Source organism: Enhydra lutris, unplaced genomic scaffold, assembly GCF_002288905.1.
Source record: "Enhydra lutris kenyoni isolate GAN:26980312 unplaced genomic scaffold, ASM228890v2 scaffoldscaffold91, whole genome shotgun sequence".
Classification (NCBI taxonomy): Eukaryota; Metazoa; Chordata; class Mammalia; order Carnivora; family Mustelidae; genus Enhydra; species Enhydra lutris.
In genome coordinates, this window is record NW_019154175.1 from 1,379,064 (window position 1) to 1,451,152 (window position 72,089).

Genomic DNA, 72,089 nt, shown 5'->3' on the forward strand with positions numbered 1-72,089 from the left:
TCAGGATTGTTACAAAAAGGGAAAGGGACCTCAGTATAGGACCAGGCTCAATTCCAAATACAGCAGAGGCAAGTGGGAAATTTAGGATCAGGGTCAGGATCAGGGTCAGGGTGGGTGGATAGAAAATTACTAACAGAAACATCAGGGGCTGGGGGATTCTGACTGAATGACCTCACAGGTTTCCTGCTGAAGAAAGCCACTGGTGATTGGACATCGCCCAGGGGATGTTAGAGGATGAGGAACCCGATCAGATAACAAGGGTCAGGGGTTCTTGCTAAAACTGAATGTTACCAGGAAGTGCACAGATGGGCCTTGGGAGAAGGTCCAGGAACCTGACTAAAGTTTGATCAGAAAAGAATCATTGTGAGAGGGACACCACCTACTCACCCTTCCCTCACCATCCTTCTATGTGCCCGTGGCCCTTTCCTAAGGAATGGCGCTGTTTAATAGTCCAGATATCATTCCATCACTCTCCTTCAGGATCTGTGCCCCCCTCCCTGATATTTCTGACTGCTGTAAGTTTGCATATAGTGGCTACATGAAGTAAAAAGAAATTAAGAAGTAAAAAGAAAAATTCACTCCATGCAAGTGGTCCAGCACATCTGAGCAGAGCACGCTGACTTTCCAGAATTGCCTGTTTCCTCCCTCCTTCTAACCTACTCTGTGCAGCCTCTCTTCTCCTTCCTCTCTTGAACCATGAGACTCACAGCGCCTTTGTTTCTGAAACCCCCATAGTTCCACCGGGTCCGACTCTAGCCCGCCTGGTTGTTCTTCCGAACGAGTGCCCTACTCCTTCTGACTCATGAAGCTCTGGAGGATGCCCTTGAGGCTAACCAAAGCCACAACGAAGTATTGGAATCATAACACACAGGCCCAGAACATTTTTCCTAAAAAGACTTGCTTGGCTCACCAGGCCGGGGACCAAACTGAAACTTCCTGTGGAACAGTATGCACTGTGGGTCCTTTTCTCCAAGAGTTTCTCATCTGGAACAGGAGCCCTCAGGGTGCTAGGACACAGGGCTCACACATTTTTTCTCGAAGCGCGGAGGGAGGGCGCCTCACCCACTTCATCATTCACATCATAATAAAATCTCTTTGCCCCAGAGGAATGTGGCTAGATTTCTTTTGTTAAAATCTCATTAAAGACTGCCTCAGCCGATAATAATTTGTTAAAAGATGGCAGTACTCTTTGGCTGCTATTGGGCTTTTGTTCATTTCTTCTCGGGTCTCGTCACTGTTGCCTGATCTCCAAGGCATTTGGTTGTCACTGAAGTGTGAGAGTTGCTGTGTAGCCACTGCACACCACTCGGCGAGCAGCCCACAGTATCCGTGAGCAAAGAGATGTCTCATTAGTGCCCTTCCTTCCTTTTTCTACTTTTTACGATTCTTTCTATTCAGCTGAAAATGACGGCTCTTCTAATAAAGTCAGGCCAAATTCCCAGGTGTGGTCCTTGCTACTGGTTTGAGTTAAGCCTCTCTGCCCACGGTCTCTCCCTCCAGCTGCATCTACACAAAATCACCAAAGCAATTATTTTCAATTAAAAAAGCTGTTTAATGAGTGTCCATCCAGATGGTCACAAAATGCCTCTCCAGAGGCATGTGACAGAGTCTGTGTGTGGGTGGGGACGGGTCACTGTGAGAAGCGCACAAGATAGTGGCGGGGCGGGGGGTGGGGGGCTTTAGAAACTGTAGCCCCCAGGGGTGCGTGGGTGGCCCTGTCAGTAGAGCATCCAACTCTCAAGTTGGCTCAAGTTGTGATCTAAGGGTGATAAGATCAGGCCCGTTGTGGGGCTCTGTGCTCAGTGTGGAGTCTCCTTGAGGTTCTCTCTTCCTCTTACCCCTCTTCCTCTGCCCCCCCCAAACCAAATAAATAAAACTTAGAAAAGAAAAGAAACTGTAGCCCACAGGGGTGGAGGACCATGGAGTGATTGGCAGTACCATGGATTCTGGCTGAACTGTGGAAGGTTCTGGTGGCTTAAGCCCAAGCAGAGGCAAGAAGTGCTTTTACCCAATGTCAGGTTTAGGAGGCCATGATTTCCCTTCATCAGACAGAAAGCAGGGTGGGGTGAGGGGGAATGGATTGTGTGTTTTCATTGGCACTGTGGTAACTGTCAGTCGTTTTCTGCCACCAGTCGGAAAGCAAACACAACTGCTGAGTCACACAGGCTTCCCATACTCTTTCCAACGGTGATGGTCCTAAAATCCATGGAATGCTATAAATATTACTACTACTGCTGATGCTAATAACAACATCAACAGCTAAGATTCAGCAAGTGCTTACTCTCCGCCAGGCACTGTTCTAAGATCTGAGATTTTTACTTGTATTAATTTCTTTACTCTGACAATAACCTTCTGAGATAAAGTGTTGTTACTATTCCCATTTTGAAGATGAGGAAATTAAGGGTTAAGCGGTAAGCATTAGAACCCAAGCATTCTGACTCCAGAGACCGCCTCCTTATCTACGTAAGCTCTTCATATTAGCTCAGTTAAAGTGTATTTCCATTTATACTAGAAATCCAGGGTCAGTCCACCTTCATGATCTCAAGCCACCATAATGGACCTTAGCTGGAGAAAGTAGTTGAATTTCTCTGAGTTCTTGGCGAGCTACATCACAATTACTGTTCTGCCTAATTTCAGACGTACCTGCTGGAGAGGGAGGCCCTCTTGTTAAAAAAAAAAAAAAAAAAAAAAGACCTAGTAACAGTGGGGTCAGTGAGTGGCAGAGTGTACATCATGAATAAGGCATGGGAGCATGAAGAAGTGTAGTTGGCCTGGAACATGGCAAGGGGGACTTGGGATGAGGCAAGGAAGGGTCTTTAGCGGAGATAAAGTTGGTGTGTTAAGCAGAGAAACTTTGTGAGCTACCTCACAGGCCATCCTAAGAAGCTTGGATTGTGTGCTGAGGATTTTATTTTTATTTTTTAAGTTTCTTTCTTTATTTAATTATTTAGTTAGTTTAGTAATCTCTACACCCAACCTGGGGCTTGAACTCATAACCTGGAGATTAAGAGTTGCATGCTCTTCTGACTGAGACAGCCAGGCACCTCTGTATGCTGAGGATTTTAATCAGGAGGGTAACATGATCACATCAGTGGTAACATTGCCAAAAAAATACCGGATCAAGGGCAACTCTTACTGTTGGCGCAATGCAAGAGAAAAATGATGAAGGCCTAACTGGGGTGGGAATGGGGAGCAATAGTAGAGAAGAAGGGAGGGGTCAGGCACAGAGATGGTAAGAAGGTGTAAGATTTTGTGGGTAGATATGGGGGCACACAGCAGAAGGAGAAGCTGTCTGAGAAGTTTCTCAGGTTTGGGGTTCAAGTGATTGGGTGGCTGCTGAAGCCAGTTCAAAGTAACTCCAGTGGAAGAGCAGACTCTGGGGGAAGTCTTGATGAATCCTGTTTGGGACATGCTGAGTGGGTCCTGGATGGAGAACACTGCCGCGAGACTGCTGATTTTGCAGCTGGATGTGGGGATTTCATGCTCAGAGAAAGAGTTGATTCCAGAGACGGAAACTTGGAAGGTCCAGCTAAAGACGGCTGATGAAGGGCGCCTGTGTGGCTCAGTTGGTTAAGTGACTGCCTTCAGCTCAGGTCATGGTCCCAGAGTCCCGGGATCGAGTCCCACATTGGGTTCCCGACTCCACAGGGAGTCTGTTCTCCCTCTGACCTTCTCCTGTCTCATGCTCTCTCTCACTCTCTCTCTCAAATAAATAAATAAAATCTTAAAAAAAAAAAAAAGATGGCTGATGAAGTGATATCACGTGGTTGTCCGGATCTAGAAAGAAAAGAGGACCAAGGCCTAAGCAGTAACAGGGAGGATAAGCTGGACACTGTGGTATGGGACAGGGACCAGAAGCATGAGTAAAATTCTGGGACCTTGGTGTTTACCCCATGTTTGTAACATCTTTGCAACCTGGCTGTTTCTTCCTGGCGGCAGCTGGTTAAAAAAAGCGGGGGTGGCCTCTGGGTTTGTCTGTGAGGATAGCAAAGGAGAGGGTAGCTGATGAGCTACTAAGCTACTCAGAACCTAGTCTTGAGGAGAAAGAGGTATGAGAAGTTGAATAGGCACGAGGGACAACTGTGAAGGTGAAGGAGGGCAAGGTGATCCCTGAAGGAGCATCTGGGAAATGCCAGAAAGGGAACCAGGGCCACCGGAGCTGGGCTGAGGGAAGTGCTTGCCTGACAGTAGACCTCTGTGTTTTCTGAGCTGAAGGAATTGCCTTATCGTCTTCCAGGGAATTTGAATATTTCATGAGATCACACAAAACTGACTGCTATAAAAGCCCAGTTGCTGTTAAGGGGGCTTCTTCCTGTGGTAGACATGGCTTGATAGGCTCATGGAGGAACAGGGACTCATTCAGTATCCGCTCCCCCAGGACTGCCTCGGGACCTCTGTGTTGGGAAAAGAAGAGGTGGGTTTGTCTCACCTGAGAATCTTCCCTTCATTTCTCCTTTTTCCTTCCCAGCTGGAGAAAAATATACCATGAAGACACTTTGAAGCCTGGCGCTTTGGCTTCACATTGGATGTCTAGGCTGCGTGAGACGTACTTTACAAAGTGCCCTAGATTTGTAAACTCCCTAATGACAGAGATTGGGACTTCTACTTACTAAATTTTCTTTTGCAAGCCTCGAAATAGGCAAAACTTCCCTTCAAATCCACTTTTTCTTACTTTTCTGGAACTACTACTTACTATCTACCTTGCCTATAATTGCTTTCCTCTCTACCAGGTCCTCCTAAAGCCTACCAGTTTTGCACTGTACGATTCCAAGAAGAATTGTATGGCATTGCCTAGTGAGATCTTTGACTGTCTGAGGACACAGCTCAAGTCAAGGAATGACCCTGAAATGGCAGGATTTTAGTCATCAGGGAAGCAAAAGAAAGATGTCTGAGGAGGACTGAAGGAACCTTCACCCAGTCCCTGCAATCCAGTAGGCAGCAGCATCTCCCAGTGGCCTAGATGGCTCTTCTTGCTCCCAGTGTAACCTTACAGGCCATTAAAGTCAACCCTTGGCCACCGTTAAAAAAAAACCAATTGGCCTTATTTTGAAAGACAGCATGTTAGCCATTTGCCCTGGGTTGCTCTCTCTCTGCAGACCTATAGCTATCCCCTCGACTAAGGTTAACTTTCCCATAGAGATTTTTATATAAGGCAGAGTCATTTGTGCTCGTTGTGCTTGTGGGATTTTTCTACTTCTCAAGTAAATACATTTGGTGAAATAGGTCCAGCTCTTTGGAATACAAATCCTTAGCTCGAGGTTGCTTGAGTGGAAATTTTTAACAAGCAGCTCCCTCAGCTACAGAGCCATGCAAAATGTGATTTCCTTAATGTGTGTGTTCCCACAGAAGCTAATAAATGGACATTACTCTGGTATGGACACATCCTATTACTCAGCTTGATCCTAATATCACTGGCAAAAAACCCATTTGCTGCTCTAGCAAACAGCTGAATTCATTATGTCCAGCTACATGAATAATCCCCAGACAAATTCTTGTTGACACAGACAGAACACCGGTCTCTGAGGGACGACAGGGCTGCCAGGCAGAGCGGCCAGTGTTGCCGTGGTTCCTCCCGCTGCTCCCATAGTAACCCACTAATCAGAAGTCACCACTTGCTACTGATAGGGTGATGTATGGTAGACTCATGACATCTCGTTATTTCTGAGACAAAGAAAAAGAAAGGACACCAGGAAGGAAGGAATAATCTCTAGGTTTGGGGGGCGGGGGGATGGTGATACACAGCAGAAGATGAAAGACTGCTGCCTTAACCACACCTGCCATCACTCAGGGAGCTGAAAAATAGGTCATCATTATGCAGCCACTTGCCCTTGACAGTCCAGGATTCTCAGGCTAAATGGGCTCCCGGGAAGGACATTTGGTGTCCTCCTTGCCTTGGGGCTGAATCATTCCCACCCACACCCTTCTGGGTTGGGAAAACTCTTGGAAGAACTGCGTGGTTACTCCTGTCCCTCCTTCTGGGTAGGTACAACCCCATAGGACAAATTTAGGGAGGGTTCCTGGTTCGAGGAATGACAAGCTTTCAGAAAGATAGTACCTGTCATCCCCTGTGAGAGTTCCAGTGACCAGTGGAGATTTTGCTGAGTGGCTTTGTCCTGTGGAGCATGATGGGACCTACCAGGGCGGGACCTGGCAATCCCTTCTTGCCCTGAAGCTACCTCCATTTTCCTGACAATTCCCAGACTGGTCAGAAAGAGGGTAAAATCATCTTACCAACCCACATATGTGCACATCCGAGGGTTAATTGTGACAGTGTTCATTCTTACCAAGTGTTGTTGTTCCAGCTGGTTACGTTCCCTATGTTTTCAGCAAAGTTATTTTCCTCCCCAGTTGTCCTTGAGCTCCAAGCAAACAGTCCACTCTTTGTTGAAACCTTCTCCACAAGCTCTTTCTAGACCAAATCTTTCAACCTGATGTAATTTTCTCCTCTTTTGTACTCTTACAGCATTTGTATTCTATTATCATTCCATTCATTCATTCATTCATTCAGTTAGTATCTATTGAGCCCCTACTGTATGTAGACTATGTGTCATTTCGGGCAGTGATGACAGTTAAGGACAAGACAGGTAGGGTCCTAACCTCGTGGAGCTTACAGTCTAGCAGGAGAAGCTAGCCAGTAAACAAGCTCCACTATTGTTGCTCAGAGTAGGCTCAAAGATTTTTACAGCTGAAGAAATAAAAATTAGAATCCCTCCAAATTCTCTGATTCAGCCTGGCTAAAATTATAAGTATGGGTCACAGAAAAACCGACAAAGCAGGTGGAAAGAATCTCTATCCTGATGAACAGTATCCTTACGCTTTTCAAAGTACTTTCCTGAAGCTGCCCACCTCCAGACTTGTTGTATGATCCCCAATTCCCTACTTCTACTTTTCCAACCAGAATCTTTATTCTTATAGAGCAGCTGCTCAACAGCTGCTTAATGTATGAGAAAGGAAAGCAATTCTATTGAGTTAATTCATACTAAGTGTGAACAATTAATCCACACACAATTTCACAGTGTTTTTCGCTTCTTGTAAGAGAATCTTTACTAACCCTAAATAATATTTAGACTTTTCAGTCCTCAGTATAAATTGGAAAAAAGGCAAAACAGGAAGTTTCTATTAGGTTGTGAACTGTTGGTTCCTTGAGGATAGAGACCGTCTCATTTCTGGGTACTCAGTTACCTAGTCCGATCAGTTGGGTACCTAATCAACACGTATTTAATTGAGAAGAATTCAACACAGAGAGAGAGGAAAGGAGGAGGGGGACAGGTGGAGGAAGGCTAGGAGGAGGGAGGTGGGAGGGAAAAGATGGGAGAGCAAGGGAAGTGAAGGGCAAGAAAAGATAAGAGGGAAAGAAGGAAAGAGAGGAGGGAAGAAGAGAGCAAGGAAATCACAATGAGAGAGAAAGAGAACTAAACACAGCCCAGACTGTGGCATAGTTTCTGATTCTCTTGCAGTCAAGGCCCTCATAGAAACAGTAGCAAAGAGGAATTTGTTCCAGTAGAAAGGGGGAAAATGTTGCTGCTTCCAAGTGCCAACAAGAGAATGGAGCCAGGAGATGTTGAGCCCTGAGGAATGTTATTGATCAAAACCATAAATTTCTATTTTCCAGCATGATAGAAATGATTCATGACAGATGACTGGCCTCCATCAATTAGCCTCCCTGAGGGACCCCCGGCCCAGAGGAATGGGGCCATGATCATCTAACAGTCACAGGAAATCGGACTAACCCTGTTAGAGTTATAAAAATTGATCTCTGTAGAATCAATATAATTAACAAGGCTGCATTCACCCATAGAAGGCTGCAGTGGAATTTTCCACTGAAACCAAACTAAAATGGAAACTTGAGAGAGAAGTGGAGGTCAGAAGGCAGGGAGCCAGGACCACCAATTTTCTTCTGTATCTCAGGAAATAAGAGAAGAAACTTTTTTAGATACTAAAGTAGCAGAGGCTGGCTACAGGAAACACAAGAGACCAAATGTTCCGGAATCAGAGAGAAAGGGACTCAGGCATTCTGAGCAATGGAATCCTTGGGCAAGATTGGCCTAAGAACCAAAGGGAATTGACATCATTTTTGCCAAGGTATACCTTAGGGATATAATCTGTATACTCTGATTGGAATGCCCTAGATAAGTATATCAGAAATGGTTCTGCTCAGTCCAGGGCCAATAAAATTGTATGCATTCATTTTTTGGGAAGATTTTATTTATTTGACAGACAGAGATCATAAGTAGGCAGAGAGACAGGGAGAGGGAGAGGGAGAAGCAGGCTCCCTGCTGGGCAGGGAGCTCTATGTGGGGCTTGATCCCAGGACCCTGGGATCATGATCCGAGCCGAAGGCAGATGCACCCCTGCATTTTTTTTTAAGATTTATTTATATATTTGAGAAAGAGAGAGTGCACATGGGATCTCAAGCAGACTCCCCGCTGAGCACAGAGCCTAAAATGGGGCTCGAACCCAAGGCCCTGAGACCATGACCCAAGCTGAAATCAAGGGTGGGACACTTAACCAACTTAGCCACCTAAGTGCCACAAAATTGTATGCATTTAAATGCTTGCTTCCATCTGTACCAAAAATGGAACTGCTTTGCTGAATTTAGGGTCAAACAGACTCCTGACCTTACCATTCACTGGTTTGATGACCTTGGTCAAGCTACTCAATCTCTCCAATCCTCTGTTTCCTCATCTGTAAAGTGGAAAACACTTTCTTCCTCTCTCTCTTTACTGTTTCGTGAGTGTTTTCTGTTGCCAGACACTACGCACTCTACATAGAAGATCTTTACTCTTCACCAGCACCCCAAGAGTTAGGTATTCTTACTGTCTTTGGACAGGTGAGAAAAATGAGGCTTAGACATATTGCCACAATTTGTCCAAGGTCACTCAGCTGGGAAGTGTTAGAGCTGGAAGAGACAACTGGTCTACCTTCAAGAGCCCACAGTCTCAAAATGGGCAGCTTTGCCCCTCCAACTGTTCTAAACCATGGAGCTGAATGAAGGTGGAGAAATTCCATCCTTCTGTCCCAACAGGATGGAAAGAGCACCCTCCTTCCCCATCACAGCCAGATCTGCAAAAAGGAAGCTCTCTCTTGCTTATTTTTCAGTTACCAAATGGCAAAGGAGATTTTCCTGGGTTTTGTTTTTGTTCTGCCTTGGTGGTATCGAATGATCCTGAAACTACAGACTGGGAAACACAAATCTCAGCCTCCAGGTGTCGAGTGAGCAGCTTTCCTATAAGGAACAGTCATTTATCAGTTTGCCTCGGTACCCAAAACATGGTCTCTGTTTCTGTGGACTATCAGCCGCTGCCACCTTAGAATTCAACCTCTCTGGCTTCTTAGAACAACAAATTACCCAACATGAGAACTGCGGTGCGCATTCAGATGGAAAACGGTCTCTTTTTTATTAAGTGATTTAATTAGGAGCCATTTTCCCATCAGCTCAGTTGTCAGAGCATGGCTGGGGCAGCCACTGAGAAGAGTGTTTGGCCTCTGCCTTCCTGGCTCCCTTCTTTCTGCTGTTGTCTTTTGGAAGAGGAGGAAGCTGAAACCCCGCTAGGAAGGAGCAGTTGAAGCAGGGAAAGGAGACAGATCAGGCCTGAGGGCCATTTTTTAAGATCTTCAGTGAGTCCACCCACGGTCTCGGGCTGTGATTCCTCAATTTGTAGCCTGAGTCTCCAGTACAAGGATTTTTTTAAAAAACCTTTTGCTTCTTGTGCTTCTTCCTTCTGCTCCTTGCCCCTAGCTATGACCTCCTGCAGCCCCAGTGGCTAAGAAAACAAAATGAATTTCAAAGGTATCCTTGCTGGGAGTGAAGGACTCTGAAGGGTGTTTTGTGGTGGAGGGCTAGCAGGAGGCTGAATCCAGCTGGGGCTGTGCCGTTCAGGGCTGAAGAGTTTCTAAAATTGCACTGGAAATCTAATTATGTATATTTTTTTAAAAGCCTGGGTCCCATTCTGGAGCAGCTTGATTTTGACATTTTGGTTGCAATCCTATTTTTAGCATTCAGATAAACAGAATTTTGATCTGTATGGATAACATGTCATTCTACACCATACATAGGAGCTTCCAACCCCACTCCTAGATTTGGGACTATCATGGCAAGAGTCCCCCAGGTACCAATAAGAAATTTTTTCCTGGGGTGCCTGGGTGACTCAGTGGGTTAAAGCCTCTGCCTTTGGCTCAGGTCATGATCCCAGGGTCCTGGGATGGAGCCCCACATCGGGCTCTCTGCTCCACGGGGAGCCTGCTTCATCCTCTCTCTCTGCCTACCTGTGATCTCCATCTGTCAAATAAATAAGTAAAATCTTAAAAAAAATTTTTTTTCCTATTTTCCTAGAAGGAAAGGGGTAAGGATGAGGTTTATGATTAGCAAGGAATATATTGCAAAAATGCATGTCAGCGTTGAGAGGATCAGAGCTCGATGAGGTGACACTAGAAAGAATTCATGGAGAAAGTGAGTTCTGAACATAGTTTGAAAATATTTGACAGATTTGTAACTCCCTTAATGCATATTTAATTTTTTTCTTTTGTCCAAGAAAACCAAATAAATAGCTACAAATTCTTTCATGAAAAGTGGCACAGAAATGTAATCTTTCAAAGGGAAATATTTGTTCACACTGTTGTAAGAAAGCATTCCTTTCCATTTGGTGTATGGTTATGAAGGCAGATGAGTAACACTGTCCCCTTAAAGCAGTGTTTATCACAAACTGAGATGGGCTGAAATCTGTAGTGGGTTGTGAAGTCAATTGAATGGGCCATGACCAGCATTCTTCAAACGGCTATAATTGAATAGAAGAGTAAAGAACAGAAAATGCCAGTTTGTAATCGTAGGTGTGCTTTTGCACACACACTGAACCACAGTGTAAAAGGTAGTCCTTACTGCGGTTCAAAGAGCTCTAACTTTGGCATCAGAAGACCTCGGTTCTAATCTGGATTCTCCCATGAACTATGTAACCTTAAGTGAGTTCTTAATGTCTCTTTTCTAAACTTTCCTTTCATAGCATCTGTAAAATGAAGGGGCCTGGTAAAATCCCAAGCTTCTGTGATTCCACAAAATAAGAAAAATATAAATTTACTCTTGCAAAACTGTACTATATCCCAAATCAACTAGAAATGGGTTGAGAGTGTTTTGAATTAACTGCATCCATGTAGCTATTCAAAATTTGACTGAGAAAATCCTCTCCATCCACTAGCCATATTGTCAAAAGAACTTCGTGTTTACTGCAGGTTTTATGGAAAGGGTATATCAAGACATGATGACATTTTAGAAATAAATATGTCAAAGACCAGAAGCTAGGCACAAGGACTTGCTGGTAGTAAAGTATCTCCTCTACTAATCTCCTCATCCTCCTGAAAAAAGAAATATAACAAGAAATACAAAGATTTGTGGAGCTCGGGGCCATGCCTTGTGAATGTTATAACACGGCTCTCCCTGGTGCTTCCCGTTCACATGGAATGTCCTGTGCCACGTTCCAGAACCAACGCTCTCTTCACCAGTTCTGCTCCACAAGCTACTCCTCACTTTGCACAGGAGCAAAGGTCTGACTTTATAAAAAATGGCCACCCCTCCATCCTCAAGTGTGCTCTGTCACAGCATTGCTCCATGGACCAGCCCCAGTCTGAGTCAGAACTTCTCTGAGGGGTCACAGCCATCACTCCTCATAGAAATGCACTTTCCGATGGCTCGCCTAGTGTTCTGTATATCCTACACATGTTACCCCACAATGCCCTTGACCCTGGTGCTCTCTTGTACTTGAAATGGGGATGTAATGGAACTTAAATCTTACTAATTGATTATGGCATGATTATAGCAGTTATTGTAATGTTTTTGTAATTATGTCATTATTTGCATGCCTCTTTCACTACACTGCGAATGACCTGAGGTGTATGATTTAGTCATGAGTATTGTCAGATTCCCCAGTGGTATGGGCACCACCTGGCATATTCGAGGCCCTCCATAGATGCTGAAGTTAAATATATCACTGGAGAAGAGAGAAGAAGTGTATTATCTAAAATAATGACTTAACTACCAGTGTTATAATATTTGGGATTTTATATTTAAAGGTACTGTATGTGTACTATCAAAGAAATTCACTTCTAACCTAAGGAAATTATTGAGACTTTATGGGGACTTTGGAGATCATCTAGACCGGGGGTCACAAACTATGGTTTGTGGGCCAAATCCAGTCCACTGCCTATTTTTATAAATCAAGCTTTACAGAAACACAGCAATGTATTTTCTATGGCTGCTTCCATGCTACAACGGTAGAGTTGAGTAGTTGTGACACAGACCAAATGACCCACAGAGCCTAAAATGTTCACTCTCTGGCCCTTGACAGAAGAGGTTTGCTGACCCCTGATCTAGATAGAGCATCACTCTGATTTTATATATAAGGTAAGTGAGGCCAGGAAGAGGAAGTGACTTGCCCAGGCTCATGAATGATATAGCTGAGATGGTACAGTAAGTCCTCACGGTCCTGCTTCTCTTCTTGAATACCATCCTTTCTTCACCTGAATAACAAAAGCTCAGTCTGAAGATTTCATTCAGAAGAGCCAGGAGGGGTGCCTGGGTGGCTCAGTGGTTAAAGCCTCTGCCTTCGGCTCAGGTCATGATCCCAGGGTCCTGGGATCGAGCCTCACATCAGGCTCTCTGCTCAGCAGGGAGCCTGCCTCCTCCTCCTCTCTCTCTCTCTGCCTGCCTCTCTACCTACTTGTGATCTGTCAAATAAATAAAAATCTTAAAAAAAAAAAAAAAAGAAGAGCCAGGAAACCATCTCCTGGGATCCTCTGCTTTGCCAGGTCCATCTTCGTGAGCTTCCTGTCAGAGATGATGGGCAAGGTCCTGTTTTTCCATGCATGTCCCTTTGAAGGAGGGACAGGGTCTCAGCTGGGACCTAAGCTTTGTTCCCCTTGCATTCAGGCATCCTGGGGCACGTTTGGAGAATCATGACATGGGCCTCCTAAGGGGTTGTTCCTGTGGGCCTCCAGGAAAGAGTTCACTTAAGGAGCAAAGGGTAGAGTGGCATAGATCTGGGGTCACGGGAGAGGAGCTGAGAAATGCAGGCGGTCCTCCCTCCAGGCAGTAAGTGCCTGAGTCCTAGAGAGGGAGGGCTGCAATCAGGAAAGAGTGAAGACTCAGTGAGCTCAGCAGGGCATCCAGGGTCTAAGACAGCACAGGGGACTTGGGGCCCTGGTGCTGGTGGCTTTGGCACAATGCATGGTGGTCTGTGGTTGCTCCAGAGGGCTGCTCAGGCACATGGGACCTTTCTAATAGAACCCAGCCCAGCAAGCTGGGGCAGGACTGGAGATAAACAGCAGATGCTAGTGAAAAGACTATGCTACACACCCACCCGAAATGCTTGTTGGGGTCCCCTGGAACCAGCAGAGAGGACTCTGAGGGGCCTGGAGGGCTCACAGTAGCAAATGGGGCTCAACAACAGAAACGTTGTTCGGTTATTTCCTTGTTTTCTATCCCTGCTGAAACAGCAGGTAGCAATGACAAGCGCCAATCCTCTCCCCGCCTCTGCCAGGTTGAGAGTGCCGTCAAGGCGAGTCTGGGCTCGTCCCCAGCCATACCCTCAAAGGTGGACAGTTAAGCCTCCAAAGCTCCATTGCTTAGTTTATTAACTAAGCAATAGGTTCAGTAGGTTCAGTAGGGCAGGGATGTGCTCCAAGTCATTCAGCAAGCAATTCCCTCCCTGTCAGACACCGCCAGCCCATAAATACAGCCGCCATCGTGGATGGCTTTGGCACAGCCAACCTGAACTTGAGTGGGGTCCAGAGAAATGGCTTTTTGTTGCTGAGGGACAACACAAAAAGAAAACAAATGCTTGCTTAACAGCCATGATTTGCATTCACGCTAGGAAATACTGGCTTGTAAATCTAGGGCTTAAAATAAGTCAGAAAGGTAAGTCCACCCATTCCATGTAGGTGGTTATTGCCACGCAACTCAAGTACGTGGAGGAAGGTTAAAAATGGCGAAATAGAGCAGAGAGGAAAAGCAAGCGGGGTGTGTGGTTTGGATGAGAGAACTTCGGACAGCCCTCTGCTGGTCTTACACATCATCCTGCATGGCGACTTGTTTACCTGCAAATGGTGTCTCAAAAAGAGTGAAGCTGTGTCTTAAGAAAAATCATCCAAGGGGCACCTGGGTGGCTCAGTCAGTTGGGCAACTGCTTCTGCTCAGGTCATGATCCCAGGGTCCTGGGATTGAGCCCCAAGTCGGGCTCCCTACTCAGCGGGGAGTCTGTGTCTCTCCCTGCCACTCCCCTTGCTTATGCTCTTTCTTCCTGTCAAATAAATAAACAAAATCTTAAAAAAAAAAAAAAAGAAAGAAAGAAAGAAAAGAAAAGAAAAAGAAAAATCATCCAAAACTTGGAAATAAGACCAGAATTATTGTGTGTGCCATTTGATGTCATGCCAACCCATTGTCTCACAAGCCCACCTGAGTATCACCCACCGTTCCAGGGAGGAACTGGGATTTACTAATTGCTAATGCTGAAGGCCAGGGCTCTGGGAACTTAGATGTTACCTTGAGAACACCCAGAGTTGCAGATGACGTTTATTCAGTAGAAATGCAAATGAAATCCATCCAATAGCAAACATAACCCCCAAAGGGTCTGATCTTATCCCTGCTAGGATGTTAACTAGTTTTATCTAACATCCTTTCTTTCAGCGATCATAGAAAAGAGTCTCTCGTATTCTCCCTTGATTTGGCTTCGGCATCCTGCTGGTTCCCTCACTAATGAATTGAATAAATCTTTGACTCCACGTCTGTGTGAGAATCATATTTCTAATGTTTTACAGAAACCGCTCTTCTAAAATTCGCTGTGGGCTTCCCTGTCTGCAGTTAGCCATCTTATTTTCCATGCACCATAACAAACTGGACTCATCTGGCTTTCATTTCTTGGCTGACAGATTAGACAAAGTCTCCGTTTTAAAAAATGAAAGGTCCTTTCATTTCTACTTCGAAGCCAATTCACTTGAGCAAGTTGGCTGGTGACCTTTGGGGCCCAGTGTTGTACTGGTTAGTCCATGAAAAACAGAAGAAAGGTCACAGCCCGTGTCCTAACATATCTTCCAGGCCACCTGGGGAGATGAATCACATGCATTTTTAAATAACAGTCATCTGTGTTGAGACACTGCCATGGTATGCTCAGACCGGTTAGCTTACCTGATTTTATTCCAGGATCTAGAAGAAAAGGAAGCACGAAAGATGACTGTGGCTGGAATAAGTTTCTGCCTCTCTTGGCGCTCACCCAAACTAATCGGCCTGGGAGACCGATTTCCCCTCCAGCCAGCATCTTGTTCAGCATTTCTGCTCATCATGCTTCTGGCATCACTTCCTCAGAGGACTGTCCATCATTCCTAAACTCTCACTGCTCCTCTTGATAAATTAGCAGACAGATGTTGGGGATGCGGAATGGAAATTTAGAAAATATACCCGATACACAGACTCGTTCCTTCCTTCTTGTTACCTTTTTTCTCACATAAGAGAGAAGCATCAGGCAGTATGGCTGTGAACCAGGAGGAGTGTGTGTGTGTGTGTGTGTGTGTGTGCGCGTGCGCGCATGGGTGTGTGGGCACACACACGTGTGTACGTGCATGCCTGTGTGGGTGGGGGGAGCACCCAGAGTAAAAGGAAGAAGATTCCTGGGATGAGTTTGAGGGGAGAAAGCTCCCCTCAAACAGGCCCATCTTTGAGGAATATTTGGGAGAATAATGCTGATTTTACGGCCTCTTCAAGGTCAGAGAAAAAGGCCAGGGGATACAGTGTTAATAGAAAGAGACAAGGGGGAATGACAGGGGTTTGGCACCTACATGTTTGTTTGGATAAGAGGCTAAGAACTGAGTGGGCTAAAGTGGAGAGGAGGGGCAGAAAAGTCCGCCACACTTCTGTGAAACTATTTCACAGATGAAACCCAGCTGGGGTCTCCCAGCCCCTTCACATCCAGATAAGGTTTGTTTGAACTGTCTGGATGATTCAAAAGCTAGAGCCCTCTTCCAAATTTCTGTGAATTATTAAGGGATCAACATGATCTTGTTCCGCTCTGACACCAACATTCTGCCCCTCCTGAGTTCTTCCTCTCTGCCCTATATCTTATGTCTGTTCCTTTCTTTCCACCCTGGCTTTAACACAAGCATGGGAGATCTTGATCCCCTTTCCACAAAATAAACATTCACACATGGAGATGGAGGAGATTTATATGCAGCAATATAAACAATTTAAAATTGAATAGTAAAAATGATGCTGGGAAAACTGGACAGCTACATGCAAAAGAATGAACCTGGACCACTATCTTACTCCATACGCAAAAATAAACTCAAAATGGATTAAAGACCTAAATTTAAGACCTAAAATCATAAAATTCCTAGAGGAGAGCACAGGCAGTAACTTCTTTGACATCAGCCATAGCAACTTCTTTCTAGATAGGTCTCCTGTGGCAAGGGAAACAAAAGCAAAAAGAAACTATTGGGACTACGTCAAAATAAAAAGCTTCTGCACAGTGAAGAAAGCAATCAACAAAATTGAAAGACAACCTACAGAATGGAAGAAGATATTTGCAAATGACATAATAAGGGATTAGTATCCAAAATATATAAAGAACTTTTAAAACTCAACACCCAAAAAACAAATAGTCCCATTAAACAATAGGCAGAAGACATGAGCAGACATTTTTCCAAAGAAGACATATAGATGGCCAATAGACACATGAAAAGATCACTCTTCCTCAGGGAAATGCAAATCAAAACTACACTGAGATATCACGTCACACCTGTCAGAATGGTTAAAACCAACAACATAAGAAACGTCAGGTGTTGATGTGGATGTGGAGAAAAAGGAACCCCCATGCACTGTTGGTAGGAACGTAAACTGATACAGCCACTTTGGAAAACAGTATGGAGTTTCTTCAGAAGGTTAAAAATAGAACTACCCTATGATCTAGCAATTGTACTACTGGGTATTTGACTAAAGAATACAAGAATTCTAAGTCAAAAGGTCACATGCACCCTGATGTTTATAGCAGCATTATTTACAATAGCCAAGATATGGAAGCAGCCCAAGTGTCCATCAACTGATGGATGGATAAAGATGTGTGTGTACACACAGGCGCACACACACATGCGTGCGCACGCATACACACACACACACACACACACACTAGACTATTATTCAGCCATAAAAAAGAATGACTCTTGCCATTTGCTACAACATGGGTATGCCTGGGGGGTATAAAGCTAAGTGAAAGAAGTCAATCAGAGAAAGACAAATACAATATGATTTTACTCACATGTGGAATTTAAGAAACAAAACAAACAAGTAATGGGAAAAAAATAGAGACAAACCAAGAAACAGACTCTTAACTATAGAGAACACACTGATGGTTACCAGAGGGAAGCTGGGAGGGGAACGGGTGAGATAGGTGACTGGGATCAAGGAGCGCACTTGCTGTGATGAGCACCAGGTAATATACGGAAGCGAGTTACTCTATGGTACTCCTGAAACTAATGTGACACTGTATGGTAACTAATTGGAATTAAAACAGAAACCTAAAATTTAAAAAATAATAAAATAAAATAAAAGTGAGTAGAAGATACTCCCTCTCTTAAAAGTCCTTTGACCACTCTTGGGGCACCTGAGTGGTTCAGTCATTAAGCCTCTGCCTTCGGCTCAGGTCCTGATCCTAGGGTCCTGGGATCAAGCCCCACATGGCGCTCCTTGCTCTTCAGGAAGCCTGCTTCTCCCTCTCCCACTCCCCCCACTTGTGTTCCCTCTCCTGCCTCTCCCTCTGTCAAATAAATAAATAAAACTTTAACAAAACAAAACAAAAGTCCTTTGACCACTCCGACTCAGCCTCATTGCTCTGCTGGCCCCCAAATCCTCTCGTTGTTTTATGCAAAGGAAGGTGGTACAGCACTTAGGAGCATGGAAGCCAGCCCTAAGCGTGCGTGTTCTCAGCTAACCCTCCTCAGCTGTAAACCTAAGGTAAGCCACTTCACCTCTCTGTGTCTTATTCTTCTCATCTGTAAAACAGAGGTAATAACCCATGTAGGTCACAAAGTAGCTGTAAGCTTAAATACACAAGCCAAGAGGCACATTGAAAGCTGTTCACCACCATTAGTCATGGAGGAGACGCAAATCAGAACCACGAGGAGAGGCCCCTTCCCACCCCCTAGGATGGCGAGCATAAAAAATTGAGATAATAACAAGTGTTGGTGAGGATGTAAAGAAATCAGAACCCTCCGATTACATTACAGCAGAAATGTAAAATGGTGCAGCTGTTTTGGAAAACAGTCTGGCAGGTCCTCAACTGGCTAAATATAGTTTCCCTATGACTCAGCAGTTCCAGTCCCAGAGACAGGAAAACATATGTCCACACGAGAACTCATACCTGAATAGTCACGGCAGCACTACTGGGTACAGCCAGAAGGTAGAATGGATCACCTGCCGAATGGGTAAGTAAAAGGCTGTCCTCCCACGTCACAGAACACTGGTGTACTGTGTGAATGGAGTACTGGTGACTGCTATAATGTGGGAGAATCTTGTAAACATTATGCATGACAGAAGCGAGGCGTGAAAGACCACATGCTACACGAATTGGGCCGTGTGAAATGTCCAGAATGAGGCAACCTATAGAAAGTACATTAGTGGTGGTTAGGGCTGAGGGGCAGCCAAAGGAAATGGAATTTCTTTTTGAAGAGATGAAAATGTTCTAAAATTGACTGTGGTGACATTTGCACATATCTGTGAATATTCTAAAAACAACCGAATCTGGGCACTTGGATGGCTCAGTCAGTTTAGCGTCTGCCTTTCATTCGGATTACAATCTGAGGGTCGTGGCATGGAGCCCCAGATCAGGCTCCCTGCTCCGCGAGCAGCCTGCTTCTCCCTCTCCCTCTCCCTCTGCGGGCCACTGCCCCTGCTAGTGCTCTCCCTCTGTGTGTCAAGTAAATAAATAAAATCTTTTTAAAAAATTAAATTGTATACTTTAAATTAGTGAATTGTATGATAGATACATTGTATCTTAGTAAAGCTGTGTTTAAAAAACAAAACAAAACAAAACAGAAGATTTATAACAATGCCTAGCACATAGGAAAGTTCAGGGTACTGAGGGGAACAGATGGAATATTTAAATGAGTTGTTAAGGAGAGATTAATTAAAGGTGTCTATTCACAAAGGTGTAGGCGGGGTTGGGGGAAAACTAACAAGGTGGAATGCCCCAAGGGCAAGGGGAGGGAATCCAAGGAATGGGCTGCAGTAGAAGGGGGGCACGAGAGAAAGCAGCCACTGACTACCCACACCGAGCAGGGAGGAACCAGAATGAATGCCTCCTGGCGATCACTCCTCATCTACCAAGACGCCCCATCATCAGAACCCACTGGAAAGCCTGAGCCGCCCACTGAGGAAGCATAGATGTAGTCCTACAAGTCAGCCCGCTGGGCAGAGGTGATTATTATTATGTGGGCCGGCAACCCCACCCTATCTCCTAGGGCCAGCTTTCCCTACAAAATGGTCTAACAAGGTATTTTCTTAAAGATTATTTGCTTACTCAGAGATTTGGGTGTTTTTATGTTGCAAAACATTTGCAGCCTTTGGCAAAGACGCCCCACAAACATTTCCTTAAGGTAGCTGGAGAAGGAGAACTAAAACATCAGAATGTTTCTCCCAGGCTCTCCATGATAGTGGGAATGGGCGGGTGGAGACACATGGGGCTGACTTGTGGGACGGCAGCTTGTCTTCCAGCCAGCTGCTGGAAGTAACGACAGTGCTTATTCGATAGAGATGGATTCTGTTTCCTGTCTAGTAACCATACCTGCAGCAGTCTGTATTTATTCCTCCAGAAGTTAGTTCCTCCTGCAGGTGCGGCTCCCTCTTGATAAACTGGTAAATCCTTATTTGGATTAAGGTCTGAGCAGAACGGGAGTATGGCTACCTGCTATGGGCCAAATGCTGGCTTCCCTGCCCCTACATCCATATGGTGAAGTCCTAACCCCCAGGACTCCAGAATGTAATTAATTTGGAGGTAGGGCCTTTAAAGAAGTAATTAAAGCAAAATGAGGTCATGAGGGTGGGCCCTAACTCGTTATGATTTATGCCTTTGTGAGAGATGAGGACACAGACAGACACAGAGGAGCGACCATGTGAAGACACAGAGGAAGGGAGCCTTCTGCAAGCCAGGGAGAGAGGTCTCAGAAGACACCAACTCTGCTGACACATTCATCTTGGACTTTTAGCTTCTGGAATTGAAAATAAATCCTGTTTAAGTGACCTAGTTTATGATGCTTTATTATGGCAGCCCTAAGCAAATTAATACACTCCCCATTCCAGAATGTTGTCCCACTTTCTCCTCCAACTCATGCCCTTCTTCCCTTTAGAAAGTTGAGAAAAAAAAGCTACTCGAGTCCTACTTGGGGTTTTGCTTCCCAGTTCTGACCTATGTTACTCCTTAGATGAGTGTGTGGGTGGTTGTACCAATATTCTGATTCCAATATACATCCTGTTCCCTAAAATCTAGGAGTATCAGCAACATCATATTTCATTTAATTTCTCTACAACAGATTTAATCTGTTCTGAACCTCATCCTTCTTTAGTTGACTAGAAACTCAATCTCAGTCACAGGTAGGGGTCTCCTTTCCAGATTTGTGCAAAGAATCTGGGGGTCTTATAGAGTTATGATATTTAGGGGGAGGCCGTCTGATCTAGTCTTCAGTTACTCTGGTTTATTGACCTGCTCATTTCCCAGACTTGTGTGAATGAACTGCTTAAGGAGGGCAGTTCTCTTGCTTTGACACTATGCTTGGCCTGGTGGGGGCGGGGGGTCGGAGGGGGTCTTTGCAATACCCTTCCCAGTCTGGAAGAAACAAGACCTCAGAATTCTTCCTCTTTGGCTGCCTCTGCCTCTTCTCCTCCAACCCTGGACTCAATCTCCTTCACCTCCACGATAAGTCATTGAAATTCTCTTCCTGGAAAATGCTGCTTCACCTTCCCCTACGAGCTCTTCATGGAAGGGGAACATAAAGGACTGGTTGACTTGGTGGGAATTTGCAGGAACATCTATAGCAATAAAAACAGAACCTAAATTAGCATCACCCGGCTTTGTTTTGATGAGCATAAGGAAACTACCACACTCCTTTCGCTCACAGAGCCATATTTTTATCATGGTACAGCTGGAATTTTGTCATGGAAGGAGCTAGGACAGGATTCAGCCGGCATTTCCTCTAAGTTCAGATTCCTGTGGCGGACAAAGGCAGGTACAGATGATGGTTGCTGGGTGACATTCCCTTCCACACCCAAGAGCCTCAAGCTGCTTTTCCAACTAGGGGAGCTAAGTCAGCACAACCAGATTTAGTCTTTGCCTCAGGTTTCATAACAGATAGAACAAAACTGAGATCTCTCCCTACCCACTCGCTGTGGCTGGGAAGAACCCTGTGACAGCTTCTACACACCCAACCCTCCTCCTGCCGACCTCTTGGCACCTCGTATGGCGATGCATAGGGGAAAAAGTCAGAAACTCTAGTTCCAGGTGCAGAGTGGCTACATTCTGGGAAATGATGAGGATCCCGGAAAGAAGATGCATTCAGAGTCTAAGTATCTGATTAAAAAGCATGAACTTGCCATCATGGTGCCCAAGCAGTGCATGATGTGGGCGGCAGTAGGGCTCGCCTGGAGCAGGGTTCCTGGCAGCCTTACTCAGCCCCCGCCTGCCTTTGATGGACAACGCCTTCATTCCAGTGGCTCTTAGAAATACAGCCGCCTGCAAGAAGCCTTCTTGGGTCTGCTAGAAAATGTAGGTTTTCCCCTCCTACCCACTGCCTTCGTTGCTACCTCTACCTCTAACACACACACACACACACACACACACACACACACACACACACACAGTGTGATGTTTCATTCTGTTATTTGTTTGGAAGTTTGTTCATTTGGCCCTACAGAGTTCCAGGATGCCTGCCTGCCCTGTCCTGTCCCTCCCCGCAATGCTTACTGAGGATTTGCCACTTGGGAACTGGCACATCAGGTAGTTGCTTGGCGTGATGGTGTCAGTGTTCCTCTTCAGAATATCTGAGTAGCTTTCTTGATGGACAGTGGTTTGAAAAATGCAACAACAAACAAGATAAAGTATTGCCCTCAGCCTCACAGACGGATTTGGACAACTATAGGGAAGTCTACAGGATTAAGTGTGATAGCGAACTGTGATTTCACAAAGATAATCATTTAAAGGGGGGCTTGAAAAAGGAGCAAGAGTTCAGCAGGGGTAGAAGTGGGGACTGGGCATTCCAGGCAAAGGAAACGGAATGGCCAAAATCTCTATCCTTTCTTCATTTTCTTCCAGCATTTAGCACCATCTGCATTTTTATGTAGATTGTTTACTTCCTGTCTTCCCCATGAATCTCTCAGAGTGCAAGAAGCATGTGTGTCCCCTTTATTGTTGTGTCCTAAGTGCCCAGAAGCATTACTGGCACAGCATGCACGCTCGTGCATAGCAGTTGAATGACGGGATCCACGGGCAGTCCATGTGAAAGGGAGAGGGGAACTTCTATAAGCTCCACAAATATGCATGTGGTTTCATTTCATCCTTAACAATATCACTCCCCAAAAAAGACATCCTTATCTGCACCCTGCAAATAAAGAAACTGAGGTCAGACAAATGTAAGCAAATTTCTAAAGATCTTACACCCAGAAAAAAGTAAGATAGGGACTAAAGCCTGGGCCTTCAGTTTCCAAAGTCTGGACTATACCAGGAAAAGGGTAATAGAGGCCTGAATGAAGTAAAACCGTGGGAAGGGAAGTAGAGGGGAGAGCTCATGCTCAGGAGGCATTGCACTGAGAAACCTGCCCAGCCCGGGCCAGACGGAAAGGGAGAAATCCCCGTGCAGATTCCTCTCCGTCCCAGCAGCTGGTCCTGACCGCTCTCCTGCCTGGAGCCGATCATATGGGGAGGACAGAAAAAACATGTGGCTTCGGCCATTTAATTGCTGTTTAACTTTGGGAGAGCTACCTAAATTCTCTGAGCATCTGTCCCCTCATCCCCCCAAATGGTGACAGATACCAGCTTTAAGGCTGTCATGAGATTGTGTAGGTGAGGCACCCAGGACACTTCCTGGCCCCTAGTAAGTGTTCAGTCAGTATCAATTCACTTAGCTTTTCCTGTGGCCTCCGGATGTCATCTGACCTGGGCAATACTGTTCCCGGGGAAGACCAAAGAAGGAGGAGGAAGTGTTAAGAGGACATCTGCCTTGGTGCAGGTGCTGCAATGGACAGTGTCAGGAAGGAAGTGAGGGACAAGCTAGGCCTGGGAGAGGCAGATGGGCAACAGGCTAGGGGAGCATGCAGCAGGGAAAACATCCTTCTCTGGGAGGCACTCTGGCCCCTCTTAAATGAGGGTTCAGGGGCGCCTGTGTGGCTCAGTGGATTAAGCCTCTGCCTTCAGCTCAGGTCATGATCTCAGGGTCCTGGGATCAAGCCCCGCATTGGGCTCTCTGCTCAGCGGGGAGCCTGCTTCCTAAAAAAAAAAAAAAAAAAAAAAGATGAGGGTTCAGACAAGCACCCAGAATTCTAAGTCTGTGGCCAGTCTCTTCACGGCTGAAAAGGTGTTGCCAGAGCGTGGTAAAGGAGAACCCGGGGTCCTGGGATCAAGCCCTGCGTCACGCTCCCTGCTCGGCGGGGGGCCTACTTCTCCCTCTGCCTCTGCCTGCTGCTCTGCCTACTTGTGCTCTAACTCTCTGTCAAATAAATAAATAAAAGCTTTAAAAAACAGAGACAGACAGACAGACCGACCGACCTGGGTCCCTGGGTCTCTCCAGCTCACAGCACAGGCCTGCAGCCACCTAGAGGCAGCCAGAAGGAGGAGGAAGCGCCTGCTACTGCCTTTGTTTACAGCGCCACCAGCTGTTCATAACTCCTAAAAACTCAAGTTGCTTCATCCTTGAGAGCTGAAAATTAGAGTGAAATCCTCACAGCTCTCTTCTGAAGCATTCTTTCTCAAAATCTCTTCTTCATTTACTTGACAAGGATGAATCTTATAAGTAATAATAATCTAAAGTAACAGTTGATGCCCCACGATTTTTCTTCGTGTTTGTTTAGCTCTGTGATGTGGAAGGGAAGGTCTGAAATTCAAGACTGAGGACTATGCCAGGCAGTGTTCTAGCTGCCCAGCATGGATTAGTAACTTGGTTACGATAACAACTCTAGAGAAAGGTATTACTGTTATCATGCCCATTTTACAGATTGGCAACTGAGGCACAAAGAATTTAAAGAATTCGCCAAAAATCACACAGCTACAAAGTAGCAAAGCAGGGGTGGCGGGGTGGCTCAGTCAGTTAAGCGTCCAGTTCTTGATCTCAGCTCAGGTCTTGATCTCAGGGTTGTGAGTTCAAGTCCCGCGTTGGGCTCCATGCCCAGGGTGGAGCCTACTTAAAAAAAAAAAAAAAAAAGTATAGTAGCAAAATTTAAACCCAGGCAGCTTTGCTACCATGTTCATGATTTTAACCACCATTATGCCAGTTTTCCATATAGGTGGGTGTTTCAAGAAAATATATCCTAATTTTTATTTGTCCTGATGTTAAAAATTTAATTTCTCTGTGTAAAGCTTGGTGGACCAAGAAACAGAGCAGCAAAGAAGTTAAAAATATGCCTTCGATAATCCTCAGCTATGTGAGACATTAAGCTTTCCAGAAGGATAAAGTCCCTTTTAGAATGTCATGTAATCCTGGGATGCCTGCGTGGCTCAGTCGGTTAAGCAGCTGCCTCCGGCTCAGGTCATGATCCCAGGGTCCTGGGATGGCGTCCTGCATTGGGCTCCTTGCTCAGTAGGGACCCTGCTTCTCTCTCTGCTTCTGCCTGCCACTCTGCCGGCTTGTGCTCTCTCTCTGACGAATAAATAAATAAAATCTTAAAAAAAAAAAAAAAGAATGTCATGTAACCCAGAAGGATGGAATATGAAACAACTTAATTAATGTTTGTTTATAATAACCTCCCCCCAAGAAAATATAATCCCCTCATTCCTTTTAAGAATTCAACAATTCACAAGATCTATCCTTAAGAGTAATAATAATTATTGGGATACTATTTTTTGAGTGCACATTTTTCATTTTAGAGAAGCAGTTATCTATAGTCCCTGACCTACAGTGGTCTGACTTACAATTTTTCAGTTACTATGAGCATGAAAGCCATATATGTTCAGTAAAAACCGTACTTCAAATTTTGTATTTTGATCTTTTCCTGAGTTACCGATCTATGGTATGATACTCAGTTGTGATGCAGGGCAGTGGCACCAAGCCACAACTCCTAGTCAGCCACACGATCACAAGGGTAAACAGCCCATATACTTATGGACAATTCTATACCCACACAACTATGCAGCTCTTCAGTACAGTACTCAGTTACATGAGACATCCAGCACTTTATTATAAAACAGGCTTTCGGTCACATGATTTTGCCAATGCAGGCTAATATAAGTGTTCTGAGCACATTTAAGATAGACTATATCTTTGGCTATGACATTTGATAGGGTAAGTGTATTAAATGCATTTTCAATTACAGAACTTTCAACTTATGATGGGTTTACCAGGACATAACTCCATTCTAATTCAGGGAAGATCTGTAGTGAAAAACAATGTAAGTTTTGGGATCATGCTACCTGGGTTCAGATCCTAGCTGTTACTGACTAAGCAAGTCACTTTACATCTCCAAACTCCAAATTCCTTCACAAAACAACAGAGAAGGGGAACCTGGGTGGCTCAGTCAGTTAAGCAGCTGCCTTTGGCTCAGGTCATGATCCCAGGGTTCTGGGATCCAGCCCCACGTCAGGCTTTCTGCTCAGCGGGAGACTGCTTCTCCCTCTCCCTCTGCCTGCAACTCCCCCAGCTTATATCCTCTCTCTCACACTGCCAAATAAATAAAATCTTTAAAAAACAACAACAGGGAAAATAATGGTGCCTACACTTCAAACAGGTATATGAGAATTAACTGAACTTCATACACGAAAAGAGCTTAGAAGAGCTTGGGCAAATGATAAGTGCTCCAAAAAACTGTCACCTTGTAGTATGATATGTCAGGCACTGTGCTAAGCAGATTATAAAAAAACAAAACAAAACAAAACAAAACAAAAAATAAAAAACCATTTCAATGCAAAGGTCACTTTATAGAAACTGCTGGCTATAAATAATCTTTCAGAAAACAATCTAGGAGGAAACATACGAAGGTAATAATAAGTTATCACCAAAAAGGTATAGTTTTGATTTTATATTGTTTTTCACTGTTTTACCTATTTTTGCTGGATTCACATGGGTTGTTTTTTTATCAAAACTGAAAGTACAACACTTTCTATTGAAGGAAGAAAAAAAAACTATTGAAGGAATGAAGAATGATTTAGAACTGCGAAGTCTTGGAGAGGACAAGGTGGATGTCTTCAAATAGAGGATTAACAAGTGGAAGAAAATTTTGTACTGTGTAACACGGAAACGGAACCAGGACTGGTGGATGGAAGCTTCATGAACTCTTCTGTTTTGCATCAGAGCTCATCAGGAAAGCCATAGTGAGAAGTACCTCCTCCTTGAGAGCATTTGCACAGAAGCTGCAGACCGCCTCTCAGAGAAGATCGACAGATGACACACGGGGCAAGTGGCAGAATGGATCACAAGACCTCTGAGTTCCCACCCAACTGGGGATATGGATTCGTTACCTCGAACCATGCCAGAACACATAAAAGGCAGATGGTCACCAGCTTTCAGAGAGTTGAAGTCTGATTTCTTTTTTTTTTTTTTTTTAAGATTTTATTTATTTATTTGACAGACAGAGATCACAAGTAGACAGAGAGGCAGGCAGAGAGAGAGAGGGAAGCAGGCTCCCCACTGAGCAGAGAGCCCGATGCGGGACTCGATCCTAGGACCCTGAGATCATGATCTGAGCCGAAGGCAGAGGCTTCAACCCACTGAGCCACCCAGGCGCCCTGAAGTCTGATTTCTTGACAATTATTTTTTTGCTACTCTGTTTCCACTAAATGCCAGAAGACTCATGTCCTCCCTCATTCTTACGGACCCAGTGTGGATGGCATGTCACAGCACCCCAGCGCTCTCTCCCCACTGTCATCAATAGCCAGGCGTTGACCCTGAAGTACAGACCCTATGTCGGATCCTACAGAGAACAGAAGAAAGAAGGGGCAAAGTCTCTAGACTTCAGGACTCTGTGATCCCATTTTTGTCCTCTGTATCCGTTAGGAATTGCTAATAAAAGAAGCCTGGATTCAGAAGCTTAAACAAATTAGAGATTTAGGTTTTCACCTAAAAATGCAAAGGGAGGCCACATATGACTGGTATGGCACCTTCGGAATATGACCAGGAAAGCAGGCCACTCTTTCTCCTCCACCATCTTCTGTGCAAAATGCCAACCTCAAGAGCTTCAGCCATCACTTCTGTGTTCCAGGAGGCAAAAGGGAAGATTAAGAGACATAGGGGTGGGGGCGCCTGGGTGGCTCAGTGGGTTGAAGCCTCTGCCTTCGGCTCAGGTCATGATCTCAGGATCCTGGGATCGAGCCCCGCATCGGGCTCTCTGCTCAGCGGGGAGCCTGCTTCCCCCTCTCTCTCTGCCTACCTCTCTACCTACTTGTGATCTCTCTGTCAAATAAATAAATAAATAAATATTTAAAAAAAGAGAGAGAGACATAGGGGTGTTCCTCTCAAAGAGCTTTCCTCATGGGGCGCCTGGGTGGCTCATTTGGTTAAGCATCTGCCTTAGGCTCAGGTCATGATCCCAGATTCCCAGCATAGAGCACCCCCCCATCTACCCCTTCCCTGCTCAGCAGGGAGCCTACTTCTCCCTCTCCCTCTGCCCCTTCCCCTGCTCATGCTCTCCTCATGCTCAAATAAAAATCATTAAAAAAAAAAAAAAAAAAGCTCTCCTCAAACGAGCAATGGTTAGTGGTTATTTCCCTGGCCACACCTCCAAGGGGGACTGGGAAATGTAGTTTTAGCTGGTCATTCTGTCACCCCAGTAAAACTCAGGGTCCTGTTAACTAGGAAGGAGGAGGAGATTTCAGGGCAAACGGCAGCTTCTTCCACTGCCTCTCATTCCCCTGTGTCAGGACAGTGGGATTCTTCCCTAATTTATAAAGAGGAGAAGGCTGAAAAGGGGCAGAGGTCTCTTTTCCAGAGGTCCCACGCAAAGCCCCAGTAGGTCAGTGGTGATGTCAGTCTCAGCATCCCGCTTAGGGCCAGCTTTGAAAAATGAGGGAGAACACAAAAAGCAGGAACGCATGTATGTCTGTGGGCAAACACCAGCTGTGGGCCCAGGGCCATCTCTCTGCAGGGAGTCCCACTGGCCCGGGAGACAGGCTGCAAGACACTGGTCTACATGTCATTCCCTGGGTTGGCAAGAGATAAACAGCTTTGGCCCTGGCTCAGTTGGGAGAACAGATGGGCAAGAATCCAGGGCAGCTTCCAAATCAGCCAAGTGGCAAAACAGCCTTCCCTCTCTCCGTCAGCCGCAGCCAAGTCCCACCTAGTCATAGCCAGCTGCAGAGGCCCGAGACTGAAGACCAGGCCCGCCGGTCTTCCAGGAGCAGCCTCGGAATGTGTCATCCCTCACCTGTGTGAGGGGCTGTCATGAGGACAAGCAAGTGCAGCTGTTTGTCCCCAACAGTGAGGGTGACACCTGGGGAGAGCTTCCCACCAGCAGCGGGTTTCTCTGTGTGGGGCGAACGAGCCCTGACTCCTTTGTGGAGCCCAGGGCCTTCACTATTGAGAGGGCCAGCCTGGAGCTCTGTTCTTTCTCGCGCCCTCGCCTCCCACAGAAATAATGGCGATGTGGCCAGAGAGGTAAGGGGAACCCAGGAATTACAGTGAAATGCATGCAAGGTGAGCAGAGGAGACTCCTTCTCACATCTGAAGAAAGCAGAGTCCTCACAGAAGAGAAACAGAAACAAAGCAAACTTGATGAGGGGACAGAACCACGTGTTCAGTTTTAGAAACAGGATAGAAAATGACGAGAATTTTATTGCAACTCTGATTAGAGCATATGGTATAGGAGGAAGAACTGTAAGTTTTTAGAAACATTTTCCTGTCAGCCGAACATGGTGGGGTTCACCAGAGAGGGAGTGGACAGGCCCAGAGGAAAGGAGAGAGCTCTCCTCTTTCTTTTGCCTTCCAAAGACTGCATTAACTTTGGATTATCTGTGTATGTGCTCCCAATTCACGGACTCTAATTAAAAGCTGACTGAAATTTGCTCAGAATTCTATTTAGCTAGGCTTCCAGAAAAGCTTTTTTAAATAAGTTTGGAGCAGAAAACATACTAAAGATCACTACCATTAAGTCTTTAAAGACCGAGAAGTTGGGGAAGAGACTGGAAGGACAGGGGTTGGAAGGAGGGGAGGCTAGCTGCAAAGGCTGCGCCCCCTCAGAGGGTGCGCCCTGAAAGGTGAAGTCAATGCATTTCCATTCCTCTCCTCTTCGTTTCCAGTCCTCTCGTCTTTGGCAAGCTGCTGGCCCCTCACAGCCACCTGCAGGTTCCACGATGAAGCTCTTCAGATAAAGAAACTTCCAACTCCTATTCTCTCACCACAGGCCTTCTCTTGTCTTGAGGCCCTCGACTCATCAAATCGAAACTCTGCAGCCCAAATCTGCTCATGTGGTCTTGGGAAGGCTGGGCAGAAGGCAGCCAGCAGGCTCCCACAGCACCTGCCTTCGCCCTCCACCCTCGACAGCCTAGCTCCTCGTTCCCATGAGGGCACAATCAGGGCCAAGAGCCTTCGTGTGGCCCTCTGGGGAGCAAGGAGTCAGCAGGGACACACTCCCCATCCCACCGGGGCCATCTGCACCAATTATAAGCCCTTTGGAAGCCAGCAGAGGGCTGTTTAGCTGCTGGTCCTCTACGATTAGCTAGTTCTTGAACATTGCATATGGTGCGGCCAGCTGTACGAAGCATTCATGATTCAAAGCTTTTTTCCCCTCAAAAAAAAAAAAAAAAAAAAAGTGCTAATCTAGTTGTTATTACTATAGGGAAGGAAAACTTTTAAGTCTTATTTTCTGGATAAGTTCCTTTCCCTATCTTATAATTCTACCTCTTCCCAGGATTAGGACCATTTGGACGATTAGGACCATTTCTATAAGCACCAGATAGGCACTTGCTTGCTGTAAATGAGCCTTGTAAATGTAAAGAAATATCAAGATAGGGATGCTTGGGTGGCTCTGTCAGTTAAACATCTGCCTTCGGCTTAGGTCATGATCCCAGCGTGCTGGGATCCAGTCCCGTATCAGGCTCCTTGCTCAGCAGGAAGCCTGCTTCTCCCTCTGCCTGCTGCTCCCCCTGCTTGTGCTTGCTTGTGCCCTCTGTCTCTTAACAAATGAATGAATAAAATCTTGAAGAAAAAGAAAAAAAGAAGTATCAAAATAGTATGTAATTCCAGCTCAGGCATTATGATCCATAGTCCAGTAGACTCTCTTCTCTCCCTTATTTTGTGTATGTGAGAGCCCTGGTGTTAAGGCGTCCTCTTAATGAAACCATTCATTCCAGAGAATCCACTTTTTGCAATCAGTTCAGAAGCCAGGGCCAACTGTTGAGGCTTACCTTCTTTTGCAGGTGCTGAGCCAAGAACAGAAGCAGTGCTTGTTCACATTTGAAATCCTCAGTGTTTTTACGGGCAGGAAGCAGTTGGCTGGCTACAAGCCAGCACTACCGTCACCAGGGATGCTAAATACAATGTAGACTTCCTGCGGCTACATCATGGACTTGAAATCCAGGTTCACACGTGTGTCGAGATCCAGAGAAGTTGGAGATCTGGGAGTCTTGTGAACAGTTCTAATGAAAGCAATGAAATCAGCTACAATGCACAGGGAAATGAACATGGAAACAAAAGAAGGGGTCCCCTTTTTCCTCCTATCTCTCAACTAGGCAAGTGAACTCATTTTTCTCATCATCTACAGGCTCTATGGTAAACAAGAGCACAAGTAGGCCAAAAAACACAGGACACTCTATGACTATAAAAAGTCCTTTGTAGCATGGGTTCAGCCATCTTGACAGTCACCTCAATTTTCAGAACTTTAGGAACCCAGCTGTATATGGAATGAACAGTTCTATGTTGAGTAAAGAGAGAAATAAAAATGCCTATTTAAATATTCAGCAGGACGACTACCCCAAAAATGATTTTACTCTTTTTTAATAAGCAATTTTAAGTAAGTTCAAGTAGAAGAAAATCTGTACCAATTATGGCTTGTTTCATGGAGGATAATGGGAGCCACACGTCTCGCTCTGAGGAGTTACAACTACAGAGAGGGAGAAAGCTAGAAGGTATCTTGTGGCGTCAGACTGGAATCAGAGGTGTCATATGAATTCATGATTTTCAGTACGTGGATGCAGAAATAAAATTTAGATGCTGTGTGTGTATACATGTCCACACCAACTGTAATGGATTATAACCCACTGAACAGAAGGCAAAACTACAAGTCCATACTGACATAAATTGATAAAGAGGAAAAGAGGAACTCCATACTGGAAAAGCCTGGCAAACACTGCCTTAAACCAGCGGCCGGCTCGGTCGGTAGAGGATGCGCCTCTTGACATTGGGGTTGTTGAGCTCGAGCCCCCCAGTGGATGTAGAGATTACTTGAAAATAAAATCTTTAAAAAAAAAAAAAAAGCAAAAACAAAAGAAAACCCAGTCATCAGTTAAACATCATGCGTGATGGGGCAAGAGGAATGGTGTGTGCCACCTGGAGGAGATGCAGTGAGGACACAGCAGTGCATCAGTGTTCCCGCCGACGATGCATAAACTAAACCTAATCAAAGGGAAACACTATCCAAAATAAACAGCCTGTTGTCTTCAAAAGTGTCAAGGTCAAGAAAGCCAGGGAAAAGCTGGGGTACTCTTCCAGATTAAAGGATGCTACAAAGATGTGACAATTAAAGGCAGGATGTAATTCTGAACTGCATGCTTTTGCTATAGAGGGCATTTGGCAAATGGGGTGCGAGGATGAGATGGCAATAGGTATTAATGACAATGTCCAGATCTGATGTTTTTTGGTTACACAGAAACAGGTCCTTGTTTACAGACAATACACAATAAATTCAGGGGTAACTTTAATGAGTGATAAGGCCCATCGAGTTAGCAACTTACTCTCAAAGGTTTAGGTTTGGCACTTGTAATTTTCTGAGAATATTTCAAGATAAAAATGTTTTTAAGGGGCGCCTAGGTGGCTCAGTGGGTTAAGCCTCTGCCTTCGGCTCAGGTCATGATATCAGGGTCCTGGGATGGAGCCCTGCAACAGGCTCTCTGCTCAGCAGAGTCTGCTTCCCCCTCTCTCTCTCTGCCTGCCTCTCTGCCTACTTGTGATCTCTCTCTCTCTCTCTGTCAAATAAATTAAAAAAAAAATCTTTAAAAAAAGTGGTTTTTTTTTTGTTTTTTTAAAGATTTTATTTATTTATTTGACAGAGATCACAAGTAGGCAGAGAGGCAGGCATAGAGAGAGAGAGAGGAGGAAGCAGGCTCCCTGTGGAGCAGAGAGCCCCATGTGGGGCTCGATCCCAGGACCCTGGGATCATGACCTGAGCCGAAGGCAGAGGCTTTAACCCACTGAGCCACCCAGGTGCCCCCTAAAAAAAAGTTTTTAAAAGTGCAACTTCCCCATCATTTTAGTTGTTGTATGACCTACAAAATGACTACAGTAATAATGAAGACAGTGATATTAAAGATGGCTATTTCAACACCAAGAGTTTCAAAAATTCTTGAAACAGAGTAGAGTTTGTTATTTTAAATAATGTGATTTTAAGTGTGTGTTTTTAAAAAATATTTTATTTATTTGACAGAGAGAGAGATCACAAGCAGGCAGAGAGGCAGGCAGAGAGAGAGAGAGAAGCAGGCTCCTTGCTGAGCAAAGAGCCCGATGTGGGACTCAATCCCAGGACCCTGGGACCACGACCTGAGCTGAAGGCAGAGGCTTATCCCTCTGAGCCACCCAGGTGCCCTGGAGTGTATATTTTAAGTAAAACATTTACTGTTATGAGTTAAAAAAGACTAGTGAATGTACTCTTCTAGGCTGAATTAAAATAAAATGTTTAAGGTTTAAAAAAAGTTTGGCTGGAGAAAAATAATAGTTTTTGCAAAACCTGTGTGATCCAAAATTAAGATGATATTCAGCGGCAAGAAGTATTGCAATTTCTCATAACCAGTTCCCAAGCAATAACATGTATGCCTTATTTAAGAAAGCGTCAAACAGAAATAGGCAAATCTGAAAGAATTTACCAAGTGTAATAAATTAGAGAATAAAATAACAATAAAAGAATTTATGGCTTACAAAGAGCTTCAAGTAGAAGTTTTTCCTCTATCAACGTCTCGGAGTTTATCAGCTCCCTCCTGACCTCTGTAAGATGGGACCAAAACTTGGTTTACATTTAACTTTTCAGGGACACATGACCTAAAAAGAATCATCCAGTATGATGCTGCCTGGTGGTCCTTCCTTATAGCAGTCCTTCTCATATAAGTGATCAGAACTGGGTCCAAGTGGCACAGAAGTAAGCATTATTACCCGAACACCATTTCCTGTCCAACAGATTTTCATCTTTCTCCAGTGATAAACAGGTGGACGTTCTTCTTGGACCGCAGCATCTGTGCGGCCCGCTCCGCGCCAACCACAGCAGCCAGCCTCTGGGCATCATACTTGGAGTAGAGGACAGTGCAAGTCCAGGTGGCTTCCTCTCCTCTGCTGGTGGCTCTCAGCATGTTACAGACTTCACTGTAGAAGTGGGGATATGTTGGCAGTTCATAGAAAATCAGGTTCCTGATCCCTTTAATGGTATACCTATTAGAAGGGGAAAGAGAAGAGTATCTACTTGAGAAAATGTATGGAAAAGCTACTTAAGGGGAGCCTGGGTGGCTCAGTGCGTTAAAGCCTCTGCCTTTGGCTCAGGTCATGATCCCAGGGTCCTGGGATCGAGCCCTGCATCGGGCTCTCTGCTCAGCGGGGAGCCTGCTTCCTCCTCTCTCTATGCCTGCCTCTCTGCCTACTTGTGATCTATGTCTGTCAAATAAATAAATAAAATCTTAAAAAAAAAAAAAAAAAAAAAAGAAAAGCTACTTAAAAGGGTTTGACAGGGGCAGAGCTCCCTCTTGCTGCTCCATCCTCCAGAAGGAAGACAACGGCACACACAACCAACAGACCAAAGGTTATTTTGAGTTGGAAGGACTTATTTTGTGACAATACATTTGAATTACTAATGTTTGGCTTAAGACCATGATAAAGTAAATTTTATCATGATCTGAGGTAGACTAGGACTGAAGATCTGTCACAGAAAGCTTAAAAAGCAAACATTTAACAACTTAACATTACCCTTAATATAATAGGCAAAACAGAAAGTTCTATAATGGAGAGGAGGTCAGACCCAGTACCTAAAATAAAATGCATAAACTGTAAATGCGTTCCCATCAGTCTTTTCTTGTCACTCTGTAGACATGTTAACTCCATGGCAGATGTCCCAAGTTCATCCATTTACAAAATCCCGCCTGAGGACCCATTAGGCATTACGGAAAAGCAATTAGTTTCAACAGCTTATGCACTTCCTTCCCTGCTGCAGTGTAGCACAGTGGTGGTGGGGGGTGGAGACCCTAGGGACACACCGTATGGTTCGGGTCAAGGTCAATTATTCCCTCTGAGGCCCCATAACAAAAGATTTTATAGTTGACAAGTTCTGATTTTTCCTGTTATAGCTCTCTCCTACACTGTGATGTAGACTCCCTTGGGAATTTTATTTTATTCACAGAGAATAAGCTTTCCTTGTCTTCTTATCTCATGGATCATCCTGACCTCTGTGATGATCCTCGTCTTCCAAACTAACTGCAAACCACTACTTGGTTCACCTTTAACATTATTATAAAAGAGAAATTCTAACAGCTAATGACTTGAAGAAACTGTTCTACCTCACTAGTTATCAAAATAAGCAAAAATAAACATGGAGGTCCGCTTCTGCTTAGTATAGAGTAAACTCAAGAGAATACTGCTTTTACACTACCAAGAAAAAGCCAGATAACCTATAAAAGCATTCCTTTTCTTGAGCCTAGACAGCTGATGTCACAAGGCAACCAAGTGAACTGATTCAATGGTGCACTGGTGAATGCTTAATAACTGGTTCTCACTGGGGAAGAGAGGGTGCTGATTTGAAGCAACTGCCAATTTCTGTGGTGTAAATACTCCTGCCATGGCCAATTTCAAGCGTCCAATGTCATGTTGCTGAACGCAGGAGTTGGGAAGAGACATGCAACCAGATCTCAAAAGCCAGACCACCACTGACTGAATTCTGAAGAGTGGCAAAGCCCTCTGCAGACAGACAGAAAACAAGAACTACTTTACTCTTAAAGGAGCACAGGAGGAAGAGAGCAGCTGCCAAAAAAGTGGGTAGCAAGAGTACAGCTATACTTTTAACAAATTCTGAAAGGGCAAGGGTGGGCCTATGTGACAGTTCAGAATCCCTGGGATTTGTGGGTGCTCCTTTAGCTCACACTCACTCATGAGTTCTTTTCCATAGGCCTCCACTGGGAGTCTTTGAGAGAGATGGGAGGCAAGGCAGAAGACATGAGAGATCCCTTTGGTGAAACCTCTCACTTCCCAGACCCATATCTATATGAAGCAAAACTCTGAAGTTGAGAGAGGGGAAAGGTTAATTGTTGGCAGCGTGGTAAATAAAGCAAGTCATCTGGGATGGTAAAACCCCACCTCATCCTTCCCCATCATAAGACTTCCACCAAGTAGAAAGTAACAGCAGACTACCCCTGGGGAAAGAGCACGAAATCCGCTCACCCAAAATCCTGCAGTAACATAAGCAGAGGTCTGCCACCACTGTGGGAGAAGAAGGAAACTCTTTCCTGCCAAGACCCCTTACAGATACCAGGCAGGGTTTGGCTGCCATGGAGTGTGCTACAGGAATGCTGAGAAGGCCCCCCCTCCACAGCCCAGAACGAACAGGGCCTGCCTAAAACCAAGCTGCACCAAGAGAACCCCAACCCCACCTCAAGTCTCACAGGGAGTAACAAGCAAGAGCAGCCTGCTGCTGGGGGAGGGGCTGAGTGGGGAGAGATCCCTCCTCTGGCACGGGGCTACAGACTTGGTGAAAGCTGAGAGAAGATCAGGACACTGAGAAAAGACCCTCTAGCACTCCAGTCCCCACACTAAGCCACTGTGTAGTAGATGAATTTGAAGTCTGTGGAGTGTGGAAGATTAGCTACAGTAATAACCAAATCCTGACTAGATTTACAACTCCTACATGAGTGGCCTGACAGAGTAAGACATGTGTCTGGGTTAAGTACTACTTATCTCAGCCTCTACATACAATAGACAATTATTAAAAAAACACAAAATTGAAAGAAAAAGACATTAAAAAACTGAGGTATCATTCTGACTATCAAGTCACCAGCAACAAGTGGGGTTTTGAAGAAATAGGCCAATGGAGTACAAATTATCAGGTGTGTGTATTTTGGGGAGGGGGAGACAAAATATGGGGAAGATGGTAGGAAGCAAATAAGCAGCAATGTATAGTAAATTTTTCACTGTGTACAGATTTTGAGCTAAAAGGTTTTCTTCCCCATAGTTATCCTAATGAAATAACAAGCAACGATGCCATCAACTATGCACATGGATATTCTTGGCACTGGTGCACATAATAGCAGAACAATTTTTTAAAAAAATCTATATACCCATTAAAAAGAAACTCGGCTAATTATATATCCATACAACACGATATAAACCAACAATATGTGCCAAGACACGGTGGAAAGTATATACAATATCCTCTATATAGAGTTTTAGCAAAGATATTTAACCTAAGTCCGTGATTCCCACTTCGCTGTACTTTGAATCACCTGTCTGTGTAGATTAATTATCCATGCTTCATCCCCACCCCCAGACACAGGGATTTAATTGGCACTGGGATATGACCTGGGTATCTGAATCTTCAAAAGCTCCCCAAGGGGATTCCAATGTATATAGCAAAGTTTGAGAACCACTGATCTAAATAGTAATAATAAAAAAAATTAGACAATCCAGATTCTGGGATATTCTAGAGGAAACTGGACTGAACTCCTAAAAAAAATGTCAAAGAAAGAAAAAGGCAAGAGAATTATTCTAGGTCAAGGTTTCTTAACCTCAGCACTACTGACATATCGAGCCAGGTAATTCTCCGTTGCAGGGCTATCCTGTGCACTCCAGGATGCCTAGAAGCATCCTTGCCTCACCCTACTAGAACCACTAGACCACTAGAATAACCCTCCAGGCTTGACAACCAAAAATGTCTCCAGAAAAACTGCCCTCAGCTGCGAACTACTAAAATAGACTAAAGAAACATTAACCAAATGTAATGTATGATCCTTAACTGAATCCTGGATTAGGGGATGAAACAGCTATAATGGTCAATGCAGAGACAACCAGGAAAATGTGAACACAACTATACATATCAGATGATACTACTACAGTGATAACAGGTGCTATGATAATGGTATTGCAGTTAGATAAAAGTTAGGAACTACACACTGAAAGATTTAGGGGTTCGGTGTCATGAAGCCTCCTTCAGTTTACTTACAAATGGTTCACAGGAAGGAAAAATAAGATGTGAATGGACAGAAAGAAGGAAAGAAAGATAGAACAAGGGTACGTGCAAATGTGGCAAAATGCTAGCAGCTGGTGAAGTCCAAGTGAAAGGAGTTATAGATGTTCACTATTAGTCTTACAATTTCCTTTGAAATGAAGCCTTTCCAAATAAAAAGCTGGGGAAAAGGAGGATATGACATGGCTATATATATCAACTTTAAAATGGACCCATGATAGACACATATATATGCCAAAGTGTTAACATATTAAAACTGTTTTCAGGGGCTGCCTGGGTTAAGCCTCTGCCTTCAGCTCAGGTCATGATCTCAGGGTCCTGGGATCGAGTCCCACATCGGGCTCTCTGCTAGGCAGGGAGCCTGCTTCCTCCTCCCTCTCTCTCTCTCTCTCCTTCTCTGCCTACTTGTGATCTCTCTCTGTCAAATAAATAAAAAATCTTAAAAAACAAAACAAAACAAAAAACTGTTTTCAATAAGCACTTAAAACATATAAAAGAAAAAAATCCCAGTAAGTACAGTGTGATCCCAATTTAGTATCTTTAAAAAAAAAGCCTGTGTGTCTGTGTGCATATGTACATGTGCACATACTTTTTGCATAAAAAAAGGAAATACACTAAAATGGGTATTAATATCAGAGCAGTGAGATTCCATTTTCTTTTTTTTAACCTAGATTTTCCAAGTTCTCTAAAATAATTGTGTAATACTCTTAGAGTACTTACAAAACAAAACAAAACAAAACAACAAAACCAATTCTGGTAAGTGTTATAATTAAAAACCAAGAAAATCTCTGTCTTAACGCTCCCATAGCAGAGACTAGATATCTCCTGCTAATAGTGAACGTGACGAGGACTTTTTCAGAGGGTCAGTTAGTGTTGATTCTCCAGTCTTCAGCACCTTTTCCCCTACCTTCCTCCTCCCTTAGTTTAAGCTTTGAGTCTTCAGTGACCCCTACAAATATGACCGAGGGGCGCCTGGGTGCTTAGTCGGTTGAGTGTCCAACTCTAGCTTTCAGCTCAGATCATGATCTCCAGGGTCTTGGAATTGTGCACCCCCCACAGGGCTCCATGCTCAGCACAGAGTCTGCTTGTCCCTCTCTCCCTTTCCCTCTGCTCCTCCCTTTGCTCGCACTCTCTCAAAAAATTAATAAATAAAATCTTTAAAAACAAAACACAAATATGACCAAATATGGATGTCCTCAGACTAAGGACATAGGACAGGCCAGATGTCTACCTCACCTGCCAACTGTGAAAGATAAATGAGGCACCCACAACTGATTTGAAAGGCGAGCTCCTCCACCTTGTCTACAGAGATGGCCTGCTACTTTCAGAACTGGGATTCTGAAATCTGGGATTCTGAATCTGAATTTTGAATTCAGAATTTCAGATCCTGAAATTCTGGGATTACCACGAGGGCCGGGGGTACTCAGAACACGCCAGCAGCCTTTTCCAAACCCATAAATCCCACCTCCAGAGTTTCTGACTTGACCCCTGGATGAGAACCCTCCTGCTGTGACAATGCAGGGACAATGTGTGGGGAAAGAGCTGTGAAGCGTCCCAACCTCAAGCAGACCATCATGACCAAGGGCCTGTCCAATCTTAATTCTACTGGTTTCATCCCCCAATCCCACAAAACATGACGAATCTTCATGCTGAAAATGTTTTGCTAGCTTGCAAATCAGCAATGATATTTCTAACACTGCCTACTTCCACAGAGAATATAAGTAACGAATTTCAGAGCTGGATATTTAAGCTTTACATGTACCTCTCAGAGAGGCACTGCAGATAAAAGCACCTATGAGCACCTTGGTGACCTCTCAAGCAAAAAAATCTATAGTTGGAAACTCTGAGATAATTAGCAGTCGCAGAACACTGAAGCACGTTATTTCTATTCATTTTAAATACAGAATATACCAATTAACCTGGCCCAGCATAGAAAATAGGTGGTACATGCTAAGTTTGTCTTTTAGTGATTTGGGGGCAAAAGAATTTGGTAAATTCAGTGACGTAAGACAGGGGACTGTCCTGCCTACTTGAGACATCTTGCCCTCTCCTTGAAAAGCTGCTCTTTGAGAGCAGTCTTCATCCCAGCCTAATTCATACTTGCTATAAACAATCACACTGGGAAGTTTTCCAATCCATCCACTTCACTTAAAAGCCTTGCTTTCATGTATCAGGCTGACAGAAAACGAAGGGCTCTTAAAACCTGCTGAGTGCAAACTTCCCCCAAATATCACTTCCCAACATGAATGAAAACAACAACTTATTGGAACAAAGCAAACAATGATGCCAACAAGCAGGCATTCATTAACTCTCTTTGGCCAAGCAGCCCTGTGTAGACGGCCAACAGTGGAGCCCAGGAAACACAAGTGCAGCCATTTCTCATCTCTCCACTCTTGGATCACCCAGTTGGCAGAACAGCCAAGGAGGTCATATCATGTCAGCCTCCTCTGCTGTGGCAGGCTGTTGCATTCCTCCCTCCCCATCTTGGTAACAAGAGCATGTCTTAGGGAGCACATCCTAACATCAACATAAACTAAAAGGCAAAGCAGTGCCAACATGCATCATCGAATATCCTCCAAAGCCTGAAAGATTTCTGGCTTTGGTGTCTGGGGTTCTCTGAAAAAAATGTGCCACTCAGTAGTATATATGACTGAGAGTTAAACAATAAAGGCAAAACATCAATTCACTGAACATTACTGCACATCAGGAAGGAAAAGGTAATAGGATGCAACTTCCATCTCTCTACAGGTTAAGGGTTTAAAAAGGGCTTTTTCATTTGGCAGCAGAGACACACTTGGCAAAACAATAAAATACCTGACTTCTGGGGGCACAAGTGGCTGCAAATAGTAACAGAAGGCTCGATATTACTAACGCTCTAATTAGAATTTGTTTTTAAAAAGCAAATCTAATTTGTCAAAATCACATAATGGGGAAGCTAAGCAAATACTGAAATCATTAAATATTCAACCCTAAGCCCCTCACCTTTTGCCTCCCCCAAACAAGGGGCCCCTCGGTCCTGGTCTCCTGGTAAGGAAGGGTGTGTGCACCTCCTCAAGACATACCGTAACTCCCTGAACATGAACCTTGTGCTCAGCCTCTGAGTCCACAGACCACACAGCCCCTGATACTGTGTCTGTGCTTCCATGACAGTTCCCTCTCCTTCCTAGACTCACTTCAGTTGTGCCTACCTCAAAGTGTTCAACTCAGTAATGTCTTTCTTGAGGTGTAAAACCACAACTACATGAAGTATCCCAAGTGTGGACACACTCCAGACCTACACACAGATTACACTATAGTCACTCCTTTGTCCCTACCTTTTCCAACAATACCCATTTTGGGAAGAGCCCAACCAACCAAGTAGAGTCTATCCAGTTCCAAAACCCTCTGGCTTCTCCACAGAAAGTAGAATTAAAGAGGATCTTACGGCACCACCAAGCCTGCCATGTACTCAAAAGCAGGCCATGATTTGCACGGTTCTCCCCTCCTGAGAGGAGGCTCCAAACCCAGCACTGCTTTACCTTTTGTAGAAATGGAAGCGCTCTGTGAGGAGCAAGAATTGCTTCTCTCCTTGAAGGAAGAAGTGTCTGGCCCTGGAGATACCGGACTTCTGAGTGTACTCGCAGATGTGGGTGAAATTCAGTTCCTCCTTCTTGAAGTAATTCCGGAGCCGCACAAAGTCAAAGTAGGAGGGGACATAGATGAGTGTGTGAGACATTATGGCATCACGATACTGAGGCAAAATCTTGTTCACAAAAAAGTTAAACCTGATTTGGAAAAGCAAAGGGCAAACTCAATGATTTGGAGATTAGCCCACAATGTCACCACTAACTAGGTTACCCTGGGCAAGTCACAATCTCCTTCTACTTTCCCCAAAGAGGCCAATCTGATGTCATCACGAAGAGATTATGGAAGGATAAAAAAATACGTGCTAACTCAATTCTGTTAATAAATAGATGTGATGTCAGTGTATCCCAGAGAATTATTCTAGAAATAGATAAGCACACTACTCATTCATTCATTCATCCATCCATCCATCCCATGGTCAATCAATCACAAATAATTACTGAACACCTCCCACACGCAAAGCATCTTTCTCCTACCATGGGTCTCCCAATGAAACACAATGAAGAGACAGGGAAAATACAGAGATTATTAGAAATACTGGAACCTTGGTATTTGTGGGAGGCAAAAGGTGAAGAGCTTAGAGTTGAATATTTAAAGGTTTTAGTGTTTGCTCCCGGGCATTAGTTCTTGCCCTGAAGGCCTTATAATTAAATTGTTGACGTGGAACATGTAGCAGCATTAAACAGTGTAATGTAATTAAGAAATGCCATGATCTTGTGGGAAGAACCCCTGATTTACAGTACTAATGTTGCCACTAACTAGCTAGGAGAACTAGGACCTCTCCAGGCTTCGGTTTCCTCCTCTGTCAATATGACTGGGTTCAATGATCTCTTATCATTTGGTAAACAGTAGTCAGTAAAGTCAACATGGAATCCAATTCTAAATTCATATGCCACAACTAAATCCCTCTCTGTGACCCCCAGGTGTCTAATGGGACTAGGCAGGGATAGGTACCTGGCATCAATCACTGAAGCTAGGTTTTCAGCTTCCAACCTCTGGAAGACATGTGGAAGCTGCACCAGGACTTGGCTGATGGAGCCTGTCATTGGGACATTCCTCACAGCCACCTGTCAGGAGTCAATGAGAGTGTTAGGAAGCGAGCCATCCTCCGCTTACGCCTCGTGACCCAAAAAGTACACAATGCTTCATGAAGATCCAAAGAAACGAGGAGAAAACCCACCTGGCCTTGCAGATTGACACAGTACTTGTTGAACACGGAGTTGACCTGGGCATCCTGCAGGGCCCCAAAAAGCAGTGTCTGGCGATAGTACTTAGACCAATTATTGAGGCTCCACATCCTCACTCGAGAGAAGTCTACCCCATGTGAATCCAAGGGCAGCAAGTTCATGTGGTTCATCAAATGCTTTGAGTAGAAATAACACTACCATTCATTTTTACTGACGATGTACCTGTTGGGCACACTAAGCATTTTACAAGTCTGTCATCTTACTAACCCCATGGAGTATGTACAGCCAAATTCCAAATTACACCAGAAAAATCAAGGCTCAGGTGGGTGTGAATTGCCTGCTTAGGTGAACACCCCTGGACAGGAAGGTAACCTAAAACTGGCTACCTCTTAGACCTTTCAAAACGAATCAAAATGGTACCTACAGGAATATTCCTTTGAAAGAACTTCTGAAATGCTATCCTAGTCACTCTATGGGTTCCTCAGTCCCAGACTGAGGAAAAGAAAGGAAAGGAAAAGACATGGAAAACAGAGCTGGTGTTCTTCACTGACCTGGTTCTCAAAACATTAGGATATCCCCAGAGCCAGTACATGTGCCTTTCCCTCAAATTACAGAATATGACTCAACCATCAACATGCTTTTTCTATCTTAATTATATTATATACATATAAGATATATATTAAAGAATAGCAAGTACTAAAGGATCCTCTTTATTTGCCCCAACCTTCCTGGGTCCCTACAAGCTCTGGGACTGTAGAAGTTAGTTCTCAAATACTTTAAAAAAACCAAACCTATGGTTCTATGACAAGGATTGTTCCAAAGCACAGCTGTTCAATCCTAAAATGTACAACACTGCAGAGTATGTGGGGAAGGAGGAAAAAAAATTACAGCCACAAGCTACACTAAGAGGCTAAGGACATACTACATTTCTCTGTAAGATACGATCACACATTAAGAAATCCTGAGCAATGTTTTCCCATTTCCACGGAAGGCCAAAGAGAAGAAAGGAGCATAAACTGTAGGAGGAATTATATTAGGTAAAGACATTCCTGGTCAGGAGGAACCAATCTACCAACCAGCCACACTGAAGTGGTCTATTAGCAGAGATGACCTTAAAGGGGAAGAAACCTTTTCTGGAGATCTGAAATACTGGTAAAAATTTTTGCTTCTCTGCATAATTATTGTCAACCTGTGGGTAGAAGAGGGCATAAGGGCGTTTTCAAATTGGAAAATATAAAATATTCCCATTTGCAAACTGAGTATTCATTTGGCATTAAATAACCCTTTAAGACTTAAATTACTGAGCTGCTTCTCTCTCTAAATGTGAATGACCATCATTACCAGGACGTGCTCCCAGTTCTGCATCAGGTAAATGTCAGCTTGATCAATGATGAGTAGTTCAATAGAACACAGAAAGTCAAAATCTCTCTTCTTCTCTCCTTCTGCACCAATGATGGTCCTCAAGCCCAGCGGGGAGGCAATGAGGATGTCAGAGGAGTAAAAGGGGGCATAGAGGCGGATGCTTCTCTGAAGTATTGCCACTCCTGCAGGAAACAGCCAAGTACACACCCGTTGATTAGTTCCTGCCGGGCCATTAGCTTCCACTCACTCACGGAGCATGTTGTACCTTCACATCTTTCCCCTTAGTACATGACCGTGCTCCAGTTGGTTTCCTTCCTAAAATAATCATCCCCCTTTGCCTCTGTGGTCCTGTCTAGCTCTCATTCTCTTCCTTTTGGCTCAAACTTTTCCAAAGAATGGTCACCCACCATTTAGAAATTTCCCACTCATTCCTCAGTGCATCACAGTCTGGCTTGATTCTCAGGACTCCACTGAAAGGACTCCTGCCAAGGTCACCAATTTAAGGATACTCACAAATGCATAAAGAAATATATTGAGCACATCCTCCTTGAAATAGTCTTTTCCTCACTGGTGGTTTCCATTTCTTTAACACTCACTTCTGTTTCTAACCCTGACGCAGACTATAGCTATCTTTCAGGATCTAAACTGCTCTTCCACAAGTCCCTGATTCAGCTAAGCTCTAAGTTCTACTCACATCCTATATAAGTCTATGGTAATAAATGGATAAATTTATTCACTAACCACGGCTGTAACATCGCCTCCACAAAGATCTGTATTTCCAGCCCACATCTGTCTCCTAAGCCCAAAATTGACCTATCAGCAGTTTGCAGGACACCTGCATGTTTAAAACATCTACTCTTGTCCCTTTGCACCTGACACTCCAGCCATGCTGGATCTTAGATCTTAGGTCGTGCTCAGCTTATTCAACCTGATGCCTCTGCATGTGCGGTTTCCTGTCTGAACCCTTTTCCTCCATTCTGACCACCCCTCTTTGTAACAGACTAAACCCTAATCAGGTCTCAACTTTCCATAAATGGCGCTGCCACCAGGACACCTTCCCTAACTATCCTGTCCCTGTTTTGAGTACAGAAATTGCTTTAAACACTCCCAGATCATCACTGCATCCTCTAATCGGCACTTATCATTCTGTACTGTTTTCCCATTAGGCTGGATTTCCTTAACAGCAGGAAGCATAACTTTTATTTCTGTATCCTCAGCTTCTTAGCAGTACCTGGCACACATTAGATGCTTAATAAATGTTTTCCAAATGAGCCTGTGACTAAAAGACATTTTCCCAAAACTTTACTCTATCAATATACAACCAACCAAGTATACAGGAGTTGAATAAGAGACAAGCAAAGATGTGACAAGTTGGGTGGCACTTGTGAGTGGAGACAACTCAGGGGCAGGCATTCTACATGGCCGGTAGGAGGGAGGTCCACCATTATACATAGATACTGTCTACTCAACCTCCCCAGTGACCCACTCAGCCCCTGTCACTTCCAACTCCCCCTGTAGAAGCAGCTACTAGCTACGGGTATGCAAGGACACTTCTGCCGTCAATGCGCATGTGTCTTTACATACAGCTTCAGAGATGATCCACCCTGAGCCAAGTGTCCACCCCATCAGCCAAGCAAGACTCTCTCCCCTGGCAGACACCGTGTCCCAAATACACCCCGGTCCGGTTAGGAGGATATCTCACCCCACTGAGAATGCCTAATTCCAGGCTTCTAGCTTGCGGCCATGTGAACCTCACACTATAGATCCCTCAGAGTTTGAGTTCTGACGGAAGGAATTACCGATCCGAAAGTGATCATCGATGTTGCCGACAAACACAGCTTCGTAATCCTCAGGCCTCTTGAGGTTGGGTGGTCTCTCCTCGGGATCTGAGCCATACTCTCCCTTAAACCTCTTTTTGTTGCTCACAATTATTTTCTTCTTGCTGTCACCCTCGAGGAGGCTGATGAAGAGCTGTACCACTCGCAGAGCAGCTTCCCGGAAGGGCACCACTATTAGCACCTGGGGAAGAAGCCTCGATGAGCCCAGGGGAAGGACTGACAGCTGCAGGTCAGCCTGCTGAGAACATGGAGCTAAATAACTCTTCATAGAGCAGCAGGCCCCAAAAGGGCTCACATCTCAGTCACCCCCTTTGCACAGGACCTGGCTCAGTACTAGAAGTTCAGCACCTCTCATACCCAGCACCATGTCCTATGGACTTTAATCTCATGACCCCACAGGAGGCAACTCTCAACCAGAATGTGGAAATATCTTTCAGGATATTTGACAGGTGTCCACTATCAAAAATCCAATATAAACATAAAAGCGGCATGAAATGTTACTCGTTTCTGTCTCCCACAGAATTTAGTACAGTATTTTTATGCATAAGCCCCAAGAGATAAATATATGCTAAATAAATAAATAAATAAATTAGGGAAAATTTTAAAAAATAAAACAAAAAGTAAATGAATTAGCTATAGTAAATTGAGAACAAATAAAGCTGGTAGTGAAAAGACAGGATTAAGCTGGTAAGAAAAAGAAAGGATTAATGCATCACTACTTTTCTAGTATGTTCCCTAGCACATTTTTCAGAAATGATGAGAAAGCATTTCTGAAATAAGATCATATCTCAATGGGAAATGTAGGACTCAGTTTTCCAAACATTTCCAAAAATGCTTGAAGTTACAACTGGTGAAAATGAAAATAGAATATGCTTAACAATGATAAATTTCTAACTACCCTTCTACAAATATCAACAATGCAAAAAACCTCTGTCAGATTCCACAATTCACCAAATTCTAAATGTGCTTCAAGGATAATCTGACTTATTCTTTTCTACAACTCTAAATGGAAACAGATAACTTACAATCCTTATGTTCAAGACTCTGAGATAGTTTCCCAGAAAGCAAACCAGCACAGCTGGAGGCGTGCAGTGAGTCAGCCTGGTATAGTGCATCACTGAGGGCCCAAGACTGAAGAGGACCAAGTTATTGTCCCAGCTCCAACAAAATGTCTAGGCTTTGTGTTCCCCAGCTATCACATAGGGGGCTGGACCAAGAAATGTCTAAAAGCCACAACAGTACTAAACCCTAGAAGCCTATTAGACTTCTTCAATAGAGAGGGATACAGGCTAAGGGGGAATGGGGAAAGGACAACACAAAATGCAGCCACATGAACATGAATAATGCGGGCACAATTAAAAGACATTTTCTACCAAAGCTCCAAACCCATTGGAATTAAGCTTATAAGCCCAAATAAATGTAATCATCACTTTAATCAATAGTTAACTGTATCATGGAAAAACGGGAATTTCTGTTTTCCAAGGTTTACTTACGTGTGTGGCTCAGTAAAGAGAACCTTTGGCTCTATTCCCACCTCTGCTATTCCTTCCCTGGGGCTCTTTAGCAAGGTCCTCTACGAATCTGGGTCTCTGTCCATAGCTGTAATATTTAGGGATTGGATAAAAGGCTTGCTAAGGTTCCACCCATTTCTGACAACCAACAAGAAGAGATTTACAACAGAGCTGTCATTTATGTATGTTCAGGGTTATCTTTAAACAGCGTTATCACAGAGGTACCTCTGATTCACAAGCTTCCGATTCCACGGTTAGAAACAGTCCACTGAGCTGTCTGTTGCACTGCTCTGGCACTACCTGGCCCATCTAACCTGCTCACTCTTAGACTCATTCATTATTCCAGTATTTGTATCATTAAAATACCTGAGTACCTGCCAAGTGCCAGGCACCTATATGGCAGTGACTTGCAGCCTCCTTCTGGAGGACAAAGCTCTCCTGCTGCCACTCACCTTGGGCCTCGTTAGCCCTTGGTCTCTGAAGTCATCATCGTTACCCACCCCAAGTTTCTGGCTGCGGCGTCTGCTATTGTTACCAAGCACCTGGGCATTGGCTTTGAGGACATGATTTATTACATGTAGGCAGTACACGTGGCGGATCTCTTCCCCATTCTTCAGGGCGGTCCTTTCTGGGTAGAACAGGTCCCGGTAAGAATTCATAATTAAGAAGAGCTCTTTCTGGAGGGGTGTGAAGGGGCCACTTGATTTGGGGGAACCAGAGAGGAACTGGCTGTTGGTCTTGGTCCAGGTGGATTCCAGAGGCTTCTGGAGATGAAGTGACTTTAAATCAATGTCCTTTGAAGGTTTAAATGTTTCCAACTTCTGGAACTTGGATGAAAAGACAAGCTGGCCCAATACTGGCCACTAGGAAAAAGACAGATCCAGACCTAAGTTAGAAATGCATTATAATACATTGCATTCACACAGTAATTTCTAATTTACTAAGCTGTCTGTGATTTATGAGATCACCTAATTTAATCCTCACCAACAACCCTGCAAGGTAGACAATATAATGCTCATCTTACAGTTTAGGAAAGCAAAGGTTCAGAGAGATTATAGGATTCAGACAATCTTGATGACCCAGGAGAGAAGAGAGCTGAGAGCTAGGGCCCAAGGTTTCTGACTTCCAACCTGAGCTCTTCACTGTGTCAGTGTGTCCCAAACTATTTTGTGGATTGTGTTCTAGGATATCAAAATTCGTTCTAGGAAAAAAAAGGGCTCCACAGTCAATAACTTTAGTAAACATCATAAAAACTAATCCCCCTCAGGGAGAATCACAATGTATTTTAGATACAAAAGGTTCTGATGAGTCCTATGATAAGAGCTCTATTTTACCGCATTTCTCAAGTTTTCCAAATTTACTTGGGCATGGAATACATTTTTTGAGATACAGCTATTAAAATCATAAAGTATGTTTTTGTGAAATACCAGTTTGGGAATTTTTGTGTTCTAACAAAATTGCTTATCTCAGGAGGGAAAAAAAGGATGATCTCAGCAGTAAAAAGAAATGAACTATTGATATGCCCCCAAGAACTGGGGGTGGATCTCCAGGGAATTATGACTTTGGTGGTGGATAAGGGGAACCTCCACCTGATAAAACAGTTATAGAACTAAACACACACAAGAGGAGGAGCAAAACTGAGGAAAGCTGAATAAGACAGAAAGGTGTATCAATGTCAATTTCCTGGCCCTGATACTGCAGCATAGTTTCACCAAGATGCTACCATTGGGGGGAAACTAGGCAAAGGGCATAAGGGACGTCTTTGTGTTATTACTTAAAAATTCAGCTATAATTTTTATTTTAATAAAATTTTCAATTAAAAAAGGATGACCAACTCTTAAAAATAGGACCTGCTGGTAAAAACCAAAAAACACAAAGAAGCAAAAACGGCACATCTAAGTAACTTAGTTGTGAACCTATCTCAGATATTTCAGACAAACTAAAGCAGCAATAGCTACTGTTTTACTCAATACTTTCTATGTATCAGTCAGTAAACTAAATCACTTCATTTTGAGGTAAGCATTACTGCCCCCTTTGAACAAATGAGAACAAGATTAAAAAAGGTAGATTAACTTGCCTTGGGTCACGTAAACAGCACCTCTCAGATGCTGGTCTAAACCCTGGTGTACCGGTCTCCAAGCCATTCTTCCCTGGCTCCCACACTCCAGCTTCCCACGGCCTTTCCTGGCTACAACTGTGCCCCTCTAGGCTCTTCTGGCTTTCCTATGCTGTGCTCCCCTATCAACTCACCTACCACCGGTGGCTATCACACATTCAAGGAGACTGCTGAAACCCAATGCCATTGCTTTTTGTGGAGCTTCACTTTGTTTGTGATGGGGATGACCAAGCAATACTTACTTTCAGCTGGTGAGTAGTTTTGGGATTTGTGGCAACAGCTTGAATTTCTTCTTCCTTCAGTTCTTTGTTCACATGTTGTAGAAATGGATCTAATACAGAAATCAAGAATATCAGAACACTTTTGGTCTTCCCTCTAAATGAAACACTCTTTTTCACAATGTTAACTCATCCTTCCTCCCATCTACTTTCCCCATCCTCTCTCCGAGCTCAAAGGTTTCTAACAGGTTCTTTTTCCTAAAGCATTTCTCTAATCACATTACTTCTCAGCTCAAAACCCTTGAAGAAACTTCTGTGTTTGAAATTTGGGGCACTCTAGGATGTATACTTCCAATCAACCTCTCAAATGTAATTTTTCAATTATATGGCCCTCAAATTCTTCTGCCTCTGTGGATTTCCTTCCTTCATTTAAAAATTCTATCCTTCCCTTCACCTCATTTTTCTATGTCCAAATACTATCAGTTTAATGTTATCTCCTGACCTATAATAAATATTTCTGTGGAGCCCGCTCTGCCAGGCACAGTGCTGACTCCACTAAAGGCTATCCCCGGATCCCTCCAAACAGTTCTCCATCCTGCCCCCACCCACCCACTGCAGCACTATAAGATCCCTGAGAGCAGGTTCCATGCCTGAATGCACTGCAGGACACACAGAAATGCTCAATACTCAACTAGGGTGAACGATGATCCAAATGGTAGCACCTGCACTCAGGGTTATCTTCAGTCCTTTGAACTGGCCACCCAACCCTCCTTCCAGTCCCTTCATTAAGGAGAGAAAAGTTAAATGGCCTACACAAGGATCCAAATGGTAAAACTTCAAATGCAGTGCACTTTGTACTAAACACCTAGGAGTGGACAACAGATTATAAGAATTCTAGGTGCTGATATACCTACACAGGCAAAACCACCAGAAGAATTTTAGGATAATCAAGTACTGTTTCCTCCATCGTTCTGATTTTTTAATTTCTTTTTTTTTTTAGAGAGGGAGGGAGGGAGAGAGAGAGTGTGAGGGGTGGGGAAGGGCAGAGGAAGAGGGAGAGAATCTGAAGCAGGCTCCATGCTCAGCAGCAGAGCCCAACACAGGCTCACACAATCTGAGATCATGACTTGAGCAGAAATCAACAATCAGACGCTTAACCAACTGAGCCACCCAGGCACCCCTCCTTGAAGGTTATTTAAGTTTTAATGGTTTGGAATGGCACTGGTGCCCAAATTCTACCTGCTACTTCTTCTCTAGCACAATAGCCAACAGAACCAAACAAATCAAATAAGGATTAAAATTTCAGCTTCATTAACCGTACAGCTAGGGTGAAGATGGACAATGGGGTCAAAAATAGTAGTAAGAATACAAAACAAGACTAACCTGACTTAGCCTCCAGGCACAGGCTGAGAAAGCGGACCTAAGAGAGCAGAGACCTGCCTACACCTACCATACAGAGGCAGGCCTTGTTCAAGTCACTGCAAATGGAAGAGAGGCATGACCAAGAGGCTCAGAGAGACTGAAGAGACAGATTGGAGCTTTCAGGCTTCAAAGGTGCTCCCTGGTAATGAGGACCAATGAAATTAGCCAGTCCTGGGGCGCCTGGGTGGCTCAGTGGGTTAAGCCTCTGCCTTCGGCTCAGATCATAATCTCAGGGTCCTGGGATCAAGCCCCGCATCAGGCTCTCTCCTCAGCAGGGAGCCTGCTTCCCCCTCTCTCTCTGCCTGCCTCTCTACCTACTTGTGATTTCTCTCTGTCAAATAAATAAATAAAATCTTTAAAAAAAAAAAAAAAAAAGAAAAGAAAAGAAATTAGCTAGTCCTGAGTCTTACAAATCTGGAAAAATTCCTATTGTAATAATAAAGAGCAAATGAAGGGTAGAAAGAAAAATGTAAAATATTTTTCTCCTATCTCTTCCTTCCCTGCTTGGGGAGAAAATCAGAAGTCTTCTCCTGACCCCAAATGTGGAAACATGAAGTGTGGGGAAATGGCCTTCCCTACTGTCACTCTCTGGTTATTTGTCCTACTAAATAACCTCCTGACCCCCAGCACAGCCTAACCACTGAACACCACAAAACAGCTCCGAGAATTATTTCTTCCCAGCTCTAGATATAGCTTCTAAACAGTTTCTATTGTTGCTCATTCCAGTCAGAGGAGATTTAATGCATATTAGCGCACAAGCCCCCACACTAATCACCTGGTGAATGCAAACACACACTGCTCTGACCTTGTGACACGTTCAGAGAGCATGTGCCTCCACTTTCCTCTTCAAGAAAATTGGCTTCCAGGCTGAAAAGTGACTCGTGTTTTGCATCTGTAAACTCCTCAAGGGATTCTTGTGATGTGCCAAGTGGCCCATCCCCACCTTTTCCTTCAGGGTCACCAGGTAAATCCGTACCTGTGATTTTGAGAAACACTATGTAAAATTATTCATGCACAAATATCATTATATTTCTGTGGACAAGTAAAATTTAATTCCTTAGCCTAAATCAACACTGATGTTCACTGCTATTATATTTACTTTTAAGCAAATTCAGGTGGAAGACTTAAGTTTCAAAATTAATGATGGTTGACCCAGGCTTAATTTTCTAGAAACTTATTTTACGATGATAATTAGACAAAGTACACTAAGAGGTACATGTAAGGATGTTCAAGGCACCAAAGATTATAAGAAATAAATGGAAAAATTGATTTCATCCTTTTCTATCAATGGAGTACTAAATTACCACATGTCATTTACAATGAAACTCCACATAATCAGGAAGCTAATATGAATCCATGATTATTAACATGAAAAAGATCTACTATTAAAGAAAAAGTTACAGAAGTGTATGAGCTCATTATGCACACACACACATCCATATATGTATATATATATGTATATTTATATGTAACATCCTTGCACTCACACGTGTATCCATAAAAAGTAAGTAATGGAAGGTTATATAAAATGTTCAAGGTGTTCATCCCAAGGTGGTGGAGATATAGGTTAACTACACTACCCTCTTAAATTTTTATAGTAAGTATATATCACTTTTATAATTAAAAAAAAAAAAACTTTTCACTTCTAAAAATCTAAAACAGGAAATAGAAAACAAAACAAAAAAACCCTAAGTCTGAGGCAATGAACTTTTATCCCAGTAAAACTGATGAATTAAAATACTAAGAATGATATATCACACCTTAAAGTATAGAGAAAAAATACAGCTGCAAGGAAAACAGGCATTAAAATAGTAAGATAAAAATAATTACTCAGACACATTGACAATGAGATATGACTCCAGCAATATAAAGTCATGAATTACTAATACATGAACACCAATCAGTCACAAAAAACATGAGGAGCCAAAGAAGCCAGACACAAAAAGGTACATATTTTATGCTTCCATTTATATAAATTTCTAGAACAGGCAAAATTAATCTTTAGTGAAAGAAAGCAGGTCAGTGGTTGCCTCATGCCAGGGGGGAAACTGACTATAAAAGGACAAGAAGACACCTTCTGGCAGTACTGGAAATGTTCTGAATCTTGATTTCAGTGATAACAACATAGATGTATGTGTCAAACTCATTGAATTGTATACTTAAAACAGGTACACTTCATTGCATGTAAATAATACCTCTATAAAGTTAGTTTTAAAGTTAAAAGAAAAAAGTCCCCAAGAAGTCCGAGTGAGATACAGTTCCTTTAAGCGTTCAATCTCAGCTGTTCTCTGAAGCTCACCTCCCCCCATTTACTCTGGCAACCAGGTGGAATCTCTTCAATGTCTTACAACTAGCTATTCCATACAAATCTGCTGTTGAAAATTTTTGTATATTTTGTCTGTCTTCCATTAAACTTGGTTTCTCTAAGGAAAGGACAGTGATCTCTTTAACTGAGACTGTCCCGGAAACAGCATTATGTTCCCTTCTCTCTGGATCAATTACCTACGATTGATGAAGTCCTGGAAATCATAAGCAAAAATATTACTTCTGTATTTGTCTGGCCATAGGGTCTGGTTTCATCAGATTCTCAAAGATATCACTGAACCAACAAGGTTAAGAGTCTCTGCTTTGGATGCATGTGCTTTCCTCCAACTCACACAGTATAGGGCACTGTGCTCACAGGAAAATCTGTTCTGACAAAGATGATGAGCCCACACCAAAGACACTTACTCTCCTGCACTTTGGTAGACTCTCCTGTCGTCTCTTTCTCCACACTGACATCACTATCACCATCTTCACTGTTCATTTCCACCTCATCTACAGCACTGTCTTCTTCTTCGTCTTCCTCTTCTTCTTCATTCTCCTCCTCCTCCTCCTCATCTTCTTCTAAAGCATTCTTTAATGTGGCAAGGAGTTTGTGGTACCCAGAAACTTGTTCTGGTTCACTCTCTGCTTCACTTTCAGAACCTGAAGTATCTGAACTCTCTGACTAAAAGGAAAATGGGAAATTTGATTTCTTTTTAAAGATTTTACTTATTTATTTGAGAGAGAAAGAGAGAGCATGAGTGAGAGGAGGGGCAGAGAGAGAGGGAGAAGCAGACTCTCCACTGAGCAGGGAACTCTACATGGGGCTTGATTCCACGACCCTGGGATCCTAACCTGAGCCAAAGACAGATGCTTAACCAACTGAGCCACCCAAGCGCCTTGGAAAATGGGAAATTTTAAAACAGAAACGTATTATTCTTGTTTCTACCCTATGATTATCATGAGGCCAAAAATATAACTGGTTCGGATTTTCATAAATAAAAATTAGCTTTTCTGTAAATATACAATCTTATCTATTCAATGATGCCCAGCAACAAAGTTATTTTAAAAAGCTAGTCTAGTGAGATGCTTGAGTGGCTCAGTCAGTTAAGTGTCTGACTTTTGATTTTGGCTCAGGTTATGATCTCAGGGTCATGGGATCCAGCCCCAGGTTGGACTCTGTGCTCAGTGTGGAGCCTGCTTAAAATTCTCTCTCCCCCTCCCAACCCTGTGCATGCATGTGTCTTTCTCTCTCAAAAAAACAAAAAACAACCCTCCCAAAACAAAAAAAGCCAATCTAGCTATGATTCTAGAATATTTTCGTCTTCTTTGAACTGCTAATGTTCTATATGGGAAGAGTGGACTAAAAATAGGGCTTTTGGTTATAAGGAGATCTAATCTGTGTGTCAGATACTTTGCATGCTGAAAGGAGCAATAGGAAAACTGCAATACAACAAAAGAATGTAGGGTTTGTTTGTTTGTTTTCAGTTTGTTGTAATGAGTTAAGACCTTTGTTCAGTCTGCACTGTTTGTGGCTCCTTTTATGTTAAGTAAACAAGATACACCTTTAGGATTTACCAAGAGCCCCCTGGTAAGCCTCCTTGACAGGTTCTAATAGGCTAATCTCTCAGGAGAGTTTGAAACTCTGGTTACTATATTAGTTATCACAATAACAGACATCTGCATTCAACAGTAAGCAGTATTACTAAATAATAGCTTACATCTAAAATTGAAAGGAATGGAAATGTAGCCAGGCTTTATTACTGTTATATATAATCTTAAAATTAACAACAGAGAACCAACTATTATAAAAAAAGGTATAAGGTATTACCAGTTGATAAATCTGTGGTTTTGCCTCCTTTCCAGAAACCCTGAGAAGAAAGAGGTAATGTTAAACTCTAACTACTAGCATGTAGCAATTAATAAAAAAGTCTAATGATAACTTTAAATGAAAAAGGCAGGGCATTCCATTATAAATGCATTATAACTATAGTCATGTAAAAGCCACATATGCACTTGGACAGGGATTTTAAGAATATAACAAACTGGTAACTGACAAAGGAAAAGTTTAACAAGGTCACACGACAGAGTTAACTGGCTCTCATCAGAAAGAAGTATCACTTTAGCAAATAAAAGACATTTTCTAGCACATTTCTTAATTATAATGCATCTAATTGCTGATGAAGCGGCCCAAAGGGGAGTGGCAGGCGAGCACTAAGACCATAACTGAGAGTCTGGACACTTAGAGAAGACCCCACAATTACGGATACACAGGTTTCCTCATTTTAACTGGATAAAACAGCCATATCTGAGGGCCGAGACAATTCTTTAAAAACACACAAACACCCAAAAACAATCTTAGAAAACTGGCGGTACAAAAGCCAGCACCCCACCCCCGCAGGAGGCGTTCGGTCTAACTTGAAGCTAAGGGCTCAACAAAAGCAAGAGGACCCACAAAGAGCCCCATCTCGGGCGGGATGCCACCGGCATCCTCCCAAGCCCAGCGCGCTGGAGAAGGGCGGGAAGAGTGGTGAGCAGCCCCGTCCCGAATCCCAGGGAGACCGGCGGCCCCAACCCAGGAAAAGCCACGGGCACCGCTGGCCCCGGCAGTGTCCCTCCATACTTGTCATAGAATGGATGCTCCTCGCCAAAATCCCGAAGATGCTTCTTCTGCTTCTTAGTCAGGGTGGTGAGCAGCTCGCTCTGGCTCCGGCTCCCGCGTTTGCCCATAGCAAAAAGGTCAAGGTCTCCCACCTCCAAGAGACTAGTTTCCCACCACGAAGTCGTCTAGTCAACTCACTCACGCGGGTCGCTCACGGCGCTTCGCGACGTAACCAGGTTGCCATAAAGCAGAGCCGTTTTACGTCGTGCCTGTGCGACAGGTCTTAGAACTTCCTGGTCTCGATTCTGCTCTCTACTGAGGCTCTTTGGAAGCGCATGCACGCGTGTCTCTTCGTTCTCTGAGGTGCGGAACGTCGGAGGGCAAGCTTGGGGCTTCCGGGGTGCGTAGACGGGTGGGCGTTCTTTGTGCTTCCGTTTGTGTGTTGGGAATTCTCCCGCGTAAACGTGCCGTCGTGGGGTTGGTGGAATGCCCCCACTTTATTTTGTGATATAATAAAAATACCAGCCAATATTTAAGGGTGCTGACACATCTCACTTCATTGTCCCACACAAAGAGGTCCTGTTCATAAGCTCAGTATTGCAGAAGAGGAAGCTGATGCTTAGAAAACATTGCACACTAAAAAAAGAAAGAAAGAAAGAAAGAAAAAACAAAAGGGGAAAAAAAAAAGGAAAACGTTACACACTAGCCAAGAGAGGATGGGAAACCTTGATGCCACCACAGGCTTTCACCTGCTAGGGTGGGTCACCTGCGTGTGCTATATCAAGAACGGGGACACAAGGCTGAGATACCCGCTCTCACCGCACCCCGTCATTTTCTGAAAGTAATAGAAGACCCCCTAGAAACAAATCTATTCCTACACTCATCAAGTTATAGGAGCAGGAACTCATGCAGAGAAGGAAAGTGACTTTACCCAAATCACCCAGAGAATAATAACTCAAGGTTAGAGAATGCCATAAAACTGAATTAAGTGTCTCAAAACTGCACTTGGGCAAAGGGGGATGGGAAAACTTTTTAAGGTGGTGTGACAGTTCCAGATCTTGCTGGTGGCAGTGGTTTCCCCTTGCATACCACTACCAAAATTAAACTGTACATTTAAAATTGGTGAATTTTAATGTACAGAAATAATGACCTCAACACATAAAGAGGAGAAAGCACAAAACAAAATTAGACTCAGTATTTCAGGGACATGCACAGGTGTGTGGGGCTTCTTGAGTCCACGAGATAAACACAGCGAATTTTTTCCCCTAATAATAGCATAATATCGTGTTCTATAAAAACAAAGTGCTAAATCATAGATAGCAGAATTCATCTGAGCATTTAAGGTAGAACAGGAGCCTTCCTTGGCTCTGCTATTAGGCATGCTTCTTTGGGAAAATCTGAGCTTGGACCAATGCCATGTCGCCCACGGAGAACTTATACTAGAACTACTCAAATCCTATTCTTGTTGGCTCTAGTGACCCAATCTGCTCCTAATTAGACTCTGGGAGCTTGGGGTGGGGTGGGGAATGCAGGAGAAGGACTATCAAGAAAATATGCAAATAGCTGGTGGTGTCAGCACCTGGCCCAGCCAAGGAAACCAAACACACATCTGTCTTCCGTGTAATTTCAAGATAAAAGGTACACTTATGTCAACAAAAGACTGTTTGTAAAATGTCATCATATATTTTAAGGCACTAACCGCAGTATAATCTGGCTAAAACAATAAAGCCATACTTTATTTTTCCTCCCACCCTGTCCCAAGTGCTCCAGCTTCTCTCCCCAGAGGCAACCAGTTTCTTGGTGTTCTTCCAGAGATCTTCTATAAAAAGCTATACTCTTGAGCACTCAAGATGACTCCTTACTCTCTCCTGGTTTCCACATCCTTGCAGTCTTGTGGACAGGTCTAGACGGTTCTCAGGCTCAAGCAAAACCGTGCCTAGCCCCACCCCAGCGGTCTCATCATTGGCTCACTATACAATGAAAAAGAAGTCCTTCTCCTCATAAAAGTATTTATGTTAGTCTTTAACAACACAAAAGGGAACTCTTTGTGAAATTTTAACCCGAGAATCCAGAATTTAAACATTTTTTTCATGCCTCCAGAGAAAGTTCTCTTAGTAAAACACACACAAAGAAGATGCATGTGCCAGCTAGTGAAAGCCCTGGGAAAATCGTAATGAAGGCCAAATTCATTCTTCCTTTCTTCTCACACCCAGCCCTTACTTTTCCCTCCTCCAAGGTTTTCTTTCACTTTTATCCTCAGGCACTCAGTATTCTCAAAAGTAAAGATGGCCCAGGAAATAATCTTTTAACTAGTGTGCAAAGATATTAATGAATTAATGTAACTTTTCCTAGGATATTTGCAATTCCCCGGAGAGTCCCTTGGATAATGATCTCAAAAGATGGGAGAGAAATGGTTGTGCCCTAGGACAAGAATATCAGAATATTAAGGAAGTGTTAATAATTTAAAAGAAAGAATCTTTTTCTTTGGAAAATGTCAAGAAATAGAGAAGTAGATAATATGGAGTAATGCACTCCCATGTACCCATTACTCCGCTTCAGCAATTGCCAACGCAAGGCCATCTTGTTTCATGTATACACCCACCCATTGCCCTGACCTCCCCCATCCCGCATTATTTTTGACGCAAATCCCAGACATTATATGATTTCATCTGTACATATTTTAGCACACATTTCAACAAGATAAGGATTCTTTCTTGAAAATAGCCACAGTGCATTATTTCTCCTAAAAAATGTCAAGTTGTTTAATAACATCATGTATCTAATTGGTATTCAAATTTCTCATTGCTTCATAAATCTCATCTTTGTTTTCTTTACACTTTGATGGTTTCATGTCTTCTCTTTTCTATATTGTTACAAATAGGTTGCTGGATCTAGAGCTTTGATCACACTTCATTATAGTAGGTATTTTGTACTTCCTACAGAAAGTGTATAATGTCTGATTGTCTTTTATTTGTTATGTTATCAGCCATTGATGCTTAATGTCTAAATTCATCAATTCACTAGAGGTTGTGTTCTAATTGTGTCACAAGAGTGATCTCCTAACTCTATTATTTTGTCTTCACTCACTTGCTGAACTATTTCTATGAAGACGAACTTCTCCCTTATTTAAATTTGGGCTACCCAGTAATATAATTTATACAGGAAAGACAGAATAAATGCTTGATCCTCTCCCTTCATTTACACATTTTCAACACAAGGAGTCAATTTGCTATCTTGTAACGGTGATTAATCAAGTTTTTGTTTTTGTTTTTTATATCATTATGAACTCATGGAGTTCTACAAATTGATATGTTTTCATTCCTTGCAAATATTATGGTATATATGTTTGAAAGAGTTGATTTGATGTATAGCTATATTTTTGAAAAGATGAATAAATATACCACTTTCTAATGCAAACTGCAGAAAGTTAGCAGGAGTCTATCTCAGATTTGCAACAGAGGGGGAGGCCTGGGGGCTTGGGCAAGGGGGTATGTGGGGAGGTGGAGGTGTACAACTTGAGGCTACAGATCAAATACTGAAGATATTTGAATTCTGAAACTAATGTGATAACTTACATAATAACAAGGTCACATGGGTTCAAGATACGTTGACAGGGAGCCTTATGTAATCCAAAGTTATGACTGTCTAATAATGGAAGTTTGGACTCCTCAGCTACTGTTCTAGAGAAGGTTCTTATATGCACACCCATGCATTTGTCTGCTCTCCTCCCGAGGTCTTAAACCAGACAGTTTCCTACACCCAAGACCAACTCCCCCACCACGTGTGTACACACGTGTTTCTATACACCCCAAAGTAATTCAGCCCCTCCCTGAGAATGCTGGTAGAAATAGGTTATCTCCGGATCCCTGGGTGGCTCAGTTGGTTAATCGTCTGCCTTCAGCTCAGTTCATGATTCCAGGGTCTTGGGATCGGTATCGGGCTCCTTGCTCAGCGGGGAGCCTGCTTCTCGTCTGCCTACCTCTCCCCCTACTTGTGGTCTCTCTCTCTGACAGATGAATAAATAAAATCTTTAAAAAAAAGAAATCAGTATCTCATTACCCTTATAATGAAATGAGTATTTATTCATTAAAAAATGCATATACTAAACACTGTGTGCCAGGTGCTACACTAGCTGAGGCTAGGAGAAAGAACAAGACCCATGCTGGCCTCTTAAAGGAGTTTGCCGTCTTGTTTAGGTAGGCACAAGTATGCAGATTCTTGTAATACACGGGGATAAGTGCAGAAACCATAAATGCTAATGCCAAGGAAGCAGCCAGAATGGTTGTTTTGGGGCTTGGGTGGGTGGGGGGTTCTACTGCCATTGAGCATTCATCAGTCGGTCACTTTCATTGAACATGAGGACTGAATTCCAAATTGATCTAGATTCTAGATCTTTGGCTGTATGAGTTGTTTTAGCTGACTTCATGAACAGCGTGTGTCTGTGTGTGTGTATGTGTGTTCAAGACAGGATATGAGAGATATAGGACAACAGGAAATTAGAAAGCTGTGTAGTCATCGGATTCCATTGCATTTATTGTGTAAGGGGCAATACATTTTTAAGGTGGAGCACATTTTAGAAAATGAGACTCTGTGCGGCACCTGGGTGGCTCAGTGGGTTAAAGCCTCTGCCTTTGGCTCAGGTCATGATCCCAGGGTCCTGGGATTGAGCCCCACATTGTGCTCTCTGCTCAGCAGGGAGCCTGCTTCCCCTCCCCTCTGCCTGTCTCTCTGACTACTTTTGATCTATGTCTGTTAAATAAGTAAATAAAATTTAAAAAAAAGAAAATGAGACTGAGAAAATAAAAGCTTTGTAATGCACTTCAGTGCACTCTACATAATTTAGAAATGTAAAATATCAGTATATATAGTTCCTACCCTTTTTGTTCATCTGGACCCATAAGAAGTACTTGTTGTCAAAGAGTCTGGCATTTAGTGACTTTTAATAAATACATTTCCCTCAGGTTTATCAGAGATTGATTTACATTAGGTCAAGCCTAAAAATGAAATAGTTTATCAAATTATATTAATCTGATTGAGATGGAGCCTAAAATGCTTTGCTAGAGGGGACAAAGCTTTACATTCCTCTCTCCAGTGGACTATTGGTATAATTACACTCTACTTTTCATATTTTGGGGTAGGGCTCAGTATGCATACATTCATTCATTTATCAAACAATTACTAAACTGTCACTGTGTTCCAGGCATAACGCTAAGCATCAAGGATTTTTAAAGCTTTGATCTTAGGCTTTTCCCTTGAAGATCTCATACTCTAATTGGGGAGGCAAAGCAAGTAATAAATAATAACAATGTCATGGGCTAAAATCTCTATTTGGGAATGCCTGGCTGGCTTGGTTGGAAGAGTATGTGACTCTTGATCTTGGGTCATGAGTTTGAGCCCTACTCTGGATTTGGAGATTACTTAAATAAGTAAAGCTTTAAAAATATAAAACAAAACAAAATATGTATTAGAAGAATGCACAAGGGGTTCTTGGAACACAGAGTATAAAGAAACTCATTCTTCTGTGGACGGGAGGGTGAGGGTCATAGGGAACTGCACAGAGGATATGCCAAGTCAGGGTTTCCCAAGTGAACAGTAGGGAAAGAATATTCCATGGAGAGGGAAGAGCATGAGCAAAAGTGTAAAAACGTGTTTGGAGAAGAGCAAGTCCATGTTGCTGGGGTGGACGGATGAGAGAGGAGGGGTTGGAGAGTCCAACAAGTGAAAAGGCTGTCAGCTGAAGGCCTTGTGTGCCTTGCTGGATGGGGGGGGGGCAGGTGTTGGTTCAACCCCAACCCCTCATGAGGTGAGAAACTGCTAAAGAACTTTGGGTCAGGGATGCCTGGGTGGTTCATTTGGAGAGCGTCTGCCTTCGGCTTGGATCGTGATCCCAGGGTCCTGGGATTGAGCCCCACATTGGGCTCTCTGCTGGCAGGAGGCCTGCTTCTGCCTCTCCCACTCCCCCTGCTTGTGTTCCTTCTCTTGCTGTGTCTCTCTCTGTCAAACAAATAAATAAAAGTCTAAAAAAAAAAAAGAATTTGGGGCCATAGGGTTACACGATCAGATGTAGACTTTAGAGAAATCCTAATGATATCTGGTCTAGGAGACAAAGCTATTAAATCTCCCTTTTTGATGCCTCCCCTGAATATTTAGTTTGGTACCATGCTGCCCACGAAGACTTCAGAGACTTTTCATATTTTTACCAAATGCTTTCTTCTACTTCTCAACATTTTTTTTTCACTTCTCAACATTTTTGAAACTAGCATCTCAAGTGTCACTGAGAGAATCATCCTAAGTAGAGACTATGGTGAATTCAGTTTATGAAATCCATACCCCCCATACTGGTCCCTGTGCATGGTTACAACACGAGGGCATCCCAATGACCAACCTAAGGGACTTGCTTCCTAAGCTGTTAACTTCTTCTGTCCTGCCTTTCTGTCCTCAGAGATCCTGCATCCATCTGCCTAGCAAAAAAGGTAATTTGATTCACATGAGCTTAAGAATTCTATTAGACACCCAAGGAGAGAGATCCAAGAGATAGTCAGAGATGTGTGCATATCTGGGCTTCAGGGGAGAGTGTCTGGAGGTCCAGGCACATCTGGGAGTGGTCAGCATATAAATAAGACATGATGAGATCACCTAGTATAAATACAGAGAGGAGATCTGAGAACTGAGCCCTGGGGCCCTGCAAATTTAAGAGGCTCGGGGGAGGGAGAACCAGCAAGGGACTGAGAAGGAACAGATATTGGGGGAGCAGGAAAGTGATTATTTTCTTCCACTTACTGACCGATCCTTCTCAGGAAGGTAGGTTAACAAAGAGGTTAAGAGGGAGGGTACTGGACTCAGATGGATCCGGATTCAAATCTCCATCCCACATTAAGTACTAAAGGAGTTTACACTTCCTATGGACCACTGGGTCCAGTCTAGGACCAGGAGGGTATTTGCTGTTTGAGTAATCACTGATTGTGCACTACTGTACTCTGGGCATATCTTGAGTGCCAAGGGCGTTCATGCAAAAGAATCAAAGGCCCTCGGCTCAGTGAACTCACAGTCCAGAGGGAATAGGCAGCACTAGAAGCCCATGATTCTCTGTGACATCAAGACATGATCAATTCTTTTCTTTTTTAAAAGATTTTATTTATTTACTTGACAGAGAGAGACACAGTGAGAGAGGGAACACAATCAGGGCGAGTGGGAGAGGGAGAAGCAGCCTTCCCGCTGAGCAGGAAGCCCAATGAGGGGCTTGATCCCAAGACCCTGGGATCATGACCTGAGCCGGAGGCAGACGCTTAATGACTGAGCCACCCAGGCACCCCCATGATCAATTTTTTAATAAACGTATGAGCCATGCACTGAGAGAGCAGATAGGGGGAGTGATTCATCCAGCCTGTGATGGCCTGACTTAAAGATGATGCATTTTTCCCTCATTTGTCTTTAACATGTCATGTTGCCCAAGAAAACTGTGACTCTTCTGAGTGCCACCAACCAATCTATGTGACCATTTATGAGAATTTTTTTTCTTTTGGAGAGAAGTAGTATAGATTATGAGTATAGATAGTGGTCCTACGTTTTGAAAAATGAAGAATTATGGTCTTGAGTGAAATTGAATCCATAATTTCCTTTTAACCCAAATCAACAGCAGCTGCTCTTACATTCTCCCACATTTGATTATTACCAAATCACTCCCAGGTGTAGCCCCCATGCTGCAGGCCAAGCCAGGGAACCTATCACATCGGTGTGGTAGGCTTCAGTGATCTGACTTTTTTTGCTTGGGCAATAATTTACCTTCCATTTGCTGGGGGCAGATTTTTTCTTCAAATAGGGAAGCCCTAGTAAGCATCAGCCTTTCTGAGATTCTGAGATTTCTGAGATATGTTTCTCACGAATAAGATTTCTCACATCTTCTTGTGCATTTTATTTCTCTTTGCTTTCTTCTCAATGCATTCATCCTGGCTAGACCTGGAAATTTTCGATGTAAAATTTGTAACTAAAGATGTCCTTTTGTGAGTTTATTATGAAGTCTTGCACTGAAAATCCCACAAGGGCAGATTGCAGAGCTGTTTGGAGCTCCGTATGGAGAACCGTGGGGTATTCTACCCCGATTCCAGAAACCGTAGCTTCTCCAGTTCTGCCTGAAGACAAGGCCGGGGGTTTGGGATCCGGAAGAATGTTTGGATCACTATGTCCTCCAATCCTAAAGTAACTGTAACAGCCGTCCTTTTAGTGGCTGGTGTGGATGATGGTGACTTGAGACAAGGCAGGTCTCAGTGGAAAGGGAAAGGAGGGTAGTTTGGGTAAGGGTTGAACATTGGCAGCTGGGAATCCAAGGAGGAAATTTTTTTCAATCATCCAGGGATATACCCTGAAATCAGTCTTTTCTCTTCAGAAAACAAAAGGACCTTGAAAATCATTAAAAGATAAAGAAGTCATAGAACTATGTATTCCTGATTTTAAAATGAAGAAAACTCTACCCTTTCCTCTCAGAGAAGATACATTTGTTTCCCAAGTAGAGTACATTACTTGAAGAATAGTCATTCTTCAAAGTTATCCCTGTGCTTTGGCTTTAACTAAAAAGAATGAGTTTCTTTTAATATAGGAATCCCAATGATGCTGAGTATAATGGACTGAGTGTATGTGTCCTCCCCGCAAATTCATATGCTGAAATCCTAGCCCCCAAGGTAATAGTATTTGGAAGTGGGACCTCGGGAAGTATTAGGTCATAAAGGTGGAGCTCGCATGAGTGGAATCTGTGCCCTTATAAAAGGGACTCCAGAGAGCTCCCTCATCCCTTTCACTATGCGTGAACACAGCAAGAAGATGGCATTCTAGGAACCAGGAAGCAGGCTGTCACCAAACTCCCTATCTGCCAACACCATGATCTTGGACTTCCCAGTCTCAGAACTGTGAGAAACAAATTTCCATCATTTATAAGCCACCCAGTTTATAGTATTCTGCTATAACACCCCAAATGGACTAAGACATCAAGCTTCCACACGCATACATTAACCAGAAGTACAGCCTTCCCCTGTTTTGACCAAATCTCTCAATAGTGCTGGCACAGTCCAAAGGGTCAGTCTTGGTTACACTCATGTTAAGCAGTCACTGCTGAAGACTGGCTGTGTTCTGGGGGCAAGAGCAGACATTCTCCCCTTCACTCCTTTCCCCCTCTCTTAGCTCCCCCAATTTGTCACACTCAGCCTCAGGCATGCCAAGGCAGATCTGTGCTCCACTGGTGCCATCCTTCAGTTGACAACCATTGCCCCAGACACTCCCACAGTGTCAAGTTGGATGGGTCGGAAGGAGGCTCCAGCATCAGTCTCATGCTGTTCCCAGAGTTCGATCTCCCCTCTGATGAGCTCGAGGCCCTTGGACACCTGTCCAGATTCTCCCTTGTCTTGTGATGAAGGTCATTTCAGCAGCCTCGTCCCAACTGTCTGTCACTGAACCTCTGTTAGGACGCCCCAAGTTCATCTGACATGTTTAGGTAACTCTGAATCTCAGAGTGACTAGGTCAATAATAATATGAGCTGTTACAGCTGTCGTGCATTATTTACTCTCGAAGTATAAATTCCGGTTAAATTTAACTGAATGAAACAGGAAGCGTGAGGAGAAGTTGGCTCTGTGGCTTCCAGATGAATATGTGCATGTGTGTGTGTGTGTGTGCATGTGTGTGCATGCATGTATGTGGGGAAAGGAGCAGGCTGTGAGGACCAGGTCCTGAGGACATATTCTGGGGTCCAGGACTCTCCTTTGTTGTGATTTCCTAACAGAACCTAGGGTAAGACCAATACGAAGGTAGTAAAGACAGATTTAGGAGTCAGGGAAATTTTATAACATCTTATTAATTGGCCATCATCTGTCTACAGTCTAAATTCTTGAGGCGCGCCTGGGTGGCTCAGTTGTTAAGCGTCTGCCTTTGGCTCAGGTCATAATCCCAGGGTCTTGGGACCAAGACCCACAGGGGGCTCCCCCACTCAGCGGGAAGCCTTTCTCTCCCTCTCCCATTCCCCTGCTTGTATTCTCTCCCTCACTGTGTCTCTGTCAAATGAATTTTTAAAAATTTTTAAAAAGAATAAAAAAATAAAAAAATAAAATCGTTGAACTTTTGGCCAGCTGGGGCAGTTGGCAGTCTGCACTGTCAGCAGTAACCACATCAGACACTTCTCTAAGTTTTGACAATCATCTAACAGGCCAGGTACGAGTCATACTCTAGGTATGCCAGGAAACCCCAAAGCTGTTTAGAGCCCTGGGAATCCAGAGAGAGAGAGAGAGATACTTCTTTGGCCTATGACAAACAGATTAATTTGGCACAATTAGTAACGCTAAGCATCTCCTCTCTGCTAAACCTTTAGGGAAGGAAATGCTGTGCCTCTTTCTGTGAAAGAGTCGATCACTTCCCTGGGGACAGCAGAAGGATGCAATTCTAGAAAGAATGAAGACAGCAGACTCTGCACAGGGCCTCTGGGCATGACCTTTAGCTGCCCTCGCTACCATCGTGTGACCAGCTACCTCCAGAAAGAAGTGCTTCCGTGTCCTCCCACGTGGTCACTCTGCAGGGCGGCCACTGATTCTTGGAATCGGGGAAGAGTTTGCTCCCAGGAATTAGGGCACTTGGGTCGAGAGGTGGAATGACAGCAGTTGGCATCCCTTATGTCTGGTTCAGGGTGGGGTCGAAATGGTAGCTCGAGGCTTTACCATTCACCAGGTGTTTTCAAGCCAGGAAAGGATGCACAGACATGTCCCGGGAGAGGGTGGCAGTTCCTGTGCTCAGAGATCTGGATGCTTTGTCATGGTGCTGAATCATCTGAAAAGGTAAAACCAAAACCAAAACCAAGTCTAAGTCAAGGTGGGTGGGAAGGGAGACTGGGGATGGCAGGGACATCTACCTTAGGGTTGGATGAGAAGAGGTTGGCCATCTCCGGAGAGAGCCGGGTAGGTGTTTCTCACAAGAAGTGAAGTCCCCTAGTTTTCTACAGGGCTATGGGAAAAATTGCTTATAATTATGTTAATTACAACAACAGAGCCCTTCACTTCTCAGGAGGGCTTTTCATCTTCAAAGGGGCTCCAGGATGGGACATTAACACTTGACATGAAAGTCTTTGGAGTTTCAGAACTGAAGGTGGAGGGGCCCTAGCTATGTGGGCTGGGGCACCAGCACGGGTCTGGAAGGCCAATGCCCAAGGAATTCTCTTGCTTTTGGGTGGGGAGCAGGTCAAAGCAGGGATGTGTTCCAGAAACTGGCCCTTACCTCACTGAAATTGGAAGGACAGAGGGATGGAAGCATCAGCCTCACTCTGGTTCTCCTGAGCCCTGCCCCCCTATATTGGAACACCATGATAAATCTGAATTTCAGATAAACAATAAGCACACAAATGCACTACACAATCTGCTTACACACCCCCACACAGCCTGTGAGCAATGAGACGCTGAGCTTCCTACCTGATAGACTGCTACCAGAGAGGTCAGCAAATTGGGGCGTGTTCCCCCAGGGCCACAGGGAACAAGGGCTCTTCAGACCTGCCCAGACCCAGCCTCTTTCCCACCCCGGTGTGGGAATGCCAGAAAGTCCTCCTTTCAGCTCTCTGCCAGGGCTAGAACTCAGGGCTGGGCTGCTGGGTGCAGTCCAGCCTCCCCAGTCCTTTATTTACCTTGGATTTGGGGATGAAAGAGCCTCAGGAGTGGAATGTCTAAAGCTTCCCTTCGCTCCCTCCCATCGTTCCTTCTCTGCAAACTGACCTGCACCCCACCGCTCTGTGATTCAAGGGAGACGTCTGTGGCCACCCACCCCTACCTCCCCAAATGGCCGGAATAGAAATTCCTCTGTGACAAAAACCAGACAGAAGTGGTCACTGGGCTGAGAGGAGCTTCCAGCTGCGGCAGTGGAATCCAGGCTGTCAGGACGGGTCTGGGCCTGAACTAGGAACGCCGCTGGGTTCCCGGGCTGGGCGGGAAGGGAAGACAAGCTGGCACTTGCCACAGCACAGAATAGTAACTGGGAGGTGGTGATGCTTGCTGCGAAACAGAGCGAAACTCTCAGGGCCTCCAGACTCGGACATACTGAGAGAGGTTCCCAGGCGCCGAAAGCTCCAGAGCCAGCCCCTGGGCTCAGTCAGTCAGGGTCAAGAACAGAGCATGCTGCCTTCTTCACGCCCCCAGGACAGAGAGATGGTCCCACACATCTACATCCTGGGATATGACTTCAGGCCTGTGGGCAAGATCAACATTCCGAAGCTTTTCATTCCCCTTCATGACCTAATGGAAAGGGCACGGGGTCAGTCATATGGGGTGGGGTTAGCTTCCCACGCACCATGGACCAGCTGAGTGAACTTGGGGAAGAGACTTTTCTACAAATTAAATTTAAAAAGTTTCCCTCTGTGCTTGAAAATAAAGTCATTTAAAGAGAATAGATGTGGGCAAGAGGAACCTGGCTGGCTGGTCGGCAACACTGCAGGGGGACTCCTGGACCGAGGGCAAGGGCACAGAACCTCAGCCATTCCTCAGATTCCAGAAAGGCTAATCTTAGGAAATTATTTTTAGAATTGTATTGGGGAAGAGCAACTTTCTCCTGTGAATTATAATAGTGGGTTAAGACAGGCTAATGTTTCCTTCTCTCCTTATCCTTTCTTCCTGAATTAAAAGAGCAAAAATATATGAATGAAGCGTGACACACTCAGTTCATGGGCATCATTCAAATCATTACCTGCAGTTACGGAAGTATGTTGAACACTGAACAATGAATGTTTATTGACTGACTAACTGACCTACTGTCCCATTAGAGGAAGAAAGGCCAGAGCAAGGATTGATTTTATGTCAACTGAGTAGATCTTATTAGAAATCCTGCATCTTATATTAGAAGCCTCAAAGTCTAGTATTTTATCTCCCCAAATCCCCATTCACTGGTTCTGCTGTTTTCCTTCCTCTTTCCATTTCTATTTTTATGCAGCGGTTATGCCCAGCTCTGCCCATATTTTGTAACTAGTGAACCAGAGCAGCTACTTGGCTTCACTAAGGGATTTGTCAGCCAGGCTCCAGGCCAGCGAAGGCCCTGTGGGTCCTTACTTGGGTCTGAAAGGCCCAGGGGAAAGTGCTGCTGCTAGCAACTCCACATTACACAGATGTCACAGTGCAGGGGAGGGACAGGTGGTGTGTGGGCTGCCTCGTCTCTAATTCCTAGGTCTGAGCAAAATAAGGGGAAAAAACAGCCTGATAGAGTAGGATCAGAAGTATCCCAGGGGAGTTAAAACCAGGGGGAGCCTCACACAAGATTTTGGTAACAAGTGGAAACAGCCCTGGGGTAGCAGGTGGTGTAAAGGTCAGATGAAGAACAGTTTCTACTCATAATCTGTCTCCCTTGGGAGTCATTTTGTCTCATTTCAATCTCTCTCCCTTGGGAGTCATTTTGTCTCATTTCAAGATCTTGAACAAGAGTATGGCCACATGCTGGGTGATCTATTATCCTGTGTGAGCCTCTGTTTCCCCAAGTGTAAGTAGAAATATGAATTACTAACCCATATGTATGCACTGAACACTTACTGTGTGCCAGGCCCTGTGCCACAACCTGAGAGGACAGTGAGAACAAGACAAAGCTCCTGTCTTCTTGGAGCTCCTTTATACTCCAGGGCAAAAGCCCCCAAATGACAGCTCCTGGGGGGTGTTCTATCTGGCTCACATAATTAAAATTTCTTAAAATGTGTTGCAAACATAGAAAAAGTTTTACATAAAAGTCTAGATTTCCCAGTGGCAAACCTGGGCCTGTTTTCCTGGATGGCAACCATCAGCCAGAGCTCTGTGTCTGCTTCCTTTAAAAGGAAATCATTCTCTCTCTCCATGTCTCCAGGGTTTGAGTATTTCCAGACACTCTTATCTTGCTCAAGCTTCAACAAGATTTTTGTTTGTTTGTGTACTTTCCATGAAAGTTTGTGTACTTCATGACTATAAAAAGGAGAAAGCCCAACTCTTTGATATGGCATTCAAGGCCTTCGAGGCCTGTTTCCTGACTGATGTGTCCCTACAAATACTGAAGTTCCAGCAAACTGCAGTTTCCCACGTGGTACCGCTGAACATCTGCAGTATTATTTTCTTTGCCCAACATGTCTTTTGCCTCTATTTTTTCTATTTGGAAAATTGATATTGATTTTTTAGGGTCATCTTCAACATTTCTCTTTCTATTTGTTCAGACTTCCAGTGAGGAAATGCCCAGAAAAGTCACATCTTCCTCAAAGATGGAAAAGCTGCTTTTGAGATCCAAGGGCAGCAATTTTTCTATATCTTGTGGTTGGGCCCAGGGACCTTCCAACTGGTGACATTTTGTAAAAAGCCTCAGCTTTCCTAATACATAGGACAAAATGTCAACATTAAATGAAATAATAACTCTGAGTGAAATTAGATAAAACTTTAAAAAACACACATTTGACTGGAGTTATGGAAGCTTAGGAAGTAGCAGCTATTATTCTCATTGTATTATTATTAATATTCCAAATGGAAGCAACTTCATCAAGAATGGGAGGCCAGCAACAACAGCGTATATTCTGGAAAAAGTCTATTAGGGCTATAAGGTAAGATACGTGGTTGGAAAAAGCAGGCTAGGGTGAGAGAGGGGTCTTCCAACCTGTATCCCTACTTGGCCTTTTCCTCACTTCTTTCTATCTTAAACACAGCAGCAGAGTGATGCTGCAAAATGAGTCACCCCATGTTGCTCTTACACCCTAAACTCCTAGTGGCTCCCTATCTCCCTCAGAATAAAAGCCAAAGTCATTATCTCTCCTCATATCCCAACACTCTCCCCTTGCTCCTTGTTCTTTTCAGCCACTGAACTCCATTCTGACCTCCCTGTCCATCCTTTAATGGGCAAGCATGTGCTCACCTCAGGGCCTTTGCACTTGCCAGTCCCTCCTTCTGGAATAATCTTCCCTCTGCTATCTACAGGGCTCCATCCATTACTCTCTTAGATCTCTACTCAGATGTCATCTTCTCCCTGGTTAGTCTGTGTAAAATTTTACTTCTCCCCGCCCCCTCCCCTGCTTAATCTCTGTTGACTTATTGTTTTTCTTGGAACTTATCACCAACTAACGTGCTTTACTTGTTTTGCTTATTTATCTAGGTTATTGTCTGTCTCCCCCACTAAAATATAAGCACTCTGAAAGCAGAAGTTCTTTCCTGTCTTTCTTACTGCTGCATCCCCCAGAATCTAGAACAGAGCCTGGCACATAGTAGATACACAATAAATATCTACTAGATGAATGTTTCTTGATTCAAGAAACCTTGGGACATCACAGAATATTTTGAGCAGGAGAATGAATGGATCAGAGCTCACAGAGGGCTGTAGGATAGATTAGAATGGGGCTGGAACTTAGCAGAGAGGAGGTAGTCACAATAGCAGAAGGACACATAAGTGAAAGTTTAAACATAGGGTTTTAGTACCAATAGAAGAAGACAATAGAGGGTGGTAAGTTTCATGAGGGTGGAGAATTTGTCTGGCATATAGTAGGTGTTCAATAAATATTTACTGATTGATGAATGAGGGAGTGATGCTTGTGTTTTTCACATGGGATGGGCTCACGCCTCTGGTCTGAGTCTGTCTTAGGAAAGACCTAAACCTTGTTTGCTCTTGACTCTGGGATTCTCCTGGCCAGGAGTCACATGAGGTCAACACTGAACTCTTACATTTGTAGGTACATCTTCCCTTCTTTCTTTGGCTGGGCTAACCCTCCATGGCATGCAGTCACCTTTTAGGCCTCGGCTTAGCTCAGACAAATGGGGGTTCAGACTGTAGGAATTGAGGTGGGGCTCAGGCTGCAGGTTTCTAAGGGGCAGGGACCTGATCAAATGACCTTTTTGAATACTGTACAACTAAAGTTTTAGGTGATGCGGAGAAATTAGTGTAGAAGGGAGCTGGTAGTGTGGAAATGAGTGTGCCAGTCCAGAGCCCCTCAAGAATGTGGAAATCCCTCTGCATGTCATCTTTACCTTTCCTGAAGAACCACTGGTTAATGGATAGGAGGCTGATCTAGGTTGAGGCTGGGTATGTGGACTGTGTTAAGAGAAAGTCCCACAGTGGAAGGGGGGGGGCGGGATGCGAGGTGGGGTGCCTGCTTGGTCAAAGAACCTCTTATTTATACTATCCTCCCTGGTCTGCCCTTTCCCTAGTGATATCTCCTCAAAGGAATTATTCACTAGGTTCTGAGATCCACACTGGATCCTGGCCCCTAATCCAATTAACGGAAATGAAGTGCTTCATTACCTCCTGACCCCAAGAATAAATATATAGTATCTCATTTCTGAATTCTCTAGGTTTCCATTAAGCAAATGCCTGGTACCCAGAACTGCACCAGA

General features: G+C 43.9%; 1 protein-coding gene across 1 annotated transcript; it reads right to left on the reverse strand.

The window, feature by feature from the left end:
• Positions 1-32,937: 32,937 nt before the first annotated feature.
• Positions 32,938-55,915, reverse strand: LOC111162369 (digestive organ expansion factor homolog (zebrafish)). Its single transcript, XM_022526745.1, has 12 exons — positions 55,782-55,915; positions 54,990-55,029; positions 53,585-53,843; positions 51,660-51,830; positions 49,457-49,545; positions 47,551-47,961; positions 45,549-45,768; positions 43,729-43,931; positions 42,381-42,563; positions 42,155-42,267; positions 41,095-41,340; positions 32,938-33,786 (listed from the first exon to the last, which is right to left on the reverse strand). The coding sequence occupies exons 1-12, from the start codon at positions 55,886-55,888 to the stop codon at positions 33,543-33,545; spliced, it is 2,286 nt and encodes a 761-aa protein (XP_022382453.1). The 5' UTR covers positions 55,889-55,915; the 3' UTR covers positions 32,938-33,542.
• Between the last annotated feature and the right edge of the window lie 16,174 nt (positions 55,916-72,089).

What these genes read in the sequence shown, in the direction of transcription:
- LOC111162369 (XM_022526745.1), bottom strand. Translation starts at nt 55,888, where the DNA reads ATGGGCAAACGCGGGAGCCGGAGCCAGAGCGAGCTGCTCACCACCCTG. An exon ending in CTCTCTGAACGTGTCACAAG is followed by an intron (nt 49,546 to 51,659) that starts GTCAGAGCAGTG and finishes TTTCTGTATTAG; the next exon opens with ATCCATTTCTACAACATGTG. An exon ending in AAGGGCTAACGAGGCCCAAG is followed by an intron (nt 45,769 to 47,550) that starts GTGAGTGGCAGC and finishes CTTCTTCCCCAG; the next exon opens with GTGCTAATAGTGGTGCCCTT.